At 42.8% G+C, this 72089-nt stretch overlaps 4 protein-coding genes across 4 annotated transcripts; 3 read left to right on the top strand and 1 right to left on the bottom strand.

Annotated features, from left to right (window-relative positions):
• The first annotated feature begins 15379 nt into the window (after positions 1–15379).
• Positions 15380–29931, top strand: LOC111976326 (peroxisome biogenesis factor 10). Its single transcript, XM_070447744.1, has 5 exons — positions 15380–15627; positions 27444–27845; positions 29108–29269; positions 29488–29567; positions 29844–29931. Exons 1-4 carry the CDS (start codon positions 15380–15382, stop codon positions 29558–29560), a joined length of 885 nt encoding a protein of 294 aa, XP_070303845.1. The 3' UTR covers positions 29561–29567; positions 29844–29931.
• A 1303-nt stretch (positions 29932–31234) lies between these two features.
• Positions 31235–38715, top strand: LOC111976325 (uncharacterized). Its single transcript, XM_024005112.1, has 6 exons — positions 31235–32908; positions 33075–33130; positions 33469–33688; positions 35301–35494; positions 36917–37093; positions 38517–38715. Exons 1-6 carry the CDS (start codon positions 31928–31930, stop codon positions 38713–38715), a joined length of 1827 nt encoding a protein of 608 aa, XP_023860880.1. The 5' UTR covers positions 31235–31927.
• A 1902-nt stretch (positions 38716–40617) lies between these two features.
• LOC111976324 (uncharacterized) lies at positions 40618–50679 on the top strand. Its single transcript, XM_024005111.2, has 10 exons — positions 40618–40838; positions 40946–41145; positions 41363–41507; positions 41668–41961; positions 42091–42190; positions 42322–42528; positions 48672–48815; positions 49260–49438; positions 49705–49913; positions 50492–50679. The coding sequence occupies exons 1-10, from the start codon at positions 40618–40620 to the stop codon at positions 50677–50679; spliced, it is 1887 nt and encodes a 628-aa protein (XP_023860879.2).
• A 4755-nt stretch (positions 50680–55434) lies between these two features.
• On the bottom strand, positions 55435–68112 carry LOC111977123 (zinc finger protein 345). Its single transcript, XM_024006436.2, has 4 exons — positions 68102–68112; positions 58471–58552; positions 57904–58252; positions 55435–57507 (listed from the first exon to the last, which is right to left on the bottom strand). Exons 3-4 carry the CDS (start codon positions 58228–58230, stop codon positions 55930–55932), a joined length of 1905 nt encoding a protein of 634 aa, XP_023862204.1. The 5' UTR covers positions 58231–58252; positions 58471–58552; positions 68102–68112; the 3' UTR covers positions 55435–55929.
• Between the last annotated feature and the right edge of the window lie 3977 nt (positions 68113–72089).

The following is a 72089-nucleotide window of genomic DNA, read 5'->3' as shown; positions in this document are numbered from 1 at the left end:
TTTGCTTTGTTAATCTTTCTACCGATCCTGACTAGTCTCCCCGTCCCTGCCACTGAAAAAAAAACATCATGATGCTGCCACCATCATGCTTCACCGTAGGGATGGTGCAAGGTTTCCTCCAGACGTGACGCTTGGCATTCAGGCCAAAATTCAATCTTGATTTCATCAGACCAGAGAATCTTGTTTCCCATGGTCTGAGAGTCCTTTAGGTGCCTTTTGGCAAACTCCAAGCGGGCTGTCATGTGCCTTTTACTGAGGAGTGGCTTCCGTCTTGCCACTCTATCAATAAAGGCCTGATTGGTGGAGTGCTGCAGAGATGGTTGTCCTTCTGAAAGATTCCCCCATCTCCACAGAGGAAGTCTGGATCTTTGTCAGAGTGACCATCAGGTTCTTGGTCACATCCCTGACCAAGGCGCTTCTTGCTCAGTTTGGTCGGGCATCCAGCTCTAGGAAGAGTCTTGGTGGTTCCAGACTTCTTCCATTTAAGAATGATGGAGACCACTGTGTTCTTAGGGACCTTCAATCCTGCAGACATTTTTTGGTACCCTTCCCCGTATCTGTGCCTCGACACAATCCTGTCTCAGAGCTCTACTGACAATTCCTTCTTCCTCATGGCTTGGTTTTTGCTCTGACATGCACTGTCAACTGTGGGACCTTATATAGACAGGTGTGTGTGCAAATCAATTGATTTTACCACAGGTGGACTCCAATTAAATTGTAGAAACATCTCAAGGATGATCAATGGAAACAGGTCGCACCGGAACTCAATTTCGAGTCTCATAGCAAAGGGTCTGAATACTTATGTAAATAAGAAATGTGTTTTTTATTTTTTGTACATTTGCAGAAATTTCTAAAAACCTGTTTTCGCTTGGTCTTTGTGGGGCATTGGGTGTAGATTGATGAGGATATTATTTTTATTTATTCCATTTTATAATAAGYCTGTAACGTAACAAAATGTAGAAAAAGTAATTGGTCTGAATACTTTCCTAATGCACTGTGTCTAGCTAACGTTAGGCTCTGTGTTTTTAACACTGAAGAAATTACGAGTCCTCACTGTCTGAGACAGAGTACAAATTTACCCGAGACAGAGACACTCAATGTGGTCTCYAGACCGGACTCGACTACTACAACACTGGTATGAACTTTCTGTACAAAAAAAGTTACGATAAACACGATAATAGTCACAAAACTCATAAGCCGACGCTCTTCTCGGTCGGCGCCATCTTCGAGAGGGAGCGAGAGAAGTTTATAGTCGATCCAATGGCGTGGGCCATTCTACTCTGTGTGTCACGTTCGTTTGTAGAAACGGACCAAGGCGCAGCGAATGTTGAGTTCCACATAATTTATTAATAGTGAAACTTAACAAAAACAATAAACGAACCGTGACTACAGAGGTGCTACATACACTTACTCAAAAATACAATATCCCACAAACACAGGTGGGAAAAACAACTACTTAAATATGATCCCCAATTAGGGACAATGATTACCAGCTGCCTCTAATTGGGAATCATACAAATTCACCAACATAGAAAAACAAACCTAGAACCCCACAAAGAAATAATAAACTAGACTAACCCCCCAGTCACCTACACCTGACCTACTCCACCATAGAAAATAAGGACTCTCTATGGTCAGGACGTGACACAGTGAGGTTGAGCGGTGCCGTTTCTCTACCCATAGACAATGGTTAGGTTACCTAATTACGAACAAAGTACTATTTTTGGCATACCATAAAATAGTGGTATGACTGAGTAACATTCTAAGATACCTATCAGAGATTAGGTAATCTATTAAATAAATACCTATTATAGATMACCTACTCTCTCTGTTCTCCATCTGTTTATATGAATATAACATACAGGTGTCGTGGACTAAAAGAAGCCTAATCTAGCACGCTCCAGTTCATTACCAAACCTAAATTGAGAGCTGACATTAAACAATGCAAGACGGAAGACTAATTTCAACGATGTGCATACAGATCTTCTCGCCTGGGAAGGTGCACACACAGGCAGAGATAATGAAAAAAGACAGCTAGGCACATTGCTAAGCCCAAAAGGCATGATCTAAGAGCCGTAAACACATTATCATGGGAGATGGGGGAAACAGAAGCAGATCCGCAAGGCGGGAACGAGGAGGCGTTCGTCTGCAAATCCTGCATTTTCTGCTGGATTCGGGGATGCTGCATATGCAAGTGGAGCAGAGCAAACTGATTTGTCCACCGAGTTGCACAACGGGGTTTGCCTGCAGTGGCGAAATGTGTTTCCTTCACAGCTTGGACAGGCCCCTTAAAGTKTTTTGTTCCTCCTTCCTGTCTCTCTCTGTGTGTGTGTTTTTGAATGGAGTCAAAGTGTTTAAATGACCATCCCTCCCTCCATTGGAATACATAAACGTTAACAAGTTCTGTTTTGCCWTCAGGAGGTGGTATTAGTTCAGACATTGAGACAAGGCCATTTTGCTGTTCTGTCATTCTGTCCCGGCCAGCAGATCCCCCATGCAGTGGAGATACAACTACTTGAAATGAGTGATGCATGACACAGGTAGGGACAACACAATCCTTTATGGGCTTCAGTGATAACATGCATTAGATCACATCTGCGTAAGAAGATAAGGGGAGAAGGAGACTCCATGTTTTATGTGTCTGTATCACCAAGATTTATCCGCTAACCCACGAGGATGGGAGGTCCTGTTACGTTAGATAAGTATAGGCCTATTTGTGTTAAGTACAGTAGGTAGCTACAGTAGGATCTGTTAATTGATAGGCAGGGCTATGTAATTTGAGATCAAATGTTTTAATAGAGGCAACAGTACAGAATGTCACCTTTTATTTGAGGGTATTTTATACTGTTTTACCATAAAGACAAATAAGTATTTGGACAAATTCACTTATAGTGTATTCAATTTAGACCAAAGTTTAGTATTTTCATATTCCTAGCATGCAATGACTACATCATGCGTGTGAGACTCTACAAACTTCGTGGATGCATCTGCAGATTGTGTTGTGCCATTTTGGAGTCACTCAAATAAAAAGATGACGATCTGTACTGTCACCTCATATAAAACATGATCTCAAATCCAAAATCCTGGAGTACAGAGCGAAATTAAACGTTTTAGCAAAACATTTTTGGACAAAGGGAGCTACTTTTAATTACATTTAAAGTGAATTAAAGTTCAAATTAAGAGTGTCACAAAAGTTCCAAAGAGAAACAGTTTAGGAATATGTTTAGCAATGAATAGAAGAAATGAAATGAAAGAAAGAGATTGAAGGTATTGCTGATAGGTAGTGGAATATAATTCATCTTGTTGGTTATCTGGAGAATAGATAGTTCTCAGACTTAAGGTGTGTGTGTTCTTAAAAAAAGCTTATCACCACCTGAATAATAAATCAATTGTTTAACGATTTTCCTAATATAGCGTGCAGGCTCACCAATCAAAGCAATAGCTAATGAAATCAAGAAGACTGCTCAGTCAATGTCCCTTTTCCAACAGAGACATCAAAGCTAACCTTGAAGAGATGTGAAGGCACGACCCCAGGGGTGAAAGAACAAGGTGTATTATTTGATTACTGCAAATCATTCCACGCCGATGAAGACATTGAATTAAAACGCCACCTTGAAAAATAGCGACAAGAAACAAAAATGAGCCTGCACAAAGAGAGAAACAAAACGATCCCTCAAGAATTACCGCCCACATACAAAAATATCCCGCAGATGAAAAGGGCTCCCTGTGTGCGAGCCATACAGGTAACAGCCGAGGATAGTAGCCCAGTTGTGTAGTCTACAAAATGATTCATTATGCACCTAGTTCGCAAGGAGAGAAATAACAGAAGACAACCATTGAGCATAACATTTGTCTAGAGCCTGAGCCTGTTTCAAATGCAATTGAGCAAAGCCCACCGACACCAAGTAAATCCTTAATTCAAACATTTTATCAGCGCAACATTAGCACGAGCTGAAGACACAACGTTCCACGGCAGCTGCTGCCACGCATTTCGTTGTGGCACTTGCGTGGCACACAGTATATCAGCCACATGGCATCAGAAAGCATGCTACATTTAAGTGATAATGCCCAAGAAGCCYGTGTTTGGAGGATATATTGGCATGGTGTTGTTAGGCCCGAGACAAAGTCATGTTCAAATAATGATTGACATATTTTCATTCAAAACGTTATTTTGAAGAATTTATTAATACAAGATATAGTCCCGAAACAAATCTAGGGTGGCTACCCAAGCCGGCTGGTCGTTTGTTCGCCAGAGACGGGACCCAGTCGTTCATTCTTTTTGTTCTGTATCTATGGATGCAGTCGTTCGTTCAAAATATTCCATTGCCATACTGGCTGGCAACGTTCTTATCCCTTGCTTGCTAGCTAACCAACTACGGCTACTTTACAGTCACGTCAAAAAGTGCAGSCAGAATAACAACAGTAGCTGCATTTGCATTTGTTGAAGCTGTTTTCTTGTGACATTTAGTTTGGATACATCCATAACAATGCGCGACTTCGCCTGGCATAGAAAATTTGCTCACACCTCAGGACACTGCTGTTCAGAAGAGCTAGCCAACAACACAGCTAACACAATCACTTCAAACGGAAGCTGGAAAGACTGCCAACTAACTACCTTCTTTCAAATCAACATTTCTTTGTATATATCCATAATAATTATGCCAGCTGATTCATGATTTCGACTGGCTGAGATACGCTGCCTGCCTGTCTGTCTCGCCCTGACTCCCGACCCCGACACGTTCATCACTATGTGACAGCTGGAGATCGAATTTGACTATTGAAACTAGAGGTCGACCGATTAACCGGAATAGCCGATTAATTAGGGCCGATTTCAAGTTTTCATAACAATCGGAAATCTGTATTTTTGGACACCGATTTGGCCGATTAAAAAAAATTCTATATATTTTTTTACACCTTTATTTAACTAGGCAAGTCAGTTAAGAACACATTCTTATTTTCAATGACGGCCTAGGAACGGTGGGTTAACTGCCTTATTCAGGGGCAGAACGACAGATTTTTACCTTGTCAGCTCAGGGATTCAATCTTGCAACCTTACGGTTAACTAGTCCAACGCTCTAACCACCTGCCTCTCATTGCACTCCACGAGGAGCCTGCCTGTTACGCGAATGCAGTAAGAAGCCAAGGTAAGTTGCTAGCTAGCATTAAACTTATCCTATAAAAAAACAATCAATCAATCATAATCACTAGTTAACTACACATGGTTGATGATATTACTAGTTTATCTAGCGTGTCCTGCGTTGCATATAATCGATGCGGTGCGCATTCGCGAAAAAGGTACCTAACCATAAACATCAATGCCTTTCTTAAAATCAATACACAAGTATATATTTTTAAACCTGCATATTTAGTTAAATTTCTGTGTCACTTCTCTTGCAACAGAATCAGGGTATATGCAGCAGTTTGGGCCGCCTGGCTCGTTGCGAACTGTGTGAAGACTATTTCTTCCTAACAAAGACAGCCAACTTCGCCAAACGGGGGATGATTTAACAAAAGCGCATTTGCGAAAAAAGCACAATCGTTGCACGACTGTACCTAACCATAAACATCAATGCATTTCTTAAAATCAATACACATTTTTAAACCTGCATATTTAGCTAAAAGAAATCCAGGTTAGCAGGCAATATTAACCAGGTGAAATTGTGTCACTTCTCTTGCGTTCATTGCACGCAGAGTCAGGGTATATGCAACAGTTTGAGCCGCCTGGCTCGTTGCAAACTAATTTGCCAGAATTCTACGTAATTATGACATAACATTGAAAGTTGTGCAAAGTAACAGGAATATTTAGACTTATGGATGCCACCCGTTAGATAAAATACGGAACGGTTCCGTATTTCACTGAAAGAATAAACGTCCTGTTTTCGAGATGATAGTTTCCGGATTCGACCATATTAATGACCTAAGGCTCGTATTTCTGTGTGTTATTATGTTATAATTAAGTCTATGATTTGATAGAGCAGTCTGAGCGATGGTAAGCACCAGCAGGCTTGTAAACATTCATTCAAACAGCACTTTTGTGCGTTTTGCCAGCAGCTCTGCTGTTTATGACTTCAAGCCTATCAACTCCCGAGATTAAGATGGTGTAACCGATGTGAAATGGCTAGCTAGTTAGCGGGGTGCGCGCTAATAGCGTTTCAAACGTCACTCGCTCTGAGACTTGGAGTAGTTGTTCCCCTTGCTCTGCATGGGTAACGCTGCTTCGAGGGTGGCTGTTGTCGATGTGTTCCTCGTTCGAGCCCAGCGAGGAGAGGGACGGAAGCTAGAATCCAATAGTCAAAGGTATATGAAATACAAATCGTATAGAGAGAAATAGTCCTATAATTCCTATAATAACTACAACCTAAAACTTCTGGGAATATTTCCTGGGAATATTGAAGACTCATGTTAAAAGGAACCACCAGCTTTCATATGTTCTCATGTTCTGAGCAAGGAACTTAAACGTTAGCTTTCTTACATGGCACATATTGCATTTTTACTTTCTTCTCCAACACTTTGTTTTTGCATTATTTAAACCAAATTGAACATGTTTCATTATTTATTTGAGGCTAAATTGATTTTATTGATGTATTATATTATTGTATTGTTGTAATTGTCATTATTACAAATAAAAATATATATATATTATTATTATTATTTTTATTATTATTATTATTTTTAAATGTAAAATCGGCCGATTAATCGGTATCGGCTTTTTTTGGTCATCCAATAAATCGGTATCGCCGTTGAAAAATCATAATCGGTCGACCTCTAATTGCAACAATATTGCAAAGTTTACAAGTTGCTTGGCTGAGCTTATGAGACAGTGGATTGTGCAGTTTTAACATCATAGATTTAGCCGGTGGTAACTTGTGGAATAGACACCGGCTGGAATGCAGTTTTACCCAATCAGCATTCAGAATTAGACCCACCCGTTGTATAATGCTACATCTTCACTTAAAGTTTCTTTGTAGGCCTTTCCACTTCCTTCAAAATATAACATCACCCTGCCGCCCGCTCATCATCGCATAACACCACGTCTACCTGTCTCTATCCATCCATCATTTATCCATGTTCATCATCCATCCAGGTATCAATTGCAGCTCTCTTTCTTCACTCTGATCCTCCCATCACATTTCAATCCACAATCATTGATTGCTTATCAGATCGGAAAAGGAACAAGTAGGTTATTGACGGGACCTGGCCGCAGGTTTAATGACGCCTTAAAGAATCCATTGGATTTAGTCGCATGGTTTTCCGACGCAGTATTTTCACTAAACACTGTTTAACTCTGTTTGAGCCACACATGCACGCACCGAAGCTCGCACACACACACACACACACACACACACACACACAAAATACTATAAATGCACACACGGACATTCAATTGGAGAGAAAAACAGAGAGACACAGACAGAGAATACCTCACACAAAACAGAGCCTCCAAATGTGAATTTTGATCTGCCTAAACACAACACATATCAAACAGCAACTCATCAATCACCTTATCAACATCAGGTCTCTCTCAAAGAATGACAGAAGAATGGATATGCATATTGATGAATGGAACATTTTATATGAGAGACACACTTTCTCTCCCTCGGGGGGCTGCTGGTTTAAGACTAGCCCGGAATAGCCGTGGGAGGAACGCAGTCAACAATGAATTAATTATCACGTCTCAGGTTTGATACAGATGATATTTATTAGGTGCAAAGGTGGCTCCCAGGAGATAAAAGGAATTATACTGACCTCTGCTGGCGGTTAGAGACTGCCTGAAAAGGTTTTAGTGTGTGTGTGTAGACCCATTGACAATTCACTGTGATGAGTAAATAACACTAGACTTTAAGAGTACTCAAAGCACCACATTTTACCTACCTCGCCAATTGGAAAGGAATACTGACAGACACAAGCCCTGAACAGATGGGCCTTAATTGTCTCTCACCCTATTCACTATATAGTGCACTACGTTTGACCAAAACCCTATAGGCACGGGTCAACACTAGTGCACTAAATAGGGAATAAGCTGCCATTTGGGACGCAYCCCCTGTCTTGTTGCTGTGCCAGTGAGTGACTGTGATTGACAGCTGGTTAGTGCTTGGGAGCTGAACCTGATGTGAATGGGTTGTCAAACAGACATCACAGATGTACACGTAAACAGATAATCCTGTGAGTCAGCCAGTATACTGGTGTTGCGGATGAGACAGAGTGGTACAAATGGTGAGAGAGAAAGAGAGCGAGAGGAAAGAGGGTGAGAGAGAGAGAGACGTTGGGTATTGGGCTTATTATCAAAACTTTAGCCACACATCAGTTAATCCTGAAACACAGTCCAAGACATTATTTAGAAGAGTCACACAAGCATCATCGATCTAAGCCGTGGTCTGAGCCAATCAAATCTCTACCTCCAGCAGAACACCAATTTGCCTCTCAGCCCCTACTAGTAATTACCCATAATCCTCCTCTCTGTGGGCTTCAGAGCATGTGTGCCGAGTTAAACCGTCACACGAAAGGAATCCAAGGCCAGTCAACACCACAGCTGTTAGCATGGCTAGCTGAACGCCCCTGAACCAGGGCCGCGTAGAAGAAGAGGTGCTAGAATGTAACCATAGAAAAGAGAGTGTCTATCCACGTCGCCCTCGGGCTATTCTACAGACACATGCCCTGTTATTAACAGAATCAGCTTAGGGCATATGGCCTTCATTCACTGGTGAGTATTGAGAAAGACTCTCACAACTAACACATTCAGGCTAGACATGGTTCAAATATGGTCCCCGGTTGCATGATGCTTGAAAGACGTGATTTGGCTGCCGAGTGACGACAAGCCTGAACGCACAAAGGAGCGGGAGTTAGAGCAATTATATTGTACTAGAAGAGGGTTTCAGAAGTCCTTATATGCCTCAACCTACTTTTCCTCGTTCGCATGGAAATGTGAGCCCACTAATTAGCATGAACATCCACAGAGCCTCTTCAGGGGTGGACGAGGGCATCTCATCTTGTAGAGCAATGACACCTCCCTTGTAGAAATTACATGACCTTTGTCATAAAGTGGAATACCCTGGGTTTATGCTAAATATACATTTACCTGGCTCGACAGCTGAATTGCGTGCAGGTGTGGAACCAAAATGGTTTGTGGGTATTGGTTCTGTGCATGAAGTGCATGCAGGCTTCCAATGTTCTTTCAACGAGAAGCACAATCTAATCACATAACATTTATGTTTTTTGGGGGCGATTCGTTGAAACAAGTACCACTATCCTGTGTCCGCTGACAAACTGCGAAGTAAAGAACCTAAAAGTAGGCTACACATTATGTTACCAGATCATTTTATTATTCCGCATAACCTAGGAACACACCAGCTGGAATTGGAGTACGAAAACAGAACATGGCGTTATCTAATTCTGAAAAGCTTTGTCTTGTTATGTGCCCTGGTAGGGTACCTTTTTCTATTGTCTGACTAAAGCAAGGAGAAAGTGTATTGTTCACCAAAGCATCTGCCGTCTGACCGAGTGACGTCTGTGTCCTTTTCAGAATGCAGATAAATACAAAACCAATGCGCCTCGCTAACCCTGTTGCGCTGCTTCGGGACAATGTATCGAGCTGAATTTGGTGCATATGCTCACTTCAAATCCTCCCGTGACCTTTTCGATGAGTTCACTCATTCCACAGGGAACATTGCAACTCCCAGGGCATACAGCTATCACGATGCAGTTGAGACTTATGAATTGACTTTAGAACAAACCTGAGAAATTCATTGACCGTAAAGCTAGAGGAAAAATGTATTGACTGGAAAACTAYATGGAAAAAGTAATTGACTGTGTAAACAAGGCTTTAGAGCAAAATATCCCAATCATCTCTATTCACACTAGGAATGTGGGCAAATAAGGATTATTTCTACTCCTGCTTGAAAGAATGTCCTTCGGGGACTACGACAAAGCACAACTCTATTTGAGTCATTGTTTCTTACACAACTGCTGTTGACAAATTAWTACAGAGAAATGAGTCACTTCTGGAAAGCAATAGTTGAACATACATGAATATAGGGGAAACACTGCTTGTTTTAACAGCGGCGGGGCGCTGCWGCTAAATTGTGGCCGTTTTCAGTGTGTTTTCAACTTAAATGACTAAAAACAGATATAACGTACGTAGAAAAGATAATGGAGCTATATATTTTTTAAATAAGATCCACTTTGAGAACTAACAACCACCAGAATAAAAACTAGACAGGAGAATCAAACCTTTAAAAAAATMTAATGGTATGGGGTACCCATTGATTTTGTTAGAGTCACTCAGATAGCATAAGAACACAACATACCCTAAGCCATTGCAAAATGTGTAGAATTGCAGAAAACTAGCTTTAAAACCAAAAATGTCTCTCCGTCCCTTGGCAAAATTTGGAGAATTGCAGGAAATTAGCTTTAAAGTAATTCCCCAGTGAAAATCGCATATCTCATATTCTGTTAACTCATACCCAAATCATGCTGTTGACTCGTCCTATATGTGTGGCCAAAGCATAAGTTGGAGAGAAAAAAAAAACCTTCAAAAACCCCACCTCAAACTTTCAAGAACGCTTGTTATTTCCTCAAAGAGTATGARGTAATACTCCTCAGGAGGATGAGCTGGCCAATCAGCAGTCTACTCGCATTCATATTTTTTATGACCGGTACAGTATATGCTCACACCATTCTGTTGTTGGGGTGRGCCAACACCATTCCAACACAGAAAAGCTGKTTTTCCARWTTTTGGAAGGAAAATTATTTTCACTCATTGTCATTATAGGTCATATTTKATAGAAARCTGGAAACYSYGKYSAMWWAWWWTYAKASAYAAAAAAAKATCTCTAKACMAATTTTGCCACAGCTGCTGAAAAAAATTGGAGAAACACTGAACGAGCATACAATTATCCAGCTGGCAATTTCTGTTCAATTCACCAACTGAACAATAACACATCATTCATTCATGGTGAATCAAATTCCTGAACTAGGCCTGAATTGAATTGGTATTGAACAGACCAGCTATACCACGTTGTATAAACTGTGCCTAGACTACAGGTAAATTACTTAACTAAAGAAAGAGCCATATAACAGTCAGACTACAGGATGCTTGGCACATAGCTTGGGAATGTGTGGGCTCATGTGTGGGCTTTAAGTTGTCTTTCGCTCTCTTTCTCTGCCTCGCTCTCTTTCTCTGCCTCGCTCTGTCTCAGGCAGGTATACTGGAACAAAGCAGGCTCAGTAGTATGGTGTCTGACTCTCTGTTATGTCTGTCTGAAATACTCCTTATCCCAGGGGTGGAGATGTGGAGATGATCAACCCCAAAACAGCAACAACAAAAAACGTACACACGCTCAATTGCATGTGCACAGCACACACACACACTCACTCTCTCACACTTGTTATATAAGTAAACCAACCAAAATCGAAAGCCATGGACCAAAGCCAGAKACTCTCACACGTACAGCAGCCAACTGGGCAGTTTATGAAGGAAACAGGAAATGGTTTGACTTACCAACGTTGAGGACATTGGRGGACAGGAAGTGGCAGCAGGGGAGGCTGGCCGTGCTCATGTAGGAGTCGTCGTCCGTCGTCATGGTAACTCTGGACCTCAGGGATGGGTTGGGAGAGTCTGTCGCCATGGCGACTCACGCTTCAGCTTCCAGGACCAGGATACAGGAAACTTGAGGTGTGTGTATTACTTCAGAAAAGTGTGCTCTCAAATCAGGAGATATGGCTTAGGTTGTTAGTTTCAATAGACTGATCAAGGGTAAAAGGGACAGCTGTCTGTTTAGTCTAAGCTTGCTTCGAAACATCAACACAACTAGGAGGCCTAAAACTGTGTCAACAATGTTTCCAGAACGTTTCCAAGATTATGCAGAGCGGAGATATGCCACCTCATCGCCTGGAGCACAGAACACAGGTCCCAGTTCAAAGGTCAAGGATCAAACAGAAGAGAGGGTCACCACAGTAGTCAGTCCCGCATTTCACTTTCCACTGAGATGGAGGAGACAGGAYAGCAGTGATGAGCAGTGATGACATCCATCTGATTACAGCACTGTTTCAGCCCTGAATACTAAGTGGCTCTGGGCTGCGTGACAAACCCAATGTGAAGAGGCTTAGGAGCCAGGGGATGAGACAGGAGACACAGAGAACAAGTAGCACCTGTTGACCAGAGACAGACGGGCGACGTTAGTAAGAGCTCTTGAGACGAAACAACCAAACACAAAATAACAGATTGCATGATTAGGCAGGTATCAAATGAGTCACATGAAATTAATACGTAGACCACACCATAGATAGCAAACTGCTATACCTTTATTGTGCATGGTTCCTGACAAATGAAAAAACTATAAAGATGACATTAATATACTTTGCTATTTCGTTTCCTTGGTGTGGGTGCACATGGAGCAAAAAATGAAATACAAAAATGGGATTCGGGAAGGGATAAAACGTTTTAAGACAGCTACATGGAATATCCCACTCATGGAGACTGAATACCAGTTTCCACTGTTTCTGCCTGCTTATGGGCCACTGAGCACCTTTTGGAAAAGACCCCCTCGAAAATGTGCTTTTAAACTCAAATCATATGCCATGCCACAAACCTAATCTAGCGGTGTTGCAAACGCTTTCAAGTTTTATTCAGGACACATCATGTGAGCAGATTTGGCCAGACAGAAGACCTACACAAGGAAGAAAATTCAGTTAGACCTAAGTGAAAGATACTTCTATTTCCAAGATGGCGTAGCAGTGCAGACGTTGTTTGTCATTCTCCCGTGTAAATTTAGTATGTTTAGTCTTTTTTGTATATATTTCAATATTTTCCATCTCTTTTTCCATTTTTTAAATTAAATATACCTTCTGGCAACCCGCCTCACCCAATGTGATACGGATCTGCTKTTTTTAGACTTTATAGCTAGAACCTCCATCAGAAGCTAGCCAACAGAAGCTAACCAGCTAATTAGCTACTAGCTATTTAGTCATTGTTAGCCACTGCTAGCGGCCTTTACCTTTAGCACAGACACCAGCCACTTTTAGCCTGGATAATACTTGCCAGCCTGCCAGTCTGCACAGGCTGTTATCAACCCTGAGCATATTGGACTGTTTTTCTCCACTACAACACCGGAGCACTGGAGCATTACTCCTGATCATTGCAGCTAGCTAGCTGCCACCGAGTTGCCCAGCCCCGAAGCTAGCCTTGAGCCAGGCCCATCTCCCGGCCTACTCAGTGGACCCTATGATCACTCGGCTACACAGCTGATGCCTCCCGGACTCTTCACTAACACGATTGGAATAAACTACACCACCGGATTCTTGCTGTAAGCTCTGGACYAGTGGCTATAGTGGCTAATGCCCTTGTCCCGAAGCTAGCACCAGTTAGCCACGAGCATCTCCCGGCTAGCAAACAAAATTACTCAAGCTACAATACCTCTTTTGCCAACTGGCCTGGATCCTTTGTCGACACTGAGCCCCGCCGTTCCATCACGACTGGTCTGCCGACGTAATTACATCCATTTTGCCCTCAACCGGCCTTTGCCGGACGTCGGAGCAGACGCTTCTGCTAGCCCCGGCCTGCTAACTTTTTTTTGAACGTCATGTCTCCCGCTTGGTAGCGTAGTAACGACTACCTAGCGGCTTCCCTGTTTCATCTATTGCTGTTCACTGGATCCTATGATCACTTGGCTACATAGCTGATGCCTGCTGGACTGTTCATTAATCACAGTACTCCATTTTGTTTATTTTGTTTATCTGTCGGCACTAGCCCCGAACTCAGGCCCTGTGTGTAGTTAACTGACCCTCTCTGCCCATTCATCGCCATTTTGCCTGTTGTTGTTGTCTTAGCTGATTAGCTGTTGTTCTCTTCCCCGTCTTAGCTAGCTGTCCCAATCAACACTTGTGATTGCTTTATGCCTCGCTTTATGTCTCTCTCTAATGTCAATATGCCTTGTATACTGTTGTTTAGGATAGTTATCATTGTTTTATTTTACTGGGGAGCCCCTAGTCCCACTCAACATGCCTCAGATACCTCTTTTGTCCCACCTTCCACACATGCAGTGACCTCACCCAGCATAACGAGTGCGTCCAGAGATGCAACCTCTTATAGTCACTCAATGTTTACCTCCACTGTACCCGCACCCTACCCGTCTGTATGCCCTGAATCTATCCTACCATGCCCAGACATCTGCTCCTTTTATTCTCTGTCCCCAGCGCACTAGACGACCAATTTTGATAGCCTTTAGCCGTACCCTCATCCTGCTCCTCCTCTTTTCTTCGGGTGATGTGGAGGTTAACCCAGGCCCTGCGTGTCCTCAGGCACTCTCATTTGTTGACTTCTGTAACCGTAAAAGCCTTGGTTTCAGGCATGTTAACATTAGAAGCCTCCTCTCTAAGTTGTTTTACTCACTGCTTTAGCACACTCCGCCAACCCTGATGTCCTTGCCATTTCTGAATCCTGGCTTAGGAAGGCCACCAAAAATTCTGAGATTTCCATCCCCAACTACAACATTTTCCYTCAAGATAGAACTGCCAAAGGGGGAGGAGTTGCTATCTACTGCAGAGATAGCCTGCAAAGTTATGTCATACTTTCCAGGTCTATGCCCAAACAGTTCGAGCTTCTACTTTTAAAAATGAAACTCTCCAGAAATAAGTCTCTCACTGTTGCCACCTGTTATAGACCCCACTCAGTTACCAGCTGTGCCCTGGACACCATATGTGAATTGATTGCCCCCCATCTATCTTCAGAGTTCGTTCTGTTAGGTGACCTAAACTGGGATATGCTTAACACTCCGGCCGTCCTACAATCTAAGCTAGATGCCCTCAATCTCACACAAATCATCAAGGAACCCACCAGGTACAACCCTAAATCCGTAAACATGTGCACCCTCATAGATATTATCCTGACCAACTTGTCCTCCAAATACACCTCTGCTGTTTTCAAATCAGGATCTCAGCGATCACTGCCTCATTGCCTGCATCCGCAATGGGTCCACGGTCAAACGACCACCKCTCATCACTGTCAAACGCTCCCTAAAACCCTTCTGCGAGTAGGCCTTTCTAAATCGACCTGGCCCGGGTATCCTGGAAGGATATTGACCACATCCCGTCATTAGAGGATGCCTGGCCGTTCTTTAAAAGTAATTTCCTCACCATCTTAAATAAGCATGCCCCTTTCAAAAAATGTAGAACTAAGAACAGATATAGCCCTTGGTTCACTCCAGACCTGACTGCCCTCGACCAGCACACAAACATCCTGTGGCGTACTGCCTTAGCATCGAATAGTCGCTGCGATATGCAACGTTTCAGGGAAGTCAGGAACCAATACACACAGTCAGTTAGGAAAGCAGAAATTTGCATCCTGTAGCTCTAACTCCAAAAGTTTTGGGACACTGTAAAGTCCATGGAGAATAAGYGCACCTCCTCCCAGCTGCCCACTGCACTGAGGCTAGGAAACACAGTCACCACCGATAAAGCCACGATAGTCGAGAACTTCAATAAGCATTTCTCTACGGCTGGCCATGCTTTCCTCCTGGCTACCCCAACCAACAGCTCCGCACCACCCGCAGCTGCTTGCCCAAGCTTCCCCAGCTTCTCCTTCACCCAAATCCAGATAGCAGATGTTCTGAAAGAGCTGCAAAATTTGGACCCGTACAAATCAGCTGGGCTAGACAATCTGGACCCTCTCTTTCTAGAATTATCCGCCGTCATTGTTGCAACCCCTATTACCAGTCTGTTCWACCRCTTTCATATCGTCCGYGATCCCTAAAGATTGGAAAGCTGCCGCGGTCATCCCCCTCTTCAAGGGGGTGACACTCTAGACCCAAACTGTTACAGACCTATATCCATCCTGCCCTGCCTTTCTAAAGTCTTCAAAAGCCAAGTTAACAGATCACTGCCCATTTKGAATCCCACCGTACCTTCTCTGCTGTGCAATCCAGTTTCCGAGCTGGTCACGGGTGCACCTCAGCCACGCTCAAGGTACTAAACGATATCATAACAGCCATCGATAAAAGACAGTACTGTGCAGTCGTCTTCATCGACCTGGCCAAGGCTTTTGACTCCGTCAAACACCGTATTCTTATCGGCAGCCTTGGTTTCTCAAATGACTGCCTTGCCTGGTTCACCAACTACTTCTCAAATAGAGTTCAGRGTGTCAAATCGGAGGGCCTGRTGTCCGGACCTCTGGCAGTCTCTTTGGGGGTACCACAGTGTTAAATTCTAGGGCCGACTCTTCTCTGTATATATCAACGATGTCGCTCTTGCTGCGGGTGATTCCCTGATCCACCTCTACGCAGACGACACCATTCTGTATACATCTGGCCCTTCTTTGGACACTGTGTTAACAAACCTCCAAACAAGCTTCAATGACATACAACACTCCTCCGTGGCCTCCAACTGCTCTTAAACGCTAGTAAAACTAAATGCATGCTCTTCAAACGATCGCTGCCCGCACCCGCCCGCCCGACTAGCATCACTACTCTGGACGGTTCGGACTTAGAATATGTGGACAACMACAAATACCTAGGTGTCTGGCTAGACTGTAAACTCACCTTCCAGACTCATAGTAAACATCTCCAATCCAAAATTAAACCTAGAATCGGCTTCCTATTTCGAAACAAAGCCTCCTTCACTCACGCTGCCAAACATACCCTTGTAAAACTGACTATCCTACTGATCCTCGACTTCAGCGATGTCATTTACAAAATAGCCTCCAACAATCTACTCAGAAAACTGGATGAGGTCTATCACAGTGCCATCTGTTTTGTCACCAAAGCCCCATATACTCCCCACCACTGCGACCTGTATGCTCTCGTCGGCTGGCCCTCGCTACAGATTCGTCGCCAGACCCACTGGTTCCAGGTCATCTATAAGTATTTTCTAGGTAAAGCGCCACCTTATCTCAGCTCACTGGTCACCATAACACCCACCCGTAGCACACGGTCCAGCAGGTATATCTCACTGGTCATCCCCAAAGCCAACACCTGCTTTGGCCGCCTTTCCTTCCAGTTCTCTGCTGCCAAAGACTTGAACGAATTGCAAAAATCGCTGAAGTTGGAGACTTATATCTCCCTCACTAACTTTAAGCATCAGCTATCTGAGCAGCTTATCGATTGCTGCAGCTGTACACAGCCCATCTGTAAATAGCCAATCCAATCTACCTACCGCATCRCCATATTGTTTTTATTTGCTTTTATTCACACCAGTATTTCTACTTGCACATCATCATCTGCACATCTATCACTCCAGTGTTAATTTGCTAAATGGTATTTACTTGCTACTATGGGCTATTTATTGCCTTACCTCCTCACGTACTCCTCACGCCATTTGCACACACTGTATATAGACTTTTTCTATTGTGTTATTGACTGTACGTTTGTTTATTCCATGTGTAACTCTGTGTTGTTGTTTGTGTCGCACTGCTTTGCTTTATCTTGGCCAGGTCGCAATTGTAAATTAGAAATTGTTCWKKWSMSSRKRKRSWMMWWAWAWAYYMGWYAWAWAAWAWAAAAAKAWCAWKYMYMYMTWTMWTYKWAKWYWMGWMGKWGKWSAWRYAWYYYAGYYYWYATWWWWWATWATAATAATAACAAATGCCATTTAATAGACGCTTTTATCAAAAGAGACTTACAGTCATGCGTGCATACATTTTAAGTATGGGTGGTCCCYGGAACCAAACCCCCTATCCTGGCGTGGCAAGCGCCATGCTCTACCAATAGAGCTACAGAGGACCACAATTGGAGAGAGAGAGAGAAAGAGAAAGCGAGCGACTTGTAAATTCACAAGTTATTCATAACAGGCTGGAGGGAATAAATCTCAGTTCCAGGTTAAAAAAATACCTTTCATCTTCAATAGAGCACATACACTGTGTTGGTGAGAAAGCCAATCTCTATCTATCTCTTATACACATCTAGAAAAAAATACCTTTCATCTTCAATAGAGCACATACACTGTGTTGGTGAGAAAGCCAATCTCTATCTATTCATAGTCAAGAGAGGAGATCAGTGGCTGTGTTATCTTCAAGCGGGCACCAGACGAGACACCTAGACTTACTGTCTGCTAGAAGAAGAGAGACAGAGCGAGCGAGAGAGAAAATATGACATGAATCATCATTGGCTCTTAGGCAGTTTGGCTCTTGGTAATTACACTCATACAGGTAGTGATGTCTCAGGAGCCAAGTGCCTCAGCTCTGATTTTGTCATGACTGCTACAGCCATTTGTCTCTAACCTGGTTTGGGTTTGAATTACATTTTAGGTAGATTGGAGAGAAAATGCTGCTGGCTGTATTATATCAACGTCTCAGATTGCAGGCCTCAAATCTTCATTATCTGATACTAGCTGAAGTAACTTAATGCACAAATACACAGCAGCCCACTCCAATTACCCATTTCCAACCAACGCAACTTCTCCACTCTGCTTCCTACATAAACCATTGATGTTTATCTACCTTTATGTCGCTAGCATCCGCGCCACATTCCTCAAACTAATCCAACCATGGAGACGATGGCTTCACTGGCTTACAGTAAATAATGTTACTCCTTTACCAGAAAGTCCTTCTTAAGCTGCCAGTACTGTCTGTGAGGACAGGTTGCTGTGTTGTAATGCTACTGCTCCCAGGTATAGTGAACAATGTGTAGTGAGGGTGAGGGTTAGACTCAGGGGTTGGCTGTTGGCTGGCTGGTGGGCTGAGACGTGTTCAGAACTGTTAGGAGGGCGGTCAGACTGAACAGAGGTTGTCTTGAGTGCAGGCCCAGGCACGCCTGCCTCACACATAGACAGAAATGCTTGATTGTGTGTGTGTGTGTGTGTTTTTGTGTGTGTGTGTTGGAAAGGGGAAAATGTACCTAACCCCACCCACGAACAGGCTCTTGCCAAGAGTATGACAAATCCTTCTATGGGAGAGGAGCCTCTGTCTCCCTTTCTTTCAGCCCAGCCCAGGATGTTTACTCTCTATTAGTGCAGGGCCGGTAAACACATTCTCACTCCCTCTTCACTCGCAAGGACACACTACTCCCTATAGTGCACTCAGTTTTTCCCCTATATGCAAATCGTGACCACCACTTTTTAGTTTTATTCAATTATTTTTGTTTTGTTTTATAATCTTAAATCATTTTAGGATGGTAAACGTTTCCAGTGTAAACTTAAACGACCAGATATAAAGTATGTATAAAAATTGTGTAATATATTTTTTAAATAGTATGGCATGGGGCCCCCATTGATTTTGTTATAATTTGAGTCACTCAAAAGCCATGGCATAAGCCATGGCAAAATTTGTTTTAAAACCGCAAATGAGTTATGTGCAGGTTATCTGCGGGGCGGGTGGGTTTAGGGCACCAGGGTGTCAAACTCATTCTATGGAGGGCCTAGTGTTCGCGGGTTTTTGGTTTTTCCTTTCAATTAAGACTGAGACAATCAGGTGAGGGAAGTTCTTTGCTAATTAGTGACCTTAATTCATCAATCATGTAGAAGGAGTGAAAACCAGCAGACACTCGGCCCTCCGTGGAATGAGTTTGTCACATGGTTTAGGGTCATTAAATATTGTGTTGATGAAGGCCGGAATGGTGGCGGGCAAATTGAATAAAGAGAAAAAGAATAACTTAAAAAATCCATAAATGTATAATTCTTGTGCAATTTATACAGTATCTGTAGGCTACATTGAGGTTTTTCTTTCATTATTTTAGCATATCTGGCAGTAGTGTGTAATCACAAGATTTAGGACCTAATTCGACAGTCACAAAATATGATTTATTTCAGCATCTTGAGAGAATGTGAATGCCATTTAAGATAGCACCTCTACAAATGGTAGCCTATATTTAACTGAAAAGCTTATCAGAAACATGTTGGGTCGTTTTCACAGCCTTTTATTTCTTTACAGATTATTTTTTTGTTATTGCATTTTCTCCCCGGTCCCTAAAAATCAGAGATGACAGAGAACACTGGGAACACTACTAATGTCAACTAGATTACATAATTCATTCTAGCAATGTATGACATTCTGGTGAACAATGGTTTATTTAGGCAAAAAATGACAGAAGAGAAGCTGCATGTATCTGACTTACAAATAGCCTACCAAAATGTCAGAAATTATTAACCGAAACATATCTAAATCAGGCTAAATAAATCCTTCCCCCAGTTTCAAAAAATCGTTCTGCAGTCTGACTGTAGCCTACAGCGCATTTTCTATATTAGCGGGTTAGGGTCAGGTGCGGSCCTTCGATTTTCACATACTGTATAGTCGGGCGGTTGCAGATGGGTTATTAGCAATTGAAGGCAGGTGCAGGTGAACAAACAGCTGACCCACGCACCACTACAGCATTTTTTCTCTCAGCCCAATGACAAAATGTGTAGACTTGCAGGAAACTAGCTTTAAAACGTTCTCTCAGCCTGTCACACCCTGATCTGTTTCACCTGTCCTCGTTGACTCCACCCCCTCCAGGTGTCGCTTGTTTTCCCCAGTGTATTTATCCCTGTGTTTCCTGTCTCTCTGTGCCAGTTCGTCTTGTATGTCCAAGCCTACCAGCATTTCCCCCGTTTTTCCTGCTTTGCCTTTTCTCCTTTTTCTAGTCCTCCTGGTTTTGACCCTTGCCTGTTCTGGACTCTGTTACCGCTGGCCTGACCATTCTTCCTGCCCTGACCTCAAGCCTGCCTGCCACTCTGTACCTCCTGGACTCTGATCTGGTTATGACCTTTTGCCTGTCCACGACCATTCTCTTGCCTATTCCCTTTGGATTTATTAAACATCTTAAACTCCAACCATCTGCCTCCTGTGTCTGCATTTGGGTCTCGCCTAGTGTCTGTAGAATTACAGAAATTTGCTTTAAAACTGTCAAATGTTCTTTCAGCCCTATGGCAAAATGTATACAATTGCAGGAAATTAGCATTGAAAGTGCATTTGTTTCACCCAGTCCTATGTCAAAAATATGTAGAATTGCAGGAAACTAGTTTTTAAAACTCTAAAAGGTTTTCTCCACACCACGTCAAAATGTGTATAATTGCTCCAAGAGCGGAGTTATGCCACACAGATAAGACGGCTATACCTGTAAGACAGCTTCCCCTCGTTTAACTCTGTCTCTCAATGTCACAACAAGACACAACACAGACCACAAAATGAAGTACAGTTCTCGTGTAGTAGATGAGTTGTAACCGAAACCGATTGTGGCATAAACCCGCCGAAGAGACAGATTGAGCTTTGACACTTCCATCACTARGGTTGAGTCCCAAATGACACCCTATTCCTTTATGTAGTGTATTTGGGAGTCTGTCTCCTTGGTTGTTTACAGCACATTCGGTGTCGGTTACAACTAGCCTACTACACGAGTACTGTACTTTTGTGGTCCCTGTTGTGTCTTCTTGTGACAATGAGAGACAGAGAGCTAATCGAGGGGAAGCTTTTTTACAGGTATAGTGGTCTTCCATCTGTGTGTTTTATCCGCTCTGGTGGTCAAAGGCTGCGGACACAATGGCTCTTTCTTTCACTTTTAGTAACTACTATAACGTTACTTTTACAGAACACACACAATCGGGTCTGGTACAAAACAGGCTTCCACCGTACACCACAGACCGATACTGAAGGAAAATCATTGAGTTTCTTCAGAGCCCAAGTTCAAAACACACAGGCACATACGGTATATTCAGACATGGCTTTAGGCTTCTGCGTCTCCAAATTGTGTAAATGATCTCACGTTATCTGAGATCACTGTTAGATATTGCTATACGTTAGCATTATTATTCACATCACTACAGGGTGGCAGGTTGCCTCGCAGTRAAGAGCGTTTGGCCAGTAACCGAAAGGTCGTTGATATGAATCCCAGAGCAGACTAGGTGAAAKATCTGTCAATGTGCCCTTGACTAAGGCACTTAACCCTAATTGCTCCTGGATGTCTCTCTGGATAAGAGCGTTTGCTAAATGACTAAAATGTAAATGTACATTTAGAATAAATAACAAAATATGTTACAGTTGGCGTTATACATTAAACCAGTAATTCACAATCTCAAAAAGTTATTGACCTCTCCAAACGCCTTTCAAATATTCCTAATGTAGGCTTAATCCACAAAATGAACTAAATKACGTTTCTTGCCACAGACCCGTCTTTAATTCATTGTGAAGAGGCACTGGCGGCACTGGCTGCCACCCATCAGTTGGTCCTCCTTACCCACCCATTACATAGGAATCACTGTCTTTAAACTGAAAGGGGCAAATCCTAACTTAAGGTCTCCCACTGACATCAATGCATGACTAAGTGAAAATGTGAAAATGAAGTGGAAGGTATAATTCGCCCCATAATGATGACATATGTACAGAACCCACTGTCTCCTCATCAGGTTTGCGGCAAGAAGTCATGCATGTTACCTGGGACACGGAACATCTACCTTGGCAGATGACAACGGTGGAAACGGTATTTCCTCACTAAATACACAGGTTTACAGGTGATTTATAGCCTCTTAGCACATCAACCTTTAGCCTGCGGCGCCGCAAGGCTAGCTCTGCCAATCTAGCATCGAAGACCAACACATGGGACTCAGTGACACTTGCTACTGTATTTTATTTATTTAACCCTTTATTTTACCAGGTAAGTTGACAGAGTACATATTATCATATACAGCAAGGACCTGGTGAATTAAAGTTGCGAGATAAATTACAGGTTTGGTTGAATAAACAACAACAGAGGAAAGAGTGTGTTCACAGGAGAAATCAGACCCCTGAAGTAACATGGAGTCTCCTGTTCAGTTGGGCCTCCTCCCCTTTGCAYCGGGTTACATGGTTGTTTTTCCTTCTTTTTATCTCACTCTCSCAGCTATAAGGTGTTGAGTTTCAGCGCCAGCCAGAAAATCCCCCCTAAAAACCTCAAAGGGGTGAAAACCTACACCGCATTGACTAAACGCAGCAAAAACTCCACAAAGGYTATCTAACCTGCTCTTCCATTCAAATAGCACTGTTGTTAAAGACTGTTGGGGTTATGATACAGTACATTCCCAATAGTTGACTTAAACTGGGCTTGTTTGAATGGCGTCTGGCTGTACAAACRACAAGGGAGAGACTAAGCACACAACACACCTGAATTGCACAGGGAAGATTATTTTACCAATAGAAGTCCATCCCTGCTAGATAGTAAAAGTAGACTTGCCCTCGCCACACCTTTGGCGGTGAGCAACAACACTGATTTACCTGTAAGTAAGACATGCAAGAAATAAGAACGGTGATATTACATTACCTTTCTGAGAGGAAATAAGAGGCAGAGGACACAGGCAGGTCTAGCGTCGATGTTGGTGTGTTTTAGTGTGTGGCGTCCTGTGAAATTCCCCCACTTGGACAGCTTTACAACTATTATCCGCACACACACCWCCGTAAAATCCCTCACACACACCTGAGAAGCAGCACACACGACTCACTGCAACAGCCGGAAGTGAGTTATGTCATTTCAAAGAGCTTTGTCTATAGTGGGTATTCATGCTGGTGTGCGTCAACGCAGACAGGACATGTGAGGGCAAAGCCCGAGGTTTGGTAGGGGAGGGCCAGTACCTGTACCTAGGAAAGGGTGGGGTGGGGTCAGCCGTGGGTGGTGAGCATGCACCACTACAAATCTCTCTGCCCCCTGTGCCAAGCAAAGAYAAGAACGTACTGCGCTACAACTGTTTGACAAGGGGAGATTGATTCAAATTCATTTGAATCTTTTTCTGCTTGTACTGTCACACATGAGCTGTCACCAAGATTAGATCAAGATGGAAATTGAAATAATTTAACAATAGGCTACGGGTAAGACATCTTTCCTTGTTGAGTGAGTCCTTCTATTGCATGTTTTCTTTTGAGACTAATACTTTGCAGACAATATTTGACTACAGCATTTTAGAAATGTTTTCATTTCAGGGAAGGAGTAGGTTATGCTCTGATTGTAGGAGTAGGAAGATAAGGAGAGTAGCCTATTTATCACAATGGACTGATACAGATCTGTTATGCTAAGTTAAGCAGAGGGACAACACACACACAAATCAAATCATATTGGTCACATATACGTGTTTAGCAGATGTTTAGCTCCAACAGTGCAGTAATATTTAACAAGTAATATTTAACAATTTCACAACAATACACACAAATCTAAGCAAGGAATGGAATTAAGAATATATAAATATATGGACGAGCAATGTCAGAGTGGCATAGTTAACAGTTAACATTGTGTGCTAGTGGCGTGTTCGAGAGTCAGATTAACTTTCCCGTGGCCRATTTGGACGGCCCTACTGTGCAYGGTACTGAAGCTGGAAAGGTCATGSAAACTTCAAAAGGGATGCATGTGGCAAAATACAATAAATTGTCAGAGAAAAATATAGTAATCACAGGCTAGAGAAGGTCAGTCAGAAAWGTATTTACATATAAAAGCATTGAGATATGTTTTGCATTGGTTAATATTCCGTTGGCATCATGAAAATAACATCAAGTGTCTTTAATACATGTCAATGTTATATCATGATTTTCATTCTATATGGAAATATGTTTTACAATTGTGTCGTTCGAGAAACTGGTACTTGTTTTTTGTTCCCACAGTTCTTCTACCTTATTCATGAATCTTCCATGAACACAATGGCAATATTACCACAGCCTTATCCTAGCCTTAACCACGCACACATACACACTACACGCATGCAAGCAGGCACGCACGTAGACACGTGCACACAGTGATGTGACTTCACACATGTAGCCTTCCTTAGAGGGCAAAGTCCTGCTGGATGTGCCTAAGAAGAGACTATGTCTGGGCATGGCCAAGTCACCCTATGACACTTTATGATGTTGCTGCATTGCAAAAACAAACATCACTGCCCGGACCGCTACAGATTGGTACCACAGAGTCTGTTTAAAACGTGAAACAGAATTAGCTCAGTGCCTAGCCTCTTTTCACACAGCTGCTGTGAGAAAAGACTACTAAGTGCCTAGTACTCCGACCTTACGTCAGTGTCCGTTAAAGCAATTAGTTCAGTGGCTGGATATATCCTAACCAGATGTCACCTGAGGTAATTATGGAAACCAGTGTGGGGCCAAACAAGCTGCTGTTTTATCTCTTTGGCAGGTGTTGTGCTGCCGGCTCCAGTGCCTCCTTCCTCATTGGGTTGTTTCCCACTGGTCACAGACGTCAATTCAATGTCTATTCCACATAGTTCAATGTCATTTAATTGAAATGAAGTGGAAACAKCATTGATTCAAACAGTGTGGGCCCAGTGGGTCGGGGTCTCCTGAGGAGCCTGTGCTTTGCAAATAGAGATCAATGACTCACCCAGCAGTCAACAGCAAACACAAACCTCAAAGGAGCACTACAACTCTATTCACAGATGTTCTACTACTCTATTCAATTATAAAGAGATTTTAATTCGCACAAGCTGGAATTCTGTGCCGTTTTGATGGGCATGGGCCAATGGGCTAAGAGGCCACAATAAAGTGGGACAGATTCTAGTCTAGTCCTTTATCTGGTTGRATGGTGGAATGTTAGTGTTCAGTCGCCAAGTGAAACCTCTCCGGTGAATTAAGTGCAGTGAATGCRGTGCTGATAAAACCAACAGAGGAATACTGACAGACTTACCTTTGTAGTCTACTCTGGCACTTCAGTCCCATCCTGTGCTGACAACGAGCAGTGTGCTCACCCTGCACCATCTAGCCTCCATCTGTAAGAAGTCACAAGTATCCCACAACTTTAGGGGGGAAGGYAAAACATCAGCAGCTGCACATTAACTGTAAACACACTTCCTTGTCTGCAGCTGCCTGTAAGTAAACTCATCAAAGTGTTTCTGCTACTCTAACTGTCTAWGGGTTACTACTAGCTCTTCTTATTGAGAGCGGCTATCTCAGAACGGTACCTGCCGTCTGCAGCACTGAAAAGGTGCTCACCACCTAGCGGAACAGCTACAGCTTGGTTCAGGTAGCTGAATTGAAGAGACAAAGAAACTGGTTCTACAACTTATCTACAGGGTAGGGCAAGCGGCAGGATGATTGAGCACACTCAACACAGTTAATTAAGGGAATGTGACCCAGCTATGGAAGCTTGGGGAGGGACATGTCTGTCAAAAAACGAAAAAGTAATAACAAKATAAATGATGTGTACAATATATTAGTTAATGAATCAAGCATGTAGCCTAGCGATTAAGGTCGCTGGTTCTAATCCTCATGCCAGCAAATTGGAAAAATCTTCGATTTWGATTTTAGTGATCACACTATATACTGTTCATATCATTGTTTTTTATGACATTTCACAAGTTCACGTGCAGTATGGAAGTTCAGTAAGTCCGGTACTGTTACACCAGTGCTCAAATTACACAACAGTATTTTTATGGATAAAAAAATGGATGTGTTGTGTAAGGCTATGTTACAATATTGTTGCATCGTAATGATGCATTACATAGGAAAGTAGACGCGAGGACTCCTAGCACCGCAGGGCGCTGTGGCCACAGAAGTTTGTTTCCTTCACGTCAAAGGTTTTTCCGGGTTGCTAGCTAGCAAATATTTTTTATAACTAACCCATCATTCGTAGCTCTTTGTACTATATGTGGAGCTAGTTTACAGAGCTGTCTCGATAGGCAATAGGAAAGTCGAATAACTATGCTAAACTGAAGTTCGAGAAGATGTCTGACAGTTACAGAAATTGACCGATTATTATTTTTTAATTGTCGTGAATTTACAGTCATTCAAGCAACTGAGTGCTTGCTAAGCTAGCTAGCAGCCAGACTAGCAATGCCTCTCGTCCCTGCAAACCAGCCACAATTGATTCGTGCAAGTCAGTAGGAGGACCAAGGCGAATTTGCAGGCAGGTAGGATAGACCGATACCCTACATGACAATTTAGAACATAGCTATGCATGCATACATAAACTAGTCAGCCATGTCCTGCTTTTTGATGCACTATATACGCAAAAGTATGTGGACACCCCTTCAAATTAGTGGATTCGGCTATTTCAGSCACACCCGTTGCTGCATGTGTATAAAATTGAGCACACCGCCATGCAATCTCCATAGACAAACATTTGCAGTAAAATGGCCTTACTGAAGAGCTCAGTGGCTTTCAACGTGGCACTGTCAAAGGATGCCACCTTTCCAACAAGTCAGTTTGTCAAATTCCTGCCCTATTAGAGCTGCCCCGGTCAACTGTAAGTGCTGTTATTGTGAAGTGGAAACTTCACAATAACAATAGCTCAGCTGTGAATTGATAGGATACACAAGCTCACAGAACGYGACCAAAAATCATCTATCACATATACTTTTGGCCATGTAGTGTATTTATATTATTCTTACAGTAGCTACTCTTTTTTTTTTTTTTACTCCTTCAGCTGCATTGGAGAAAAGAGATTGAACTCCTGTCAGACCTTGCATACTGTGGTTTAACCACATTCTCAGGTAGGTAAACAAACAGCTTCACCCCCGTAGTAKTGTGTTAAATCTGATACGCAAGCATGTCTTTACCACACATCCTCCCTGTCCCTTCATGTGTCATCCAGGGTACCAGATGTAGGGCGAAGAGTATGTCAATATCATCCAGGTGGACCCCACCCTGCGCAGGGTACCGTCCCGTGCCAGACAAGGAGCCCATGTGTATCTCCAAAGCCTGTTTCCCTGGATAAGTTGCTGGTGTGCCTGGAGAATGAGCTGGAGGCAAGGGAGGAAAGCCAGGGTGGGGGAGGCCGGAGAGCAGAAGTGGCCAGTCCCTGGAGCCTGGATGAGAGGCTGGGTCCAGAGGGTGGTGGGGCAGCTCACGGAGCCCCAGAGAAGGGTGTGCGTGCTGGTCTTGTTAGCCCTCCAGCCYGCACTCTCCATCATCCACCGGTTGCACGTGGCCCTGTTTTACATATGCGGYGCCTTCTCCCACCTGGGGAACAAGACGGCCGGCATCAGCTATGTGGGTATTTGTTTGTGAACCTATGAAGGAACAGAGATTCGTGTCAATGACGTGAGCCCCATTGTTAACCTTTGCAACTACCACAAAGGGTAAAGAAAGCTTCAGAATATGTTTTCCTTGACATTAAGAAGCTATATTTTGGGGTTTAAAACCTATAAATGCAATCCCAAATGGTTGGATAGTAGATCCTTTGCTACACCACTACTAATATCCAACTGATTTGAATAATGTCTCTTCTGTACTAGATAAATCTAGCTAGCTTGCTGTTCATTGCTAGCAGGCTGCGTGGGCAACCAAGCAGGTTGGAACTGGATAGCTAGCTAGCATTACAGATTGACAAACAAGCCAAAAATGATTATTCAGACTAGATATATAACTAGCTAGATAGCTTAGCTGGGTTATCAAATGAATGCCTGTGTTGGAAAATAGCTAGCTTGTCACYTTCAAAATCCTTAGCTAGCTAAGCAACTTGAGTCACTCCCTGACTTTTGGTGATGCAGTCCATCATGACCAGAAAACCAGTTATTCTAACCTAATCTGTTATCGATGACAACTAGTTGGCGCACATCTTTTAATTGCACACTAAGTGGTGATGTCGTTTTCTCAACAATATTTCTGATTTATGTTGAGTAACTGCCAATGCTTGCCTTGCGTCAACTACAGCATGACACTAAATGAAAGTTGTAGCTCTTGGTAAACGCATTTGGTAATGTTCCCACTAGACATGAGCCCACCAAACTTGTCCGTTTTTTCAGTGGCACAGGACACCMTACTGCATGCAGTTGTTGTATTGAATTAGCTTTTCACCACCTTGGCTTCGTAGCTTGAAGTAAGTGGTAAAAGTGATTTGTTTTGTCAATTTGACATGGTTCCTCATAGGTCTTATGTCAGACATCAACTCTGTTGTAGATAGAATACATGATATGAAAAAATTATATTTTTTAGCCATTTAACGCAGCGCTAAATTGAATGTTTCAATTAAATTAATTTTTCTTTACGCATGGTGGGCAGGCCCTAAGCAGTTGCCAGGYAAGCAAGGCCTCAAAGGMCTGTTTWTCTCRATTCAGTAGTGCACACCGTAGSAAARGTTTTTGCAATGGAAAATAAAAGCAATTTATTTTTACAAYTTCAGGTAATCCCTCAAGCGCATTTGTTTTCTGTTGCAAAATGTTTTGCTACTGTGTGGCCTAATGAATATGACCCGTGTTACTATTGTATGCTTCAGCATGCTCTTTCTCACCATTCTTTCTTTCCCCGGACYGTTAGCTTCGGGTGTGTGACGGGGGATGACAAGGCCATCCGGAGCAGCTACAGGCTCCTGGGCCTGGTCTCCCTGCTGCAGCTGGCCCTCACTGTGGCCCTGCAGCTCAACAACCTCCGACAGAGAGCCCAGCAGGAGTGGAGACAACACAGGAACCTGCCTTCCAGGTATACTGCAGGAAGAATAGTAGATGTTAAAGAAGTGTTTGAGGACATTAGAATGATGCCAGATGGACACAATTGCCCCATGCATCCTTTTCATTGTGATTGAGGTATGCATATGAATTCTGCAAATACACGTGTTACAGTTAACCCATAACTGTCCAGGTCCCAGTCTGTAGAAGAGCCCAACTCACCCTGTGCCTCTCGCTGTATCCTGTGACTAGAGGAGAGGAGGCACTCGACCTCTACTCCATGTGGCCACTTGTTCTGCTGGGAGTGCATCACAGAGTGGTGTAACAACAAGGTGAGACCATAGATGCATTAAATGACTACTGTTCTATTTTAATTATATGGGAGAAACACTACGTATGTTCTTTAAGGGGCTATGACTACTATAAAAGTGGCACAGTCCATAAARGACCTCTACCCTGCAGGCACTTGTGTAGTAGGTCTGACAGGACTGGAGGGGTATAAAGAATTACAAATATTTCACCTATCTAGCATGTCAGAGGGTCAGTGCTATGAAACCAAGTTAAAAGCTATAAATGCAATGCATCACTATTGTTTTCTCCCTCCACAGACAGTGCCCTTTGTCGTGAGAAGTTCCCAGCCTCCTCGACTGGTCTACCTGAGAAACTACTCGTTTCTKGAACCACTAGTGTGCCTTTTATTACATGGCTTCACTTCCTAAATGACTGGATTGCCACATTGGACTGTTTAATCGTTAAACACACCTTTGTCTTTCTTAGAGTTTAGCWATCCCTGTTCAAGTTACTTCCAAATAGCATCTCACTTCAGAGAATGCCTAGAGATCTTATTTTGGGACCTTGATTCAGATCTTTCTGAAAACTCAATCGAGTTATCTCCAGTGTGAAACAAAATGGATAAAGCGTTTCAAATTGTTTTTGTAATATTGCATAKTATTATTGTGAAGCTCTGTCCTCAGCTCCTTCATTCTGTATCAGGGATACACACTGGAATCATTTGTGTATATTTTTCATTAATATACTTGTTTTATATATTTTATGGGCATGCATAATGCAGTGTACTATATTAAGCAATCATTCATTTTGAAATGGTTTGCATATGAATCATGTTTGGATTGTATCAGTCTAATTTATCTAAATTAAAATTTTATAAAATATAAATCAACTATGCAACTTCTGTAATAAACAACTGTGCAATTATTTATGTGTCTTGTTTTATTGATAAAGTGGTGACTCTGATGCTTGTTTACATTATGGCTGTTCTTATGGATCAGTGACGTCTTAGCTCCAGCCTGCATGCTCTGCTACTGACTGCGAACGGAAGATTTGGTTCAGGTCAGTGGAGACCAGCAAATTGGCTTTAAATGGTTCGTTCATGAAATTGTATTCTGAACCGGTTTGGAAAATAAACCTACCAATAATACATGAACTATCTTAGTTAAATGTGAGCTTTCTACCACCGGTAATTTACCGGTAGCTAACGTTGGCCAGGTAACGTTAATCAAAGCTCAGCTGCACACTGTAACCAAGGTAGCCAGCTAGCAGCAGTTAGCTAGCTATTTGCTTTGATATGTTCATGCACTTTCCCATTTGTCAATTTAACTATTTTGCGGCAAGATGACATGTGTAGACAGTTGATATAGGAAGTCCCAGCCAATTTACAAGTTTGTAGTCTGTCTTTAATCTGCCTCTGATCCGCTTAGTGGGGGTGCCATGTGTTCACCAGGCAGCAGTAGCCAATCTGTGCTGTTAAGGCAATAGAACAGTGAACGAACGCAGAATAGATGACAGTTTATTGGTAAGAAACCTTGACCTTTATAATTTCTTTCAAATGGACATTATAATCCACAAATGTTGTATTTAAATGTAATGCTTTATTCAAATGTTTGGCCCAAACGATAGGCTGCCTAGTATGTCAATTAATAAATAATGCAATTAGGTCTGAATTATATGTTCCGCTCCACATTTCAGAATGGCTTGGCATTCCCAGAGAGGTCAGGGGAGGCAGTCTGGGGGATTGTCTCAAAGAAAGTACGTGCCCAGGAGGCCCCTGGTCCAAAGCAACCTGTCTGTCTGTGGGGAGAATGACGTGGACCAGTTACTAGACCTCCTTTCTACTCTCAACGAAGACAGGCCTCCCTACTTAAGTGTCTCTGATGATGTGCTGGACAGGCACACATCTGAGCCTGTCTTGAGACCGAGAAACCTGAGCCGCAACACTGACTTAACAGAAAGTTGTCCCACTTGGAGTGCCAAGCTTGGGAAGTTGTCCCATCAGGGAAGTGAGGAGAAAAGGTCAGAGGCCAATTTTACTGACAGGGATATCATTGTTCCTATTAGATTACAAGGTGGTGCTTCWTTGACCTCTGGTCATCCTTATGGCTCAATTGCGGGTCGAGGTGATGGTGGCAACTGTGTCAATTGGCTTGGGAAATGGGGCAGGGGACGTCAACAGCCAGTGGAGAGAGAATGTGTCTCTTTTGTCCAAAAATGCAACAGCGGTTCACTAGGTTCTACCTTTCCRGGAGATGCTCCTTTCTACCCTGAAGTCCCCGACTTGCTAGACAGGCGTCAGGGGGAACATGTAAAGCCTGCCTGTCCGAAGCAGAATGAAAATGTGTCAACATTTCAGGATCTACTAGAGTCCTCCTGGACATCTGCGAGCTTGCATAGGTCAATGTTGGACCTGGAGATCGGCTTATCATTTGTGGATCTAGGCCTACTACCCCAGGCACTGAGTACCTCTGGAGACTTGGCCTTATCTCCTGTGAATCTTGAATCTCCTTTAGATAACGAATCTCATGGCCCTAGGCCCTCTATCTCTTGCAGTGCAAAAATGTCATGCTCCATCATCCACTGTCACAAAGGGGGCAGAACGTGTTCTACCGGCAAGGATGGTTCCTCAACAAGTCCATATAAGGCCAACAGGGAAACCGAGTTCTCTGAACTCCATCTTCATAGCAAAATCGCAAAGAATGCTGGAAAACGATCAACAAACATCCATTCTCCTAGTGTATCAGTGAAGGCACACATTGAACCATGGAGGAAAGCTGAAAGAAAGGCAGAAAAGAAGATGGATGTTTTTGCCTCAGCCATGCGTGGCTCAGATTTCCCAAGTAATATGTGCTTTTTACCTGCAAGCCTCTCTCAGTATAGCTTCAGCGGTAGACAAAACAGCACAGAGGTGGCGTACCCTGAGCATAATACAAGATGGTCCAATGAAATCTCAGGTCAAGCTAAGTCAGATTCCGTGGACACTGTGCATAGTTTTTACCCTACTTTAAAAGGGGTGGAGGATTTGTTTGAGGTGCCGAGAGTCACAACAAGTAATCCAGCTGTGTCACATTCTCTCTTCTGGGAAGAAAGACTTGCAATCACTGAGAATTTGGGTCAAATGACCCTCTCGGATAGAGAGAGGGCAGCTCACCTGAAGCGAAGCACTCCGAATGCGCCAAGCCAAGACAACKGAGAGGGCCTCTCTCTGCGCCTCCATAGCCATAGCAGGATAACTCCTGGGTCAACTACTCCTGAAAGGCAATGTCAGATCGACCCATTAGTTACAACACACACAGGCACATTGCATACGTTGACAGGAGGCGCCAGTGGTGAATTTCTTGGTGAAAGAGAGCTGTCTGCAGTTCATCAGTCCTTGCCTATGGTACGTTGACACACTTAAGCACCTTTGCTGAGCGTGTGCATGTGTATGTCTATTTATATGGCTGTGAGTGTGCATACATACATGCATGATCGTGTGTGTCATAACAGGTTGTGTGTGTGTGTGTGTAACATGAGAACACTCTAACACCTTTCTTTTGTTTGGGCAGCCTATTGACGCAGTAGAGATTCATAGCTCCAGTCTTGTGGAGACAATAGAGGACAGGTATGGGACTCCTTAGGTAAAATATCTGCAAAAATAACAAGTCACAAGCTGTCGCTCAGACACCTGACACAAAATAATTGGGTGAAAAAAAGCACACAAAAAACATTGAGGTGCAGGACAGGTGTCAATTCCATTTGGACTTTGCCTATTTAGGACGGTAATGGACATTTAATGTTTTGGAAAATAATGAACAAGCAGCCAACCTTTGTAGAAATAATTTTGGGGTGAACTTCTGTTCTACAGCAACACCTCWAGTGTATAGGTATTGTGGGGGGGTGTTGTGGTATTGTGATGTTTGTGCCTCTTAATTGCACCTGAGGGTTGGAATGTACTTGTAGCAGGTGGCTGGCACTCTACAGATTCAGACTGCAGTTGCGCTGCTTCAGGACATGGGACCATCAGTGGAGGTCACACACACGGGCCAGACTCCAGCACCGGAGACACTTACTGAGGACCGGCCTCTCTGCCCTGAGGTGGGCTGTGGTGACCCGACGTGCCCAGACAGACACCCTTGCCAGGAGGACGGATGCCCTGACCCTCGCCCACTGTTTCCATCGGGTCAGCGATGATACTCAGCCTGGGTGCCTGTCTGTTTCTGCTCTCTTGCCAACTCCTTCAATTGTATACCAATTCCATAAGGAGTTGGCAAGAGAGCAGAAGCAGACTGGCACCCAGACTAATAATTACTAGGGCCAGAGGGTTTTCCCCACCATGTAACCTAATCAGGAAAAACTCCTAGCCATAACTATAATCCAGAGTTCTTCCTGGTTATGTCACATGGTCACGATGAACTCCTGGCCCTATGAAGAGTGCATAGTGTTTATGTTGAGATTTACACTAGGCCTTAGACTTTACATTGTATGAGGGTAAGACATCCCATCCACCACRWATGTGAGGCACCCACCTATGTAACAGAGGACAATGTGCTGTTGTTGCCGGGGCAGAATGTCTGTTTGGTGTTTTCTCAGATTTTCACACAGCAGAMCTAAATAACAAATATGACATGTCTTCTGAGGACATATTGCTCATCTCCATGTTACATGGAAACTAACCTCGTCCCCAGGCTCAATTGCTACCGCAGAGTGCCAGCTGGCAGACAAGATTGCATGGAAACAAACTTTGGCTATTATTTAGGATTGCTAACTAGCCAACCTTAATATATGCTTGTATTAGAATATTAATTTATCATAACTGACATACAGTGCATTTGGAAACTATTCAGACCTGGACTTTTTCCACATTTGTTACTTTACAGCCTTAGTGGCCAGACAGAAGCACTTGACAGCTCGCTTGGAGTTTTCCAAAAGGCACCTAAAGGTCTCTCAGACCATGAGAAACAAGATMATCTGGTCTGATGAAACCAAGATTGAACTCTTTGGCCTGAATGCCAAGCATCACATCTGGAGGAAACCTGGCACCATTCCTACGGTGAAGRATGGTGGTGGCAGCATCATACTGTGGGGATGTTTTTKAGCGGCAGGGYCTGGAAGACTAGTCAGGAGATGAACGGAGCAAAGTACAGAGAGATCCTTGATGACAACCTCCTCCAGAGTGCTCAGGTCCTCAGACTGGGGTGAAGGTTCACCTTCCAACAGGACAAACCTAAGCACACAGCCAAGACAACGCAGGAGTGGCTTCGGGACAAGTCTCTGAATGTCCTTGAGTGTCCTAGCTAGAGCCTGGACTTATTAAACCCGATCGAACATCTCACCTGAAAATAGCTGTGCAGCGACACTCGCCATTCAACCTGACCGAGCTTTAAAGGATCTGCAGAGAAGAATGGGAGAAACTCCCCAAATACAGGTGTGCCAAGCTTGTAGTGCCATACCCAAGAAGACTCGAGGCTGTAACCGCAGCCAAAGGTGCTTCAGCAAAGTACTGAGTAAAGGGTCCGATTTTTTAAAATGTATTTATATATATATTTTTATACATTTGCAAAAATGTCTGAACCTGTTTTTGCTCTGTCATTATAAGGTATTGTATGTAGATTGAGTGGGAAAAAACAATTTAATACATTTTAGAATAAGGCAAAAAAAAAATTGGGGAAAAGGCAAGGGGTCTGAATACTTTCTGAATGCACTGTATGTGTAATGTGTGCTACGAACAACATACAGAAATGTAATCTTCATGAACATCCAGTTTATTCAAACTGTTATTCCTCTCCTTACAGTGGAGGAGGTGTGTGGGACAGATGCATTGTCTCAACGTGAGCCCTGGCTCTGTGCGGGGTGACATTGGGGTAGTGTGCCTGCTGAGGAGACTGACCCAGCCCAGCCACACCCTGGTCCTGAGGACGGCCTACTGTGCCTGGAGGAGCCACATCCAGGYCATGCAGCTCGGCAGGGCATCGCTCATACACTACCAGTAAGACAGACAGACACACAACCATCACTGGGGACAGATGTCAGTTCAATGTCTAGTTTTGATTTACATTTGTTGATTTGTCAACTAACGTGAATTCAACAACAATTTCCCTTACGTCCTTTACTTTTTTTCCATGTAAATGGACCCATGAGCACCAACATGTGAAGTTCATAGGAGCACATCAAATTTGGTGTCAAATGAAAGCGGAGTTTATATTTTTTATAAATTAAGGCATATCAATTTTTCAACAATATTCCTTCCTAAAATGTGGAATAAGCAAAGGCTCCTCTTCTGGTTAAACAGATGGAAAAGGGGTCTTGTGAAACATCTACCAGAAAAAGTGTTAAAAGGTATTAGAAATGAATCAAAACACAATATTATTGAAGTTAAAGACCCTTGCCAACTAATATAAACATTTATATTTGTCTGATAAATGACTAAAATATAATATTTAATTTTGCTGAAATMATTTGCTTTCTATAAGAAATATTGCCTAGTGTTTTGTCATTCTGTTACCAAAGAACCCACATATCTTGAAGATATTTTCTAATTTCTCTTTCATGAGGGAGGATATTAATGACAAGTAAAATAGATCTACTAATTGGTTAGTGTTTTTACTGATAACAATTTTGTTTATGATTTCTTAAGTGATTAAAATGTGTCACTGTTACAAAATCTGTATCAGAATGACTCCAATTGAATTGGCAAAAAGGGGAAATGATAGTAGTCACAAACCACAGTTGGGTCACCTGCTACTGTCCTCCCTTCCACTGGGATACTGTTATGTATAGCTCATAGTGTCTCCTGTTACTGTCCTCTCTTCCACTGGGATACTGTTATGTATAGCTCATAATTGTGAAACAGTCTGGACAACCCCTTCCTCTCTCTCCAGTTAATGTCACCTCTCCCGGCTCTTACCAACACCTACCCATTAGCCACCTCTCTTTTCATTTACTGTAACCACTGCGTTCTCAACCACTGGTCGTTGAAATTTAGATTTCTGCTTCACAAGTTTGGACAGTACAGTAAAGAAAAGTAGAGTATAGGTCAGTATTGTACTGTAGTTTAGTACATCACAGTACCATGCAGAACAGTAGAGCACACTAGAGTAGAGTGCAGTATAATGTATTGTAGTCCATGTTTATAGAAATGTATGGTTTAACTTTGCAATCCATGGTTTTTGTTTGGCATACATTTTAAGGTGAAAAATCGGAGTCTCATCGTCATTCTATTACCATGGAATGGCCCACAATTGACCTCAGTATCTAGGGCAATGTCACTCGGCTGTGAATGGGAGAGATGCCCTACAGCATGCACCCCTAACTTGTGAACAAAACACGTGAACTGAATGCACAAGCATCTGTAATAATAACCTCAAAGACTTGGGCCCTGTAACATTTTTCTGTGTTTGTCCCCTACCAGTCTGACTCTGCTGTGTAAGCACTGGCTGGTGTGGAGGCAGGCTGGTGTGAGGCTGCAGGCGTGGGCGCTGCAAGCCCAGAGGGCAGCCCTCCACTGGGACCACAGGCAGCAGAGTCGGGCCTACGCCTTGTGGAGAGCTGCCTGGGTCACAGCCCGTCTGGCCACAAAACAGCACAGGTAAAGTGACAGTTATTGATAGTTGTTTGTGTTGTTACAGTCTTCCATGCTGACCGAACCGCTTGCGTAAAGTGTGCAAGCATTACAAAATAAATGTACACAAACATGTTATTCAATCAATGCATCCAAACTACTCGCGAGCTTCTGCGTTGCCAGGGGCTAAAATAGAATGTGGTTCTATTTGTGACGCTTTGCAAGTCCCCCCTCTCCCGATTGGTTATTAGGAGCATATATATACCCGCGTGGGTGATTGAAAGATGAACTGAGGTCCACACTCCAGTCCAGTTGGTGGTGGTAATGCACCTTAAAGTTGGTTGCCAACCGCACTATAAAGTCCAAAGAAGAAGAAGCCTGAAGGAGGAGAGATTACTAGAAACTAACTTGGTTTACCCTTTTATCTGTGGTTTAATTGCCAAAGTAGAGGACCTTGTGCATTTCAGGTAAAATAACAACCCAATGTTTATATCCCAGYACAAATTAACTAGCAACAGCAAGCTATCTAGCTAAATTGCCATGAATGTTTAATGCTTTTTGACCTGTCCCCAAATTAATATAGTTAGTTCAGAGTTTGTTTTGATATTTCAACCTGAGTGTCCTGATCACATCTGGTGTGGGGGGACAAAATCAACATGCACACGATGYTGGACGCACGCACGCACCCGGTCTAGTCAGCATGTTAGGCCTAGATTCAATCAGATCCAGAGTTAACCGGCGATAACCGACACCCGCATAGTTGATGTTTTGGTGGTATCGGAGTTGAGGTGGAACTGCGTTGGAGCTGTCGAATCGGTGAGCAGCTACTCTTGATCATTATCACAAAGCCATACCCATCCCACTCGCATTAGTTCAGAGGGAGAAAGTGTAGGTTATATGGAAATAATAACGCTCAAATTTTAAAATCATTAAAACAAAATGAGGACTTATATCAGCCTAATCGAGGTGTAGATTACATCTCACATTCCAGTGTTCAAACTTGTAAACATGGCTGCATGGGATCTCTTAATGCGACTCTGTGCAGCCAATGGCAATGACCGCTTTAGGTATAAAGCCGCTTGTAGATTTGACAGCTCTAACGCAGTTCCACCTCAGACACTGCCAAAACAACCGCTATGCAGATGTTGGCTAATTGGATCTGATTTAATAGAGCCCTTAGTGGATCCTGAGGGGATACAGTTGCATTTAACTATACAATTGTATAWATTCCAACTTCTATCCCATGGTACTGTGTGGTCATCTCCTGAGTTTAGCCTTGTGTTGTTGTCTGTTCAGGAGGATACAATGTTCATGTAGAAATGTTTTGTGTAGATCAGGTATGAGTGTTTGTCAAGTAAAACTGTGAGTCATGTCAGCTCTACACATTACATTTCTACCTGCAATGATAAGAACATTCCGMTAAATTGAACACACCCCTGCTCTTACACAGGGCCTCCTGCCTGGCTGCAGTCTGGAGCGTGTGGGCGGCCCGGGCCACACAGAGGGAGGAGGAGCGATCTGCTAGGGCCAATCAGAGTGCTGGCTTCCACAGGAGGAGCCTACTGCAGCACAGCCTTCTGCTGTGGCTAGAGAGAGCAGAGCAGAGAAGACGACAGAGGGATAGGCTGKAACGCATCGTCAGGTCATAACCCTACTAGTGCGGCCAAATAGTGATGGCCATAGGGTTATGTTACAGTTGTGATGGTCTTGTAGTCACTAAATTGCCTTGCTAGAATGGACCAGGAGACAAACTGAAATTCAATTTATTTTCAAATGGAAATGGCCCATTAACATTCTATGAGGATCTTCCAGCTTATGTCCTCAACTGATATACTGAACAAAAATATAAACGCAACATGCAACAATCCATGATTTCACTGAGCTACATTTCATATAAGGAAATCAGTCAATTGAAATAAATAAATTAGGCCCTAATCTATGGATTTCACATGACTGGACAGGTGGCGCAGCCATGGGTGGGCCTGGAATGGCACAGGCCCACCCACTGGGTAGCCAGGCCCAGCCAATCAGAATGAGTTTTTCCCCACAAAAGGGTTTTATTACAGACAGAAATAATCCTCAGTTTCATCAGCTGTCCGGGGGGCTGGTATCAGACGATCCCGCAGGTGAAGAAGCCAGATGTAGAGGTCCTGGGTTGGCGTTGGTATACATGGTCTGCGGTTGTCAGGCTGGTTGGACGTACTGCCAAATTCTTTAAAACAACATTGGAGGTGGCTTATGGTAGAGAAATGAACATTCAAATTTCTGCCAACAGCTCTGGTTGACATTCCTGCAATCAGCATACCAATTGCACGCTCCCTCAACTTGAGACATCTGTGACATTGTGTTGTGTGACAACTGCATATTTTAGTGGCCTTTTATTGTCCCCAGGTGCACCTGTGTAATGATCATGTTGTTTAATCAACTTCTTATGCCACACCTGTCAGGTGAATGAATTATCTTGGCAAATGAGAAATGCTCACTATCAGGGATGTAAACAAATTTGTGCACATAATTTGAGAGAAATAAGCTATTTCTGTGATCTTTTATGTCAGCTCAAGAAACATGGGACCAACACTTTACATGTTGCSTTTATATTTTTGTTCAGTAATTGTTCCCATCCTTCTATGTATAGGATTGACATTTGAATACCTCAAACTTATCTCTCCCTCCCTCCTGCTCTCTTTCTCCCCCCACCCTCTCTCTGTCGGTCTCTGTCTCCATATGACTGCCACACACACACACACACACACACACACAGGAGGGTTGCCCAGCGCTGGCGCGAGCACACACACAGAGCCCGGTTGCAGCGTGTGTGTGTCGAGGCCGAACAGGTGCTTTCCAGACAAATTATAACAGGCAAGTGGTGCGTGTGCCAGTGAGCCCTCTTAAGTCGTACCCTGACTTCAAACACACGACAGCCTTGTGTATATATCCAAGTTCCAACTCTCACACTGACTGGCATAGTGCCTCCCTTTACCTCTACAACATGCCGATGGTCTTCTCCTGCTATACCAGTGGTTCCAAAACTTGGGGTCAGGTCCCCTGAAATAGAAACCTTCTGAGAAACTTGTTTTTATCTTCAAATGGGTATAGAATASATTTTAGTGTCAACTAATGGCCTTTTACCCTATTCGAATGAGCTTTCATGTCATTATTATGTGTTGGGACAGCCTTTGGGACCTAAAATTMAGTGAATATGAACATAGTGTTAACTGGGGAATATCATTTTTCCAAGTGGTGTCCCCTGCATTTTCTAGTGTCAATTTGGGGTTGTGTGCAAAAAAGGTTTGGAAACCCCTGTGCTAAACAGCTGGCATTCACACATTAAGTAGTTCCCTTTTGATATGTCCTTGCTTAAAAGTGCTAGCTAGTAGTGCCAGAGTGGTGTAAAACCAAGAGACTCAACTGACTGAATTGTTGTCGGTCTGTTTTCCTCGTTGAGTCTTTSGGTTTCAAACCTCTCTGGCGCTAGCATGCACTGGCTTGCACGGAAGTGACACAATTATGGGTCAGCGGCTAATGAAGTGTCTATTAGAGTCATCGGGATGATGAATGTCTTTTGGCCTCATCTCCTCTCACCAGTGGCCTTTGGGAGGTGGCACCAGGAGTTTGCCCGGGCAGATTGCGGGCACAGACTGGTGCAGAGGTGGCACTACCTGCTGGAGTGGAGGAGACTGCAGGAGGCGTTTACATCCTGGAACCGCAGGGTCCTGATCAGGAGAGGGGCCCTAGAGATACAGGAGAGAAGGCAACGGGCACAGCTCTCACAGTCAGTCTATGGAGCATAGACAAATTATATAATATGAAATGTCTCCATTTTGAGTGTGCCTTCAGAGTTTAACATTGATCAACATTGTTTGTGTGACCCCATCTCAGCATCCTGTGTGGCTGGCGGGGTGTGGTCGAGCGCAGGGCGGCGTGTGTGTGTTACTGCAGCGAGAGGAATGATCGGATGGCCGCACACACCCTGCAGAGCTGGAGGAGAGCCACAGCGCTACGGTCCCTACACACACACCTCCTTACACACCTGCTGGAGAGGAGAAGGACACAGGCGCTGACCCTAGGGACACTGACAGGTTGGCCTGGCGTCTTAACTTCAATGAAACCTTCTGTCATTCACTTCTTCTTTCCCATACATCCTCCAGGGAAGGCCAACCCTCAATGCTTGTCGAGCTACTGGGTGTACAGGCTTTAAGCTCCAGAGCAGGACTGCAGCAAAAGCCTGTACGCCCGGCAGTTCTTCATGAATTCCATGGCTGTTAAAGTGCAAGTGCTCAATCTCACATGTTGTAGGGAATATGAGGCAGAGTGAGGCGGTGACGCCAAGGTTGTATGGTGGTGCCAGGCTCATCACGTTGGAGGAGTTGTGTGACAACCTGCAGCTCCAGACAAGCCTTCACTCCTGGAGGAGGGAGAGGAGCAAGCTCCAGCTAGCCAGGTAGCTACCACCACACTGCTGCTCTCTCGTCTTGGCCTCTTTTTTTCTCGCTCTGCGGTTTTTTTCTTCCTTTTCACTTTCTTGCTTTGGAGTATACTTAAACTGCTCTGTCTCCCCTTCAATGTTTCCATCCCTTGCTCTCACTCCCCACCTGTCTCAGACTGTACTGTGTGGCCCGGGCGAGGGAGCAGGTGAGATTGGCGCTGCAGCGTTGGCATGAGCTGGCATGGGATTCCCAGGCCTGCAGGGTGCACAGGTTCAGGACTAGACTGGCAGCGCTGGAATCCTCTTCCTCTGGGTTCGGCAGCACCTCTCCCCTCTCCCTGAAGCTTGCTGTGGCAGAGCATAACATCAGCACGGAGCTCAGCGATTTGTCAAACAGCTCCTCTTCAGCACAGATGGACAGAGGACGCCCCCTACTGGCCTCATCCCCATTGGAAAGTCTCAAGGCCTGGTCAGTATGGTGAATACACACACACACACTGTTTGAAAGAGAGGTGGTGAGTGTTAGAGTATGACTGACACACACATACAAACATTGTGMAACCCTGCTTCAAGGCCTTTTGCTCTCCTCTCCACAAAGCTTCCAGGTCGAGAACCATGTTGATTTTGCAGAGGGTGACCAAACTTTCTGTCTCTCGCATCAAAGTCTCCCAGATCACAAGAGCTCACCCAGATTAAAGGTATTTCAGCCTGCATTTGTATAATCTCCACACARTCTTGCATCCTTTATCAAAACATACAATAATGCCAAAAGTAAAWAAAAAKAATCCATCTTCTCTCTATACCCCTTACCTCCATCTCTCTTTGTCAGGGTGTCATGGGGAGTGTGGTGGGCCGGATGCTACGTCCCTCCCTCAGTGTGGCCTTCTCTCAGTGGAGGGACTATGTCAGAGTCGGCAGGGAGCAGCGACGCCTCATGGGCCTGGTGGCAGACGTCCACAGACGGGCAATGCTTGGCACCGCCCTCAGCCTGTGGAGGAGACACACCCAGAGCCTCAGCACCGCAGCCATACACATGGTCAGTATTATAGCATCATTATATTTTTATTAAGCCTTATTCTACCAGGGAAGCTGAAATTAGCTCCCTACCCTTTCCTATTTTGATGTTTTTAGATTTTGTAAGGGTACACGATTTTGGCCACGATTTAGCTGTTTTAGACAAGTTTGAGATCGCTTGTTTAATGTGAACCGGTCAGAGACGCAATCTGAGGGCTACCTCTCCCATATTTGAGCCGTCCCAGACATCATGATATTTTCAAWWWTMTTTGATTTTATCGGCACAAAATCTCCAATGCTCTTGTAGTGTGAGATGTGCAACGACAAGCTTTGAGAATGGTGATCTGCAATCGCCAATGACGTTGTTTCGCATCACCCAGAATGTGTAGACTCTTGAGCAGGAGCSATGTCTACTACTTGCCTACTAGTATGCATTTGWAATTGCCTTTAACCAAAGCATCAAATCGTTACACCTCTGAAGTTCACAAGCAATYCTATTCAATTCAACATTTATTGGCTAGGTKTTTCAACTCTGTATGYCAAGCGTGAATMTCTGACTGAAAATGTTTTATGAGGCTGCTTTGAGCCACAGCTCGTTCTAGCTACACAATCTAATCACATCGTCACATAATTGTTTTCGCGTGGTGGTATCGAGAATGCTCACGGCCAAGTGAAGAATCTTGTANAGCTCGTTCTAGCTACACAATCTAATCACATCGTCACATAATTGTTTTCGCGTGGTGGTATCGAGAATGCTCACGGCCAAGTGAAGAATCTTGTAGTGTGTGACGTCCCCGTCTGTGCCGCATTGTTTAGTTTGTGCACCACTACGTTGGCAATACAAAAAAGTACAGGAAAGATGGTTGTTTAATGTGAGAGGCTCAGCGATGTTAAGATTTTGAAAGTCGTGTAGTGTTCACCCAGCATAAGGGGTGTAGTGGTAGAGCTTCCTTCATATTCAAATTGTATTGGTCGCGTACACATAGTTTTGTTGCGGGTGTATCGAATTGCTTATGTTACTAGCTCCAACAGTGCAGTAATACCTATAAGGCTGCGTTGAGACAATGACCCAAGCCCAGCTCAGTTAATGCCTACCATTGTGTCGCTGAGTTGACCATAATGCTTCAGAAAATGTACATCCATGGGGCAATGGTAGACACACAATGTACGTGTGAGTAACCTAGTTTATGTCCCTCTAACTGCCCTGAATGCCTCTGCTGATCCTACAGCTATTGTATGCAGTAATCATGTGCATATGAACCAGAGTTATACTGTTAGCATTGAGGCTGTGTGCTTTAGTAGGAAGTCCACTGTGTGCAGCTCACCCTGCAATAACATAAATAACATGAGCATGTCTACCTCTCCTAAGCTTCCCAGTAAAGCAATGAAAACAATCAAGCCTCCCAGAAAACTGCTAAAAATAGCTCACGTTCAGAAACAAGGTTCAAGAAATCAATAACTTGCTGGTAACAGATGACATTCATATTATCTCTGAAACTCACTTCGATAATACCTTTGATACAGTGGTAGCAATACATGACTATAACATCTACAGAAAAGACAGAAATGCCAATGGTGTTGCTGTTTATATTCAGAACCACATTCCTGTAAAGCCTAGAGAGGATCTAATGTTAAGTATTGTTGATGTAATATGGCTACAGGTTTTGTCTCAATTAAAGCCCATTCTTGTGGGAAGATGCTACAGACCACCAAGTACTAACAGTCAGTATCTGGATAACATGTGTGAAATGCTTGATAATGTATGTGATCAACAGAGGTCTATTTTCTGGGTGATTTAAATATTGACTGGCTATCATCAAGCTGCCCACTCAGGAAAACTTCAAACTGTAACCAGTGTCTGCAACCTGATTCAGGTTATCAGTCAACCTACCACGGAAGTTACAAACAGCACAGGAATGATATCATCAACATGTATTGATCACATCTTTACTAACGCTGCAGATATTTGCTTTAAAGCAGCATCCAAATCCATAGGATGTAGTGATCACAATATAATACCCATATCTAGGAAAACCAAAGTTCCAAAGGCTGGGCCTAATATAGTGTATAAGAGGTCATACAAGAAGTTTTGTAGTGATTCTTATGTTGATGTAAATAATATTTGTTGGTCTGTGGTGTGAGGAGCAACCAGACGCTGCACTTGACACATTTATGCAGTTGCTTATTCCAGTTACTAATAAGCATGCACCCATTAAGAAAATTACTGTAAAAATGTAAATCCCCGGGGATTGATGAGGAATTAAAAAATTGTATGATTGAGAGGGATAAAGCAAAAGGGATGGCAAATAAGTCTGGCTGCACAACCGATTAGCAAACGTACTGCAAATTGAACAATCATGTGACTAAACTGAATGAAAAGAAAGTATAATGTGAAACATACATGAATGATAATTCAAAGGTTCAGAGCACCATAAATTATAGGCAAAAAAGGCACCCTCAGCTCCATCATTCATTGAATCAGATGGCACATTCATCACAAAACCCACTGATATTGACAATTACTTTTATGATTTTTTTTTTCATTGGCAAGATTAGCAAACTTATGCATGACATGCCAGCAACAAACGCTGACACTTCACATCCAAGTATAAATTATGAAAGACYGGTATTGTAATTTTTAATTCCATAAAGTGGAAGAGGTGAAAAAAATTGTCTATCAACAATGACAATCCAACGGTGTCTGACAACTTGGATGGAAAATTACTGAGGATAWTAGCGGATGATATTGCCYCTCCTATTTGCCATATCTTCAATCTAAACCTACTAGAAAGTGTGTGCCCTCAGGCCTAGAGGGAAGCTAAAGTATTTCCGCTACCCAAGAACAGTAAAGCCCTCTTTACTGGCTCAAATAGCCAACCAATCAGCCTTTTACCAACAATTAATAAAGTTTTGGGAAAAATGTGTGTTTCACCAGATACAATGCTATTTTACTGTAAACAAATTGACAATCAACTTTCAGCACGCTTGTAGGGAAAGGACATGAAACAAACACAACACTTACACAAAGGACAGATTGGCTGAGAGAGATTTTGGGAACTGTTTTGTTAGACTTCAGTGTGGTTAGTTTCAGAATGGGTGGGAAGGAATAAGTTAGTCCTAAATATTTCAAAAACTAAAAGCATTGTATTTGGACAAATCATTCAATAAACCCTAAACATCAACTAAATATTGTAATAAATAATGTGGAAATTGAGTGAGTTGAGGTGACTAAACTGCTTCAAGTAACCCTGGATTGTAAACTGTCATCAAAACATGATGCAACAGTAGCTAAGATGGGGTGAAGTCCATCCATAATAAAGCGCTGCTCTGCCTTTTTAACAACACTATCAACAAGGCAGGTCCAACAGGCCCTAGTTTTGTCACACCTGGACTCTACTGTTCAGTCGTGTGGTCAGGTGCCACAGAGGGTCCTCGGAAAATTACAACGGTCTCAGAACAGGGCAGCARGGCTGGCCCTGAAATGAACACGGAGAGCTAACGTTAATAATATMCATGTCAATCTCTGATGGCACAAAGTGGAGGAGTGATTGACTTCATCACTACTTGTTTTTGTAAGAAGTGTTGACATGCTGAATGCACTGAGGTTTCTGTTTTTAAACTACTGGCACACAGCTCGGACACTCATGCATACCCCACAAGACATGTGACCAGAGCTCTCTTCACAATCCCCAAGTCAAGAACAGGCTATGGGAGGTGCACAGTACTACGTAGAGCCATSGAACTCTATTCCACATCAGGTAACTGATGCAAGCAGTAGAATCAGATTTTTTTTAAACAGATAAAAATGCACCTTTTTGAACAGCAGGCACTGTGAAGAGACACACACAGGCACAGACACACTCTTACACAACACATAAGACACACATACACATTCATTTTGTATTGTAGATATGTGGTAGTAGAGTAGTGGCCTGAGGGAACACACTTAATGTGTTGTGAAAAATGTAATATTTTAAATTGTATATAACTGCCTTAATGTTGCTGGACCCCAGGAAGAGTAATGGGGATCCTTAATAAATAAATACAAATACCTAACAAAACAATACACGCAAATTCCCCAAAATAAAAATAAAAAAGAAATATAGAATTGTTAGAGCGAGCAATGTCAAGGATCCGGAATATAAATGTTATGATGGTGTATATTGACATTATGGACAGCATATGAATAGAAAAGGTGTGTACAGCAGAAGTTATATAGGATGAGCCTTGACTAGAATACAGTATATACATATGAAGTGGGTAAAACGGTATGTAAACATTATTCATGTGACCAGTGTTTGATGACTATGTACATAGGGCAGCAGTCTCTGTACATAGGGTTGAGTACCGGGTGGTAGCTGTATAGTAATAGTGACTAAAGTTCAGAGAGGGGTACTGGGCGGAGGCTGGCTAGTGGTGAATATTTAACAGTCTGATGGCCTGGAGGTGGAAGCTGTTTTTCAGTCTCTCGGTCCCAGCTTTGATGCACCTGTATTGTCTCCGCCCTCTAGACGGTAGCAGGGTGAACAGGCCATGGCTCGGGTGGCTGAAGGCCTTGATAATCTTGTTGTCTGTGTGGATGGACCATTTCAGGTTGTTTGTGATGTGCACGCTGAGGAACTTTTAAGCTTTTCACCCTCTCCACTGCGGGCCCGTCTATGTGGATGGGGGTATGCTCCCTCTGCGGTCTCCTGAAGTTCACGATCAGCCCGTTCGTTTTGATGACATTGAGCTAGGGGTTATTTTCCTGGCACCACTCCTCACTGTCTCCCTGTAGGCGGTCTCGTTGCTGTTGGTAATCAGGCCTACCACCCAGGGCCTCTAGCTTAGTGATGAGCTTGGAGGGCACTARGCTGTCACCTGCAAACGTAATGATTGAGTTGGAGATGTGCATGGCCATGCAGTCATGGGTGAACAGGGAGTATAGGATGGGGCTGAGCACACACCCTTGTGGGGCCCCCATGTTGAGGATCAGCGTAGCAGACGTGTTGTTGCCTACCTTCACCACCTGGGGTCGGCCCGTCAGGAAGTCCAGGACCCAGTTGCACAGGGCGGGTTTCAGAACCCGGCACCCTAGCTTAATGATGAGCTTAGAGGGTACTATGATGTTGAATGCTGAGCTGTAGTCGATGAACAGCATTCTTACATAGGTATTCCTCWWGTCCAGATGGGATAGGGAAGTGTGCAGTGCGATGGCGAATGCCGTCATCCGTGGATCTGTTAGAGCGCTATTCAAGTTGTAGTGGTTCTAGGGCACGTGCCAAACTCATTCCATAGAGGGCCGAGTGTCTGCGGGTTTTCGCTTCRCCCTMGGACTTGATTGATGAATTAAGGTCACTAATTAGTTAAGAACTCCCTCTAAGGCGTTACCCCTCACATGGTTGTCTTAATTGGTCTTAATTGAAAGGGAAAACCAAAAACGTGCAGACACTAGGCCCTCCATAGAATGAGTTTAACATCCCTGGTCAAGGGTGTCGGGTAAGGTGGAGGTGATATGACCTTAACTAGCCTCTCAAAGCACTTCATGTTGTTGGAAGTGAGTGCTACGGGGCGATAGTCAGTTACCTTCGCTTTCTTGGGTACAGGAACAATGGTGGACATCTTGAAGCAAGTGGGGAAAACCAACTGGGATAGGGCAAGATTGAATATGTCCGTAAACACTCCAGCTTGCTGGTCTGCACATGCTCTGAGGACGCGGCTACGGATGCTGTCTAGGCCGGCAGCCTTGCAAGGGTTAACACGCTTAAATGTCTTACTCACGTCAGCCACAGAGAACGAGAGCTCAGTCCTCGTGAGTGGCGGTGGCCCGCAACGGCGGCACTGTTTTCCTCGAAGCGGGTACAGAAGATGTTTAGCTTGTCCGGGAGCAAGGCGTCAGTGTCCACGACGTGGCTGGTTTTCCCCTTTTTATAATCTGTGATTGTCTGGAGTCCTTGTGTCTTGTGACTGAGCCGTTGAATTGCGACTCCACTTTGTCTCTGTACTTAACGTTTTGCCGGTTTGATTGCCTTACGAAGGGCATATTGCTTCCATCTAACAGATCTGCAAACATCGAAGGGATAGGACCAACTGGAAGGGATAGGAAGTGGATTGGGATCGGCTGAAAGTCAACATGTGTGCCAGTATTCTCGGTCACCTGTCTCACGTACTCCCTGCTTCACACAGGAAACTGCAATTCTGACTTCCTCTGTGGCTCACTGGAGAAGGGTAGTCGCTCACCAAAGGTCAAAGGTCACCCTGCAGAGGATGGCCGACGACTTCCACACCACAGCAGTCCTCAGGAGCGGCTTCTTAACATGGGAGAAAAAGGTAGGGAGACGAAGCACAACTGCCTCCTCCAAGTGTGCACTTGTACACTACCATCAAGGAATTTACTGGTGTAGGGAATATGATCGAAATCCCATCAGTCCATGCTTACACCAATCCAATCCTGGTATATAACCATACCTTCAAGTATCATTTTTTTAAGGTAGTTAAATGTTCACTTTGGGGAGAAAGGAGAGAAGAGCTAGTGGGCTAGAGTGAGATATACATTTTCATAATGAACTTTTCTTCGTCCAGTGACGTCCAAAAACGCAGACCATTAGTGAACATTAACACAACCAATAATTTCTCAGCTAGGAAAAAAAAGCTAATGTTTGAACATTTTACTCACATCGATTTATCCTCCAATAATAAAAAATAAAAAAATGTTTTAATAAGGGTAGCCCTTCTGCTGCTGGTATTATAGGTTAATAACATCCTCTCTCTCAGCGGGTGTTGATTAGAGTAAGACCAGACCCGGAGGCCCGGGCCCAGCTGGTGAGGAGGGCAGTGTGGCTGCGGAGGAGAGGAGAGAGACAGAGGACCCACAGCGCCTTCACCCTCTGGACAGCACGCCTCAGACAAAGCCAGGCCYTCACCGCCTTCTACACACACACCACGCTCACCAGGTTGTGTGACATATATATTCTCTATATAAAAAAATGTAATACAAACAAAACATTATTTTCAAAGGTATAGGGGATTAAGAGAAATACAGGCACTGCTCTAGATGCTCCTGTAGTTTCATTAGCAACATTTTGACCACAAAGGGCATTTTGTTTAAGTTTCACTTCTCCTATGTGGGATTTTGTTGGATGTGTGCACATTACTTATCATAGGATTTCTCCTGACCAGTACCAAATCCCTTCTTTCCCTTCCCTACGTGTTTGTGTAGGGTGTTTACGGCGTGGGAGCAATGTGTCCACTCCCAGAYGGAGATGAGCGCTCTAGCCCGGGCCCACCTCCACCAGAGGCTGCTTGGCCAAGCCCTGGCCCACTGGAGGGGGTCTGCCACCCGCAGCCTGGAGTTCCGCAGGAGAGGCCAGGAGAGACTGGCGCTGGGGGCCAGAGAGAGTCTGCAGCGCTGGAGAGATCATACCCACAGTGGGTCTCACTTAATAATCCAGCGGCCTGTTCAGGGGGATTTAACGTTCCAGAGCATTCAAATAGAAATGTATTGAGTAGGAATAATTCATGTCTGTCAGATATAATAGGGAATCTTGTCAGCTCTATTCATTTCTATTTCAACAAAAGCGTTTACTTTTCTCTGAATACACCCATTTTTCCTAATCGATTCCTGGGAGAGAGTGAATGCACACTTTTTTGTTCTAGCCCAGCCCTAACACACCAGAGTCAACTGACCCACTAGCCACCAAAGCCCTTGATCAGTTGTTCTGTTAAGGCTTGGCTATAACAAAACTGTAACCACTGGGTGTCCCCCAGGAATGGGTTGAGAAACACTTTGAGTGTGTTGTATCAGCCACTGTACAAGGGMGGAATAGTTTTACAGCAACTCCACTTTTCAAACATGCCATACACTTCATGTAAGCAAAATATACACTTGGAACAGAACTTGGCATTGCCACATTAAATCCCCAGTGCAGTCAATACTGTTTATCCTGTGTTTTGTATCATTATTGTACAGCAGCTGATGAAACTAACACTGTGTGGTTTCTCCAAAGGGATGTGTGAGCTGAGACAGCTACTGGGTCAGTATGTGGAGAGTGAGASAAGGGCAGCGAAGAGGAGAGCTCTACACACCTGGGTCCAGGCCACTGTGAATGTCAGGAAAGCCCAAGACTTACACCAGCAGGCTTTCATGAGCAGGTCAGTAGCAGTTGGMGACATGTTCAATCTGCAATGTAACTGAACATTTCACAGCAGGGGGCCCGGGGCACTTATTTATAAAGCGTCTCAGAGTAGGAGTGATCACTGTGTATGATCATATCAATATTGCAGTGTACTTTTAGCTGTTTGTATGGTAAGGTATGTGATGGGGCTGTGACGGTCATGTAATTTTGGATCAGTAATTTGCCAGCCAAATGGCCACGGTCTCTGTAATAACTGTTTGAATAGCCAAAAAAAGGTGTTGCGTGTGCTGCTTCTGCACCTTTCTGTGTGTCTGTGGAAAAGTTAGAGAGAGATACCTACACCTAACAGAACATGTTTGGTCAAATCTTGATCAATCTTTCCTATCCAATGACAATCATATTTTCCATCAATATGCAAATAGCCTTTGCACTTGCCTGTCTCACTGTAAACCAGTGGTAGTCAGGGCCTCATTACTGACGGGCACTCAGGGCACTGGCCTCCAACATATTATTATTATTTCTGGTGGCAGGTGGGAAGGCCTCCAACCAAAACGTACTTAGGGACCCAAAAGGCTAGAGCTGGCCATGCTCAGATAGCATATGAACATGGTATAATGTGAAGAAAAGCAGGAAATTTGCTTTAAAACTGAAAAACTTTCTTCATGGCAAAATGTGTKAAATATAAGTTGGCACTGTTAGTAATTCCGCAGCTCGCAAGCGGCTCTCAGGACCATAATAGTCAGCTTGTGAAAATATGAAACATTTTAGTAGGGGTCCTCGCCCASGGGCTCATAATATTTGTGGGTTCATGACATTAAAAAGTTTGAAAACCCCCGTGTTAAAACACCTTGCTTGTTACAGCAAGGAGCAACAAAGTTTCATCACGTTGTTAAGAGTCCATGTTATCGCAGAAACTTACTAAACCGCTCAAATGCCTGGCTGTCCTGACTTCCAAGGTTTTTATAGTCAACTGAAACGAATCATGAAAAACCATTTAAACTGAAATAAAATAATTAATATACCATACTGAAACTAACTAAAATAAAAACCATCATGAATTATCTTTAGCAAAAATCTTAAGTTTTTCAAGCTTTTTAGGGGTTTTCAAGCTACTGAATGTGGTGGGTAAATGCAGCCAGGAATTGCATGTTTCAAAAGGCCTAGCTTGTGCATCACAATCACTAACTAGCTAACGGGGGAAAAAAACTTCTAGGTAGCTAACTTGATTCGGTCACACTAATTGGATAGTTCCATTTAGATGATCTGTTAAAAAAAAAAAAAAAAAAAGGGTTTTATATATAAATGTGATTGTCACACTTACAGGCACCATAATTTCTCTCTGTAGGCATATAATATTAAAACAATGGAGAATTTTAGGCATATCTAAACTTTTCACAGTAGCTGGACAAAGATCCAATGTAAAGATAAATGGAATGTCCACTCACTGTTCTACTGCTCCCAAATAGGCATATGTTTTATGAACATATTTGGAACCATCTTACAGATCACATCGCATTCACACATCTCCAGAAATTGCATTGCATGCACTCTATGGACATTGCAACCTTAAAAGCAGGATGTTGAATCATTCTAATAAGATTGGTTGTAATAAAATTAAATGAAAAACAAGCAGTTGCTTTTTAAACAGCAATAAATACATGTAATGATGTCATTAAATCGCCAAGATAAGAAGACAGGCATTGCTGTTGAACCAGCCTTCGTTATAGTAGGCCGAAGGCTTTTGAACATATGAAATGGAAAACAAGCAATTGTTACAGGTTGCAGATAACTAAATACCAGGTTCACCGGTATTCACCAATGTTCTCATCTCTCATTCCAACATTTGTCAGCTCAGTTTTACTCCTCTCAAACTTTATATTTTAATAGCTTTGGTGACTAAGAGTTATTTCCAATCGGTCTCAGGAGCCAAACCCTTTATTGACAGTCTTGACTACGCTATTGCATTGGGCAGGACAAAAAAAAGCCTTCATTGAGAAGGGAGGCTGTGCTTGGTTTTTACCCCCAAAAAAACAAAATGGGAAAAAACTTGTTTCTAAATAAGAAGTATACAGGCACCAAAAGCACATTAGGCTATTCATTTTCCATGCGCATATGGGCAGTGTGTGTTACGGCTGAGTTTCCGCTGTCAACATTCATGCCATAACTAACTGCATTACTGCTAAAACCAGCTTTTGGTTGGTCTTAAATATCCCTAACAGCGCTGCGGATCATGTTTTTAAGGACTCACCTAAAATATTTCCACCCCTCCCATCTGAGCACAAGCGTGCGGATATAAAACAGGTACATTTCTGAACCTGGCGTTACATGCTGACCAGACCACTCGCATGTTGATTTTGTTCACCCACACCAGACGCGATCAAGGACACTCAGGTTGAAATATCAAAATGAACTTGCAAGCGTCACAAATAGAATCAAGTTCTATTTTAGCGCCTGGCTATGCAGACGTGCCCGAGCAGTGTGGGTGCAATGATTGAATAACATGTATGTGTACATTTATTTTGCAACGCTTGTGGTGTGGTCAGCATGTACAGCGCGCATGTTGATTTTGTCCACCCACACCAGACACGATCAGGACTCGCAGGTTGAAATATCAAAACGAACTCTGAACTAACTATATTAATTTGGGGACAAGTCGAAAAAGCATTAAACATTTATGGCAATTAAGCTAGATAGCTTGCTATTGCTAGTTAATTTGTCCTGGGATATAAACATTGGGTTGTTATTTTACCTGAAATGCACAAGGTCCTCTACTCCGGCAATTAACCACAGATAAAAGGGTAAACCAAGTTAGTTTCTAGTAATCTCTCCTCCTTCAGGCTTCTTCTTCTTTGGACTTTATAGTGCGGTTGGCAACCAACTTTAAGGTGCATTCCCACCACCAACTGGACTGGAGTGTGGACCTCAATTCATCTTTCAATCACCCACGTTGGTATATGCTCCTAAAAACCAATGAGGAGATGGGAGAGGCGGGACTTACAGCGTGTCACAAATGGAACCAAGTTATATTTTAGCGCCTGGCTACGCAGAAGCGTGCGAGCAATGATTGAATAACATGTATGTGTACATTTATTTTGCAACGCGAGCGGTGTGGTCAGCATGTTAGGGATGGAAGATGCCAGTGCGCTAMTTTTTTTTTAAATGACGAAATTGCAAACTAACGTGCGTTTGACACTAGCGCCGCCTTAACTCCAGACGACGATAGAGCCTTTACTGTGCGCTGTTTTAATTTCTTGCCAGTATAGGACCTCCTATTATTAAAGATTTGTCTTGACTTTTAAAATCTACTACCTTTTTAATATGTGGCATACCGGTGAGCAGAACCATTTTAATCTTATTGTCAAACAAGTCACTTCAAAGGTGTTGTACACTACCTGCGCACGTTCATCCACTAAAATAATTCCACCAGCCACTTGATGAATGAAAAAAAGACATCCGATAGAAAAACACCAGAAAGTGTAATGGGACTTGGCGATTTGAGACACTTGTAACTTGGCTTGAGGCCCTTCATAACAGCATTTTGGGGTYGCAGGTAGCCTGGTGGTTAGAGCGTTGGGCCAGTAACCGAAAGGTTGCTGGATCGAATCTCCGAGCTGACAATGTAGAAATCTGTCYTTCTTCCCCTGAACATGGCAGTTTACCCARTGTTCCCCGGGAGGCCGTGATTGTAAAAATAATTTGTTCTTAACTGACTTGCCTAGTTAAATAGAAGGTAAAACAAAATTATAATAAGAAAAATGTTGCTTCAACGGACTGTACCGGCTCACTTTCGAACCTGCACCTCAAAAGGGACATGGAATGACTCCATTGTGGCATTGGAGTCATGAAAAGGGCTAACCTAACCAATGACCCATCATCACCTTATGTATTACTGCATCTCAGTTCAAAGAAATGACATACCAAAAAACAAACTATAACATCCAAATGGCTCCTGCCTTCCACGCATGCTTTCTGCCCCCAACACTAAAACTAAATCATATAAAAACAATATTTTTTATACGACTGAAACTAAAAAAATAAACTAATATAAAAACGCCACTGCTGGCTTGCCTCTGAAGCTAAGCAGGGTTGGTCCTGGTCGGTCCCTGAATMGGAGACCAGATGCTGTTATAAGTGGTGTTGGAGGCACTCTTTCCTCTCCTCTGGTCTAAAAATAAATATCCCAATTCCCCAGGGCAGTGATTGCCGACATTTGTTTATTTGATTTATTTAACCTTTTAGGCAAGTCTGTTAAGAACAAATTCGTATTTACAATGACAGCCAAACCCGGACGACGCTGGCCCAATTGTGCACCGCCCTATGGGACTACCAATCACGGCCGGATGTGATTCAGRCTCGATTTGAACCAGGGACTGTAGTGACGCCTCTTGCACGGAGTTGCAGTGCCTTAGACCGCTGCYCCACTCGGTAGCACTCGACATTGCCCTGTGGAGGGTGCCGTATTCCGGATGYGACGTTAAACGGGTGTCCTGACTCTGTGGTCACTAAAGATCCCATGGCACTTATKGTAAGAGTAGGGGTGTTAACCCCGGTGTCCTGGCTAAATTCCCAATCTGGCCCTCATACCATCATAGTCACCTAATCATCCCCAGCTTACAATTGGCTCATTCATCCCCCTCKTCGCCCCTGTAACTATTCCCCAGGTCATTGCTGTAAATGAAAATGTGTTATCGGTCAACTTACCTGGTAAAATAAGGCTTGAATAAATGTAAATACCCGTCTGTTACATTGTGCCGGCCCTAGTATAAGAATGTCTTGACTTTGGGTTGCAAACATTTTGGAAAAGGTAGCAGTAATATCATTTACATTTAATAATACAAGTATAATAAACATGCTATATTGAAAAGTTTTACAATTGTGTCGGCAAAATATATAAATTGCAATCCAAGATAGTCTTTGATAAAAGGTTAAGTATAGGAGGCACTTTCCATTGTCTGCAGTAGTAGTTATTGAACTATTTTCATAAATGATCATARCTGATCATCTAGACATCAACTTATGTCAAGTTTGTTAGAACACAAATGTTGAACATTAGGAATCGGGTGGCAGGCTGATGGCCAGGGATCAATGTAAGTCTGCATTGCAATGTAGACTCTGCAATGCAAATTAGTGCTCTACACAGGGAATAGGTTACCATTTGGGAGGCACAGTAGTTTCCTCGTTGAACCGCCTTTAGAATGGAATCTTGAACCTTGAACATTTGTGTCCCTTCATAACAGCATTTGTCTTCTTCAATGTATACAAAATATAGAAAACCAGAAAACACTGGACAARTCTTCAGTAACTAACAGTTAATTTGGCATCGGGTCAAAAGCCTCATCTACATTTTGAATTGACCAACAACTCTCTAAAAGTTCAGAAAGAGCCGTCTCTATTGATGGTACTTGTTCATCCAGGTTAGATCCAACAAGCTCTTCGCAAGMAGTTCCCTCATGCATCTCTCTAATGGTTTTTGGTCTTCCCCTGCCTCTCCCCCTTCCTCTGCTTGGGGCTTTCCTTTTGCTCCCCCTCTCCCCCACCACCTCCGGGTCGCTCTGCCTCTCTTCCTCCTGCTCCCACTGTTTTGCAGATTTGTGTTCATTCAGGTTCGATCCATCAAGCTCTTTACCAACAGTTCCTGCATAGATCTTTCTGCTGGTCCCTGGTCTTCCTTTTGGTCTGCCTATTGGTCTACCTGTACTCCTCCTTTTGCTCCCACTCTCTTCTTCCTCTGGGTTGAAGTCAGAGTCACTGTTGCTCCCGCTCTCCTCCTCTTCTGGGTTGAATTCTGAGTCACTGTTCTTACTCTCCACAAACTCCTCAGGGTCAAAGGTCTGTCGTTTCCTCTTCCTCCCTGCCCTGCGTGCCCTCTTCACTCTCTTCTGCCAAGTCTCTGCGTTTGGCTCTCGACTCTCCTCTATCATTACCTGTTGTTCAGTCTGAGTCGCTGAGTTTGAGATGAGCTCCTGTCCCTCTTCCTTCTCCTTGGTCCCGTAGCTAAGGCCTGGGTGGTAGCGCTGGACGTGGCTTTTCAGACTCACGTTGTGGTTGAACGACTTGTCACATTGCTGGCACTTGTACGGCCGCTCGCCCGTGTGGAGGCGCATGTGGGACTTGAGATGGCTCGCTTGGTTGAAGGAGCGCTGACACTCGGGGCATGTGTAGGACTTGTCCCCGCTGTGGACTAGCATGTGTCTTTCCAGGATGTGTTTTTTGTTGAACTCCATTTTACAGATGTTGCAAATGTGCTGTGTGGGCCCTCTGTGACCTTGAATGTGGCTGTCTCGGGCTTTAATGTCGCTAAATCGTTTGGGGCAGTCGGGGCATTCGTAGGGCTTTTCCACACGCGGGTGGCTCTCCTCGTGCCTTAGTTTCTCCGGCCTGCTCTGGAGCGGCTTGAGGCAGTACTTGCACTCGTGCACATAGCCTGGCTTGTGGATTCTTCTGTGAATGTTAAGAGAGACCTCGTTAACGAACCGCTTGCCACAGTCCTGGCAGACGAACGGCTTCACATGCTCGCAGACGTGAGCCTTGGAGCCTTTGGTGAACGTGCCGCAATCCGGGCATAGCGCCGGGGAATCCCCTTCAGAATCTGAGGCTAGAAGTTCACCTAACTCCACCTCCGGTTCCCACTCCCTATCAGAGCTCTCTTCCTCCCCCTCCATTTCTTCCTCCCCCTCCATTTCTTCCTCCCCCTCCATTTCTTCCTCCCCCACCTCTTTTTGTTCCTCCTCTAATGACTGACGTTTCTTCTTAATGGCTTTGTCGTCGTGAACTTCGTCATCCAAACAAAGAGTCGTCTCAAACACCAGGGTTTGAATGTCCTCCAGACCTTTGTTGCAGATATCACCATCGTTACTCTCCAACAGAAGACCACTTTCCTCCGCAGTCTGCAAGGACAATGAACAATAATGAGCAATAGCTACAACGAATCAGTAATAAATCTTCAATGTACTTACAATTGGCACTCTTATARCAATAGTTCCACATAACTATTGGCTAGAGAGAAACACAATGCAGATGAGAAAGGGACATCAACACCCCACAGAATCTCCCTAAATATGTAATATTCTATGGATGCATCTCAACCTATTTTGACTATGGACAAAAATACTGCCAACCTCCTGATTTCACTTAGTTTACAAATCATAGCCATAGATGATGACAATTGTGGTTACTGGTTTACTTGACACCTCCCCATTTAAAAAGTTTGTTGTTTTTATGGCTTGTGTGAATTTGCATTCATGCATTGTAAGCATTGATCAGTGAAAAATGATAAAGGCTACCTTCAAGGTCTGAGCATTGAAGGTGCCAGTTGAGGTGCCAGTCTGAGCATCAGTGGATGTGCCAGTTGAGGTACCAGCTGACGTGCCAGTTGGAGCATCAGTTGTGCCAGTTGATACTTTGGCTGCTGAGGAGGACAGGTATTCAGCTGGGAGGTTAAAGGGCTGGCTCTTCCATTGGCTCCGGTGGTCACAGTGGTTGCAGAACCGGTTGATGGTGAGCAGGGTYTCTTGGATGAACTTGTCGATGCTGCAGGAGCCTCGACAGACTGGACAAGTCTTGAACAACGGAAGGAGGCAGTCTTCGTAGACCACATACTTCCTCGCCATGTACACCGTGACAGAGTTTAACCTGGAAGAAGATATATTTTTTAATCATAGGTTACTACAGATTGGGCTTCGCAAGCAGTCCAGACAGTGAGACCGTTCAAAAGTAATTAAGCATAGTTGCATGACAATTTTCAATTMAACAGTCGCTCATAGATTAGGAGGACAGGTGGCCTAAGTCATTAGCCAAATAATTTAGAATAGTTCCCCACGGGCTACTTAAAGTAAAATGTAAGTTTATACCGGTTCACTTCCCTTTGTGGTATGTCCTCCGTAAACCTTGTATTGACTCCTACATTCTTCTGGATTGGCTGCACTTGGATGGCTGTAAATCAAATACAGTAGCATGTTAGAGGTCATTTCCACGTAAAAAGACCCATGAGCACCAACGTGAGGTTCATAGGAGCATGTTGAATAGGATGTCAAATGAAAGCTGAAAAGTGTGCAAAGCTGTCATCAAAGGGTGGCTACTTTGAAGAATCTAAAATTTAAAATATATTGATTTGTTTAACACTTCTTTGGTTTCTGTTATTTCATAGTTTTGATGTCTTCACTATTCTACAAAGTAGAAGATAGAGGTCGGCCGATTTATTAGGGACGATTTCGAGTTTTCATAACAATTCGGCCTTTTTGGATGCCGATTATGGCCGATTACATTGCAATCCACAAGGATAATAACATAATWATGACAACATTGAAGGTTGTGCAATGTAACAGTAATATTTAGACTTAGGGTTGCCACCCGCTCAATAAAATACGGAACGGTTCCGTATTTCACTGAAAGAATAAARGTTTTGTTTTCGAAATGATAGTTTCTGGATTTGACCATATTAATGACCAAAGGCTCGTATTTCTGTGTGTTTATTATAATTAAGTATATGATWTGATAGAGCAGTCTGACTGGGCGGTGGTAGGCAGCAGCAGGCTCGTAAGCATTCATTCAAACAGCAGCTCTTAGCAATGCTGGGATGCATAGCGCTGTTTATGACTTCAAGCCTATGAACTCCCGAGATTAGGCTGGCACTACTAAAGTGCCCATAAGAACATCCAATAGTCAAAGGTATATGAAATACAAATGGCATAGAGAGAAATAGTCCTATAATTCCTATAATAACTTAAACCTAAAACTTCTTAACTGGGAATATTGAAGGCTCATGTTAAAAGGAACCACCAGCTTTCATTTGTTCTGAGCAAGGAACTTAAACATTAACTTTTTTAGATGGCACATATTTCACTTTCTTRTCCAACACTGTGTTTTTGCATTATTTAAACCAAGTTGAACATGTTTCATCATTTATGATATTATTTGTTTTTATTTGTTTTTAAACGGCATCAGCGTTGAAACATCATAATTGGTCACTTGCATGCTGGAGAAGTGTGCTCTTCAAGGATTAATCCCGGTTTCAAATGTAGATAGCAGACATTGTATGGCGTCGTGTGGGCAAGCGGTTTGCTGATGTCAACATTTTGAATAGAGTGCCCCATGGTGGGGTTATGGTAAGGGCAGGCATAAGCTACAGACAACGAACACAATTGCATTTTATCAAAGGCAATTTGAATGCACAGAGATAACGTGACAAGATCCTGAGGCCCATTGTCGTGCCATTCAGCCCCCGCCATCACCTCATGTTTCAGCATGATAATGCACAGCCGACAGCCCCATGTTGCAAGGATCTGTACACAATTCCTGGAAGCTGAAAAATGTCCCAGTTCTTCCATGGCCTGCATACTCAGACATGTCACCTATTGAGCATGTTTGTAATGGTCTGGATTGTGTACGACAGTGTGTTACAGTTCCCTCCAATATCCAGCAACTTRGCACAGCTATAAAAGAGTGGGACAACATTCCACAGGCCAAAATCAACAGCTTGATCAACTCTATGTGAAGGAGATCAAATCAAATGCAATTTTATTTGTCACATAGCAGATGTTAATGCGAGTGTAGCGAAATGCTTGTGCTTCTAGTTCCGACCATGCAGTAATATCTAACCTAACAATTTCACAACAATGTGCTGCATGAGGCAAATGGTGGTCACACAAGATAGTGACTGGTTTTCTGGTATCTGACCAACAGATGCACATCTGTATTCAGTCATGTGAAATCAATAGATTAGGGCCTAATGAATATATTTCAATTGACTTATATGAACTTTAACTCATTCAAATCTTTGAAATTGTTGCATGCTGCGTTTTTATATTTTTGTTCAGTGTAGTTTAGGACAATTCTTTCTGCCTTKTGTGAGTTTAAGTAACATTGCCTTGTTCCTTAATTCCATTACCAAAAACCCACATTACTTTTAAGACATTTTCTAATTCCTCCCCCTCATGAGGAAGGATAATTAAAGTTCACACAAGTAACAAGGTAGACCTATCAATTAGTGTTTTTACTGATAAATGTTTATTAATTATTGAAGCTGCAATATGTAATAGATCTTTRATTCTCATTGAAAACAAGTCTAAGAAGCACTAGATCTGTTTTACGTACYCTATTTCTATGCTTCCCGTTAAGTTTCATTTTTGCGTATTTTACTTTCGATTTTGTACACCAGCTTCAAACAGCTGAAAATACAATAAGTGTGGTTATTGAACAATTATTTCACAGTGGTTTCGATGGTACAATGAGTCTCTACACTATACTTGCTTGTTTGTTTTGTCGTCTGGTGGTCAAAACAAGAGTGTGAAAAGTCTGGACAACCCCTCCCCCTCTCTCCCTCCAATTAATGTCACCATTGTAAAGTGTTCTAGCCTGTATAGACATTGTTTTGCGAACAGTAAATAACAGTTTGAACATTTTCTACATGCCGTGTCGGATTATTTGAGTGGGGAGCTAACATGATGCAGCCCGACTCCCAGTGCAGGCTAAGTGGAGCAGGCACAGTGCGCTCACACTAAGGGAGACATACGCTGCACTGATACTGTCTTGATCGGAGAGACACATTTGACAGAAGTACCWYAAGTAAAAAATTAACGAGTCCTTTTTCATGTTCTAATATCGAAAAAGTACTGAAGTTTCGGTATARCGTGAAACACTAGTAGAACACAGTAAAGAAAAGTAGTGTATAGTTGAGTTTACAGTCCTGTACAGTAGAGGAGAACGGAGTAAAATTCAGTAACTACACAGTGGAGCACACGAGTTGAATACACTAATGTACTGTACTGAACTATACTTTCATGAACTATACTCTACTGAGCTGTACTTTGATGTCCAAACTTGTGAAACATAGACGTCTATGGTTCAGATTTGGTCCGGTCTGGACCAACCAAATGTGGTCGTCAAATAATAGCCAGTTTGTAGAATAATACCCAAATATGCAAAGGAGGATATTGCATATTTCTACCTTTTTGTGTATCTATTTAGGATACTTCACCATGAAGAGAATGACATMCATATCCATAATTATGCATTTCTGTGTAGTACAGATCAGGGACCCATGATGAAATTCCATTACCGCAATTCTTTTACGGGTGTAAATCCACTTCACTTATTACTGTAGTTCAATAACCAAAATATATATTTTTCAAACTCAAGGTGTATTGTCATTAGGGATGGATGGGCATGAGTAATCAAGTACTGGAGTATGTTCCATTTGAAACGGGGCTCAATTTGGCATTTTTCAACGTTAAACCAAAATCTGTCTTTTCGATATACAGATGTTCTATTTAGTTTATTATGCCCATTCATTAGAATTTTCTAAATAGATTAACAATTGTACATTGAACACTGCATGGGGATGAATTATGGCCAGGGCATCAGTTTGATGAGTAGCCCTAGGCTTAATGATTCTGATGAAAATACGCTCTGTCGTTATCAAACAAATGTTTTTGCATATTTTCAGTGCTGAACCTGTCTGTTTGGTGGGGGGGGTTTAAATCAGCCGATTTTTTTATTTATATTTGTAATAATGACAATTACAACAATACTGAATGAACCCTTTTATTTTAACTTAATATAATACATAAATAATTAATGAAAACATGTTCAATTTGGTTTAAATACTGCAAACAGTGTTGGAGAACTCAAAGTGCAATATGTGCCATGTAAAAAAGCTAACGTTTAAGTTCCTTGCTCAGAACATGAGAACATATGAAATAATTAGGAAATCTTCAGGGTTTTTTCTATGGCCGGATTTTGGCTATAGGCTATTGAAAGCAAGYTAAGCTTGGCTATGTAAAATGTCTAGGTTTSAAACAATGATATGGCTGGCTAGGTGTCATATGTAATTATTTAGGTTATGGAAATGTGTAATATTAGAATATCATTCCAATGTTGGGCAAATAGGCCTATTAGAATGGACATTTTACTCTCTCCCAGCCTGTCTGCGGGCCCGTCGGCCCCGAGTTGAGGTTTMGTGTGCTGGGAGTTGCTGTGGCATTTGCATTGTCTATAGACTATGGCTAGCTACTATGGTATTCTAGAGTATATGGTTGCATCTCCCTGACCTGAACCGAATGTGGTAAAATGTTATTATTATGTTATATTTCTGCCTCACGCAGCAACACTGCCTGGCTGGGGGCTGTGCATACGCATGTGAAGAGCTGAGTGACAGATTAATTTTTAGAAATGRGTCACACGGGCATAAATTGGTTTAATTTACTTGAAACTGAAGTCTACTATAGTGAGACMTTGTCCTTGTGTTTCTTGGCTATTTACATAGAAAACAACCTAGCTTGTGAACAAAACTATGTTTGAGTTTCAACTGTTAGGGAAGAGAAGACAACGCTTCTACTAGTCAGACCCTCAATCTCAGTTACAAACAGGACTCGAATCGCATTACCACGGTAACCTCCTGCCCCGTGAACATTTTCTCATCTGATATTTTGGTTAAAAAATGAAATGCAACAATATACCACATTACTTCTTACTAGRAATACATTTGTTTTAATAACATTACAAATGCTCGTGTTTTGTTGGTGTAATTTTCAGAGGTGTAAAGTACTTAAGTAAAACTACTTTACTATTTATATTTTTGACAACTTTTACTTCACTACATTTAGCTCCCGAGTGGCTCAGCGGTCTAAGGCACTGCATCTCAGTGCTAGAGGCGTCACTACAGACCCTGGTTCGATCCCGGGCTGTATTGGCCCAGCGTTGTCCGGGTTAGGGGAGGGTTTGGCCYGGGTAGGCCGTCATTGTAAAATAAGGATTTGTTCTTAACTGACTTGCCTGGTTAAATATATATTTTTAAATAAAATAATGTACTTTTTACCCCATACATTTTCCCTGACACCCAAAAGTACTAGTTACATTTTGAATGCTTAGCAGGACAGGAAGATGGTCCAATTCACGCACTTATATATTTTTTTTTATTTAACTAGGCAAGTCAGTTAAGAACAAATTCTTGTTTACAATGACAGCCTACCCCGGCCAAACCCTAACATGCTGACCACACTGCTCGCGTCGCAAAATAAATTTACACATACGTTATTCAATTATTGCACCCACACTGCCCGCGAGCATCTGTGTGGCCAGGCGCTAAAATAGAAATTGGTTCTATTCGTGACGCTCAATGCACTGCAAGTCCGACCTCTCCCGTCTCCTCATTTGGTTTTTAAGAGCATATATCCACGTGACATCTCCTCATTGGTTTTTAGGTGCATATACCGACGTGGGTGATTGAAAGATGAACTTAGGTCCACACTCCGGTCGGTTGTAGTAATGCTGTAAAGTTGGTTGCCAACCACCATTATAAAGTCCAAAGAAGAAAAAGAAGCCTGAAGGAAGGAGAGATGACCAGAAACGAATTCGGTTTACCGTTTTATATGCGGATTAATTGTCTGAGGACCTTGTGCATTTCAGATAAAATAACAACCCAATGTTTATATACCAGGACAAATTAGCTAGCAACAGCAAGCTAGCTAGGTAAATTGCCATAAATGWTAAATGCTTTTTGACCTGTCCCCAAATTAATATAATTGGTTCAGCTTTTGTTTTGAATTTTTAACCTGCGTATCCTGATCGCTTCTGGTGTGCGTGAACAAAATCAACTTGTGCGGTTTGGTCAGCATGTAACGATGCTCGGCCAATTGTGCGCCGCCCTATAGGACTCGAATCGAACCAGGATCTGTAGTGACYSCTCTAGCACTGAGATGCAGTGCCTTAGACTGTTGTGCCACTCGGGAGGCCCAAGAGAACATCCCTGGCATCTCTATTMRCTCTGATCTGACGGACTCACTAAACACAAATGCTTCATTTGTAAATGATGTCTGAGTGTTGGAGTACGCCCCTGGCTATCCGTAAATAAATAAAAACAAGAAAATGGTGCCGTCTGGTTTGCTTAAAATAAGGAATTTGAAATGGTTTATACTTTTACTTCTGATACTTAAGTATATTTTAGCAATTACATTTACTTTTTGGGATATTTTGGCTCTGAAAGAAATCTACCTGCCACAGTGGCCTGGCCATTAGGAAGTGGTGGTGCTCAAAGCGACCATTCTTCAGTGACTGAAGACAGAGGGTGAAGGCTGCGGAACACACGCACACACACGCTCTTTGTTTAATGYGGCAGCTGGTGGTGGAATGTAATGTCTCTAATTTAAGATTATTCAGTAACCAGTTCACAATAACATTGTTCTCGCTTAGATATTGTTTACATGTGGTTCGATMTAATAATTATAATGTATTAATTGAACAATGTAATGGATGTTTGTCTGTTTTCATTATGTTATAAAGTTTTTTTCTTAACAAATTAAGTTTGTAATATAGACTGTATCTGTCTCAGAAATGGACCAATTACTTTAAAAGCAGTGCAAATGACCTAGACTKATTTTGGCATATTTAAACATATAAAAAACAAGTATTTTAATTTTGGGACGGTTCAAGTTCGGTTTGAGTTAATTGCACTTCGGGTCGGTACGAGCTCTGCCTCTAATCCCCTTCACCAMTTTGTCCTCATCATTCAGATTATTCAAATTCAATCATGGAAGTGTTCAAAGTGATTTAAAAAAGGSACAATAGATCACTGAGTACCAGGCCATTAGAGAGGGCCATTCGCAAATTGGGTAGGCCACCCATCAACTGCATTKATTTGCAGAGTTTTGGAAGGGATTACATTGACTGCGGTCATGATTTGTGACTGCCGYTGTGGCGGTAATACGGTCACCYTGACAGCCTAGTGTCAGCGCAATGCCGCTACCGAGCAATTGCCCTACACATCAATTAATTTCAGCTGTATTTGAAAAGAAGTTAACTATTCTACAAAAGATACAAGCCATATGCCTCACCTTTGTTTTTATTTTTTTCTCTGTAATAATAAGCCTGTGTTGACACGTTGTGTTTTAGCGGTACCAGAACGGGTCTTGGAGGTGATGGTACCATAATGTTGCATACTGGTGGTGGTTCATATTGGCATCCCTCATCTTTTGTCACACCCGACGTCATGTGTTCCACCTAAACAAAACAAGTACAATGTAAACAGGGGTTAGGAATATTTGCCTAGATACGCTAGCTATTTTCTGTATACTTTGCCGACGGTACAACGTCGAACTTCAAGTTCAGCCTTTTCGCAAATCCCATCTTCACTTGAGTAAAGTTGGTGAAACACTCGTCTGTAATGTGAACCCTGCAGAAGTAACTTTAACCTTTTCATCAGGCTTAATGTTACACTCAGCAAGAAACAGCACCCACTCCASCAGGAGTCAAGGGTCTTGAGGAAGGCTGTGTTTGAAATGCTAACGAATTCTTGGCACATCCTGTTACCGAACAAGACCACTGAGTACCAGGCCGTTAGTGAGGGCTGTTAGCAAGTTTGGTAGGCGACATCAGCGCCATTCATTTGCGSAGTTTTGGATGGGATTACATTCTAATATTTAATGTTCAATACGCACAATAAGTTGACTGGTGAGCTAATGTGGCTCATTTCAGTGGATTCAAGAGTCTGTGTAATCTCTACATAGTTGTGTTCTGTGGGTGTCACTGAGTACGCTGATACTCCATTTCATGGGTGCACACTATAGGTAAACTATACAGTCCCATATGAATGTTTATTACACACAATAGGTTGACTGGTACAGTCTGATATGAATGTCCAATGCACACAATAGACTGACTGGGGAGGTGATTTCCTACAATCAAAGTCCTGCAATAAGAGCTATGAAACTAATATGTGTAAACTCTTTGGAATTATATGTGGGTGTCACTGAGTTTCATGGGTGCACTCCATAGATTTATTTTATTTTACCGTTATTTTACCAGGTAAGTTGACTGAGAACACGTTCTCATTTGCAGCAACGACCTGGGGAATAGTTACAGGGGAGAGGAGGGGGATGAATGAGCCAATTGTAAACTGGGGATTATTAGGTAACGCTGTACCGTATATACAGTGCTGTGAAAAAGTATTTTCCCCCTTTCTGATTCTCTATTTCTGCATATTGTTTTTTATACTGAATTGTCAGATATTTTACAAATAAAAAAGTGTATACTTTTATTTAATTAACAAAGTTATGCAACACCTAATTGTTTGGTGTTCSCCAGGCACAATAGGACCCATGTCATCCAAAAAGTTGACTCAAGTTTGCCAAAAAGCACCTGGATGATCATCAAGACTCTTGGAAGAATGTTCTATGGACAGATGATTCAAAAGTATAACTTTTTGGATGACATGGGTCCCATTATGCCTGGCGAAAACCAAACACTGCGTTCCACAMTAAGAACCTCATACCAACGGTCAAGCATGGTGGTGGTAGTAGTGTGATGGTTTGGGGATGCTTTGCTGCCTCAGGATCTGCACGACTTGCCTTAAAACCTCTTAGCGCTAGGGGTCAGAATTTTTTATTTTCTTAAAATAACTTTCCCAAGGTAAACGGACATTTTCTCAGGTGCCAGCAAACACGTTCCCCAAACATTAGGAACGTATTTCCTCCAACGTTTAATGAAAAAACTAGTTTTTCGGAAGACGTGTGAGCAGAGAGCGCCCARTGTATGCGCTTTATCCAGGTGTACATTACAGGATATTGCTCCGATTTAGCMGTCCTAGTCAAGTTTGAMATCGGAGACAAAATCCCTATGTCMTTGCCTACTCGGACCCCGAGGTCGTRACTGAGGCTCGTTTATTGTGAGCGGGTCAGAGATGCTATCTGAGGGTTACGGATGTCTTCGAGCAGTCCCACTCCCAGACGTCCCMATAAAATCAAACATGTCGTCACAAAAAAGAGAAGAAGCCAGTGAGATGACGTTTCGTATTGTTTRCCCCGTTGTTTTTGCTAGCTAGCTAATTATCAACTAACGTTAGGGAGACAGATAAACTTACCGATACTTCATGAATCGGAAAAATAGTTGGGATGGCGTCCGGTTTCAGAACAAATAGTTTGGCATACCCCATTGACTTCGGCCCCCAATTTAGAAACGAATCCCTGTTGAAATGCGCGCTGCAAATTCGTGTTGTAGTACCGATATGCACATCTGGGTTTGAATTAAAAAGAAACTGCACCCACTGTCTTCTGATTTCAGGGTCTTTAGGAAGACTGTGTAAAGTATCAGTCCTGGCTTTGGAACAACCAAGAAAGCTGCAAGCAGTTACCGGCGGTATGTGCGACATGGTGGAGTGGCTAACTGTTAGCTAACGTAACTGTTTACATTCTTCAGAATACAAGTCTGTTAGGTTTGGGGAAGGGGGGGTGTACAAAGTGCATGCACTATTCTGATTACGTAGTGCCACCGTATGGACTGGAGTTTATATAATCCAATGTCCTTAACTACCCCACGTCTCCAARATATTGTAGCGCGGGAGCTAGCTAGCTAACATTAACCCCCCTTTCAACATTGTTTTAGGACTTTCACGATTGCTGCTAGCAAAGACTGATTATGATCGARTGTGTTGATGTGCATCGGCATTACAAGATATAGCATGTCCTTTACATMATCTAGTTTAACACTTACTACTTGGTTGGTTGCCGGGTGCAAGATGGATGGGACAGAACCTTGTTGGAGGATCAAGCTCTTAGCAAATCCACTTGTGTACCTATCCTGATTTGCAATGCAGTCCGATGAGAAGTGTGCTGTGCATATGCGCAGGTACTGACTGAACTTCTCTGGCACTTGATTATTAAAAATAAATTGAAGCCAYATCAGACGAAGTGTCTGTTCTGATGGAAGACCATGCAAAGAAACATTTTCAGCCTTGCAGCCACCTACTGCACAAACTATCTCTCTCTTGCTTTTGCTTTTCATGACTTCAAATTAAATCACCGATGAAAGGAAAAGTAATCAATATATTTGTCAACGCCAACAATGATAAATTCTCAAGGTAGCTAGCACTGGAGCCTGATGGGATAGTTCCACTGAAGTATAAAACGTTGCTTTACCAACTGCTGTCAAGCAGGCAAGAATAAATATGTACTTCCGAGTCACGGATTTTTGGACTGGATTTAGAATAAGAGTCCCGTCCTGTATACGTTTGTAAATTAAAAATTAAGGTGAAAATTATGGAAATGTGCATATCGATACATTTTACACTAGTTATCATACAAATAATAATTAAGTATTTATTTGCGATATTCTGTCATTTATTTTTTCAAGCCTAAATGGTCAACATTGTTTTTTGTGTGTACTCCTATCATTTATTGCACCATACACAATTTGATGTACTTTGTGTTGGAGTTAAAGCTGTATCCATTCTACTCCGAAGCTCTTCTAGTTTCCAAATCCACAGAATTTACACCAAGAGGAGCATCCCTACTCATTCTGTGGCCCTTAAAGAGTGGTCTATCAGCCTAAATCCAATAGTTTTTTTTCATATTGGACATACATATTGCACTGTAAACAATATTATGTATGTTGTGTCACAGCAAAATGGGGGTCAATTCTACTCAGAAGCACTTCTGGTTTCCAAATCTAGAGTTTTCACTCAGAGGAGCGTGGCTGCTCATTTTGCGGCCCTTAAAAAGGTTGCCAATCTGCTTCAAAATGTTTATATTGGACATACAGTACCAGTCAAAAGTTTGGACACATATACTCATTCAAGGGTTTTTCTTATTGACTATTTCTACATTGTTAGAATTAATAGTGAAGACATCAAAAGACATATGGAATCATATGTAGTAACCAAAAAAGTGTTAAACAAATCAAAATATATTTTGACTCCTTAGACTTCTCACAACTTTGCACACTCTTGGCATTCTCTCCACCAGCTTCATGCGGTTATCACCTGAAAAATGCATTTCTTCCAGGCGCCTCTTCCACCCCCCACCAGTTGTCCTTGTTCAAAGTTCATTCTGTGGATTTCTTGTCCTAATGCGTTTGAGCCATCAGATGTTGGTTCGTGACAAGGTAGGGTAAGTTATACAAGATAGCCCTATTTTAGCTCAAAATACCCAAGTCCATTTTATCCGCAAGAACTTGCTCAAATAAGCAAGAGACAATGACAGCCATCATTGCTTTAAGACATGAAGGTCAGGTCAATGCGGTAGTGTGTCCAAACTTTTGACTGGTATGTACACTATTTCACATATTGACATACAATATTAATCGTGCAAAAATTCAACCCCTTGAACTTCTCTTTCCACATTTTGGTTACATTACAGCCATCATTCCTATAAAATGACTAAGATAAATAAAATTCCTCAATCTACAACACAATACCCCATAATGGACAAAGCACAAAACAGGTCTTAAAAAATGTTTTGCAAATGTATTACAAAATAATAAAAACAGATACCTTATTTACATAAGTATTCAGGACCCTTTGCTGTGAGACTCGAAAAATTGAGCTCCGTGTAATCCTGTTCAATTGATCATCCTTGAGATGTTTCTACAACTTGATTGGAGTCCACCTGTGGTAATTCAGTTGATTGGACATGATATGAAAGGCCCACACGGTTGGCGAGCACTGTCTATATAAGATGCCCACAGTTGACAGTGCGGATGTCAAGCAAAAAACCAAGCCATTGAGGTCCGAAGGCCACTTGGTCCGTTAGAGCTCCGAGACAGGAATTGTGTCGAGGCACAGATCTGGGGAAGGGTACCAAAAAATGTCTGCAACATTGAAGGTCCCCAGAACACAGTAGCCTCCATCATTGCTTAAAGTGAAGAAGTTTGGAACCGACCAGACTCTTCCTAGAAGGTGGGCTGAGCAATTTGGAGAGAAGGCCTTGGTCAGGGAGGTGACCAAGAATCCGATGGTCACTCTGGACAGAGCTCCAGAGTTCCTCTGGCGGAGATGGGGAAACCTTCCAGAAGGACACACCATCTATGCAAGCCCTCCACCAATGCAGGCCTTTATGGTAGAAGTACGCCAAAGGAAGCCACTCTCTCAGTAAATGGCAACTTACATGAACCTGCGCTCTAGAGTTTGTCAAAAGGCACCGAATGGACTGACTTCTCAGACCATAAGAAACAATATTTCTGTCTGATGAAATCAAATGATTGTACACTCTTTGGCCCTGAACGCCAAACATCACGTCCAGAGGAAACCTGCGCCATCCCTAACCGGTGAATCTGGTGGTGGCGAAGCCATCATGCTGTGGGATGTTTTTTCAGTGGCAGGGCTGGAAGCTAATCAGGAACGAGGGAAAGATGAACGGGCAAAAGCACAGAGATCCTTGATTAAAACCTGCTCCAGAGCACTCAGGACACTCAGACTGGGAATGTTCACCTTCAACAGGACAACAACCCTAAGCACACAGCCAGACATTGCAGGAGTGGCTTCGGGTCAAGTCTCTGAAATTCCTTGAGTGACCACAGCCAAAGCCCAGACTTGAACCCGATCGAGCTTGTAGCGTCATAACCAAGAAGACTCAAGGCTGTAATCTCTTCCAAAGTTGCTTCAACAAAGTACTGAGGCCTCTGAATGCTTATGTACATTTAGCTACATAAGACCGAATCCAGGTGGTGAGTCACATATGATATTTCAATTTTTATTTTTAATACACATGCAAAAAATTCAAAACCTGTGTTTGCTTTGTCATTATGGGGTATTGTGTGTAGATTTGAGGGGGGAAACCGATTACAATACATTTTAGAATAAGGTTGTAACGTATCAAAATGTGGAAAAAGTCAAGGGTCTGAATACTTTCCGAATGTACTGTATCTGTAAGGTCCCTCTATCGAGCAGTGAATTTCAAACACAGATTCAACCACAAAGACCAAGGGAGGTTTTCCAATGCCTCATAAAGAAGGGCACCGATTGGTATATGTGTAACAAAATAAACATTGAATATKATTTTGAGAAACAAWTCTATTTTATCCATTTTYAATTCAGGCTGTCACACAAAATGTGGAATAAGTCAAGGGGTATGAATACTTTCTGAAGGRGRTGTATYTCCAAAATGAAAAACAGATTTTATTTAGGCTGATTGGCCACTCTAAGCKCTGCAGAATGAGCAGTGACGCTCCTCTGGGTCTAAACTCTGTGGATTTGGACAGTAGAAGTGCTCCTGCGTAGAATGGAGCCCCCCTTTAATGCGACACAATGATGTACCGTGCAATATATATGTCCAATATGAAAAACATACTGAACATTGTGCAGTAACACTAGGATTTTAACTTTTTTTCTAAAGTTGATWAAAAATAATTCTAAGATTAATATTGTTATTGCTAGTGTATAAATAATGTTTTGTTGTATTACTTTTGCTACCATGATAACGTGCTAGTAATCATTACTTTTAATGGTGTTAACAATAATGTCAATGCTATAKATTTATTTGTGCAATAGAGGCGACTAACTTTTACTTTTTTGATATTGTTAAACATTTCCTCATAACATGTTACTTAGTTCAAACATTGTATTAKCATTTTCATAGTGGGACTTTTTATTTTGAAGGGAAATCGCCAAGGTCACGGCCTTATTCTTCTTATGTCTTGTTTATTCTTGCTGGCGGAATGGGGGTGCTTCACCATTAGTGCTTTTTGACGTCAGTTAGATTTTGGT

Source organism: Salvelinus sp. IW2-2015, linkage group LG17, assembly GCF_002910315.2.
Source record: "Salvelinus sp. IW2-2015 linkage group LG17, ASM291031v2, whole genome shotgun sequence".
Lineage (NCBI taxonomy): Eukaryota > Metazoa > Chordata > Actinopteri > Salmoniformes > Salmonidae > Salvelinus > Salvelinus sp. IW2-2015.
The sequence above is the reverse complement of the archived record's forward strand: the minus strand, read 5'-3'. Positions and strand labels throughout refer to the sequence as shown.